General features: G+C 38.1%; 4 protein-coding genes and 1 non-coding gene across 22 annotated transcripts; 2 read left to right on the top strand and 3 right to left on the bottom strand.

Annotated features, from left to right (window-relative positions):
• Nucleotides 1–10,609: 10,609 nt before the first annotated feature.
• LOC148861696 (uncharacterized) lies at nucleotides 10,610–15,415 on the bottom strand. 3 transcript variants are annotated; one of them, XR_016112521.1, is made up of 9 exons: nucleotides 14,778–15,320; nucleotides 14,547–14,641; nucleotides 14,322–14,425; nucleotides 14,103–14,203; nucleotides 13,890–13,993; nucleotides 13,351–13,788; nucleotides 13,096–13,227; nucleotides 11,659–11,922; nucleotides 10,610–11,007 (listed from the first exon to the last, which is right to left on the bottom strand). XR_016112521.1 is itself a non-coding variant. In XM_088982918.1 (8 exons), the coding sequence occupies exons 1-8, from the start codon at nucleotides 15,024–15,026 to the stop codon at nucleotides 10,848–10,850; spliced, it is 1,383 nt and encodes a 460-aa protein (XP_088839044.1). In that variant the 5' UTR covers nucleotides 15,027–15,415; the 3' UTR covers nucleotides 10,610–10,847. The 3 variants fall into 3 exon arrangements, 1 of the variants encoding a protein (XP_088839044.1); XR_016112520.1 differs by having other exon boundaries at nucleotides 11,659–11,732; XM_088982918.1 differs by lacking the exon at nucleotides 11,659–11,922 and having other exon boundaries at nucleotides 14,778–15,415.
• Nucleotides 15,416–22,425: 7,010 nt separating this feature from the next.
• LOC148861695 (uncharacterized) lies at nucleotides 22,426–31,020 on the bottom strand. 13 transcript variants are annotated; one of them, XR_016112519.1, is made up of 3 exons: nucleotides 30,873–31,020; nucleotides 25,224–25,310; nucleotides 22,426–23,284 (listed from the first exon to the last, which is right to left on the bottom strand). XR_016112519.1 is itself a non-coding variant. In XM_088982905.1 (3 exons), exon 3 carries the CDS (start codon nucleotides 23,123–23,125, stop codon nucleotides 22,712–22,714), a length of 414 nt encoding a protein of 137 aa, XP_088839031.1. In that variant the 5' UTR covers nucleotides 23,126–23,155; nucleotides 25,224–25,310; nucleotides 30,873–31,020; the 3' UTR covers nucleotides 22,426–22,711. The 13 variants fall into 13 exon arrangements, 12 of the variants coding, with proteins under 12 accessions (XP_088839031.1, XP_088839030.1, XP_088839039.1 ...); XM_088982905.1 differs by having other exon boundaries at nucleotides 22,426–23,155; XM_088982904.1 differs by having other exon boundaries at nucleotides 22,426–23,146.
• Nucleotides 31,021–31,143: 123 nt separating this feature from the next.
• On the top strand, nucleotides 31,144–31,216 carry TRNAE-CUC (transfer RNA glutamic acid (anticodon CUC)). Its single transcript has one exon. It is a non-coding gene; the product is annotated as a tRNA-Glu (tRNA).
• Nucleotides 31,217–35,381: 4,165 nt separating this feature from the next.
• LOC148861693 (NADH dehydrogenase [ubiquinone] 1 alpha subcomplex subunit 8-B-like) lies at nucleotides 35,382–38,491 on the bottom strand. The gene is made up of 3 exons (XM_088982899.1): nucleotides 38,351–38,491; nucleotides 38,050–38,258; nucleotides 35,382–35,755 (listed from the first exon to the last, which is right to left on the bottom strand). The coding sequence occupies exons 2-3, from the start codon at nucleotides 38,235–38,237 to the stop codon at nucleotides 35,620–35,622; spliced, it is 324 nt and encodes a 107-aa protein (XP_088839025.1). The 5' UTR covers nucleotides 38,238–38,258; nucleotides 38,351–38,491; the 3' UTR covers nucleotides 35,382–35,619.
• On the top strand, nucleotides 38,411–51,308 carry LOC148861692 (Ribosomal protein L33 family protein). 4 transcript variants are annotated; one of them, XM_088982901.1, is made up of 4 exons: nucleotides 38,411–38,470; nucleotides 38,623–38,698; nucleotides 39,186–39,305; nucleotides 50,959–51,308. In XM_088982901.1, exon 4 carries the CDS (start codon nucleotides 50,995–50,997, stop codon nucleotides 51,166–51,168), a length of 174 nt encoding a protein of 57 aa, XP_088839027.1. In that variant the 5' UTR covers nucleotides 38,411–38,470; nucleotides 38,623–38,698; nucleotides 39,186–39,305; nucleotides 50,959–50,994; the 3' UTR covers nucleotides 51,169–51,308. The 4 variants fall into 4 exon arrangements, with proteins under 4 accessions (XP_088839027.1, XP_088839028.1, XP_088839026.1 ...); XM_088982902.1 differs by having other exon boundaries at nucleotides 50,944–51,308; XM_088982900.1 differs by lacking the exon at nucleotides 39,186–39,305.
• The last annotated feature ends 7,138 nt before the right edge of the window (nucleotides 51,309–58,446 follow it).

The raw sequence follows: 58,446 nt of genomic DNA, 5'->3' as shown, positions 1-58,446 counted from the left end.
ACCTGAAAGAGCCTGCCAGCTTGCCAAGCAAGCTTTTGATGAAGCTATAAAAGCCAGGAACCAGTCAGCCACTTGTAAAACGGGGAAGAGGATGAGGATGTTCCTTGCTTTCTGTGCTCATCCTTGGAATATTGTTTCCGTAATTAAAAGGAGAATTTCAAATATCAAAAAAATTCTTTCTGCCAGGGTAACACTCCAAACAAGAAAACCGTTCTTCTGGAATTTCAACTGTCATCCCAGTGCTGCACAGTGGAAAAGCAGGAGGGAGAAGAGCTCTTCTGGAATTTCAACTGTTTCCAAAAACAGTGGTAGTGCATCATCTCCAGGAGCGGCAAACAGTGGAAAAGCGGAAATAGTTGATGAACTTCAACCGTTTCCGGATACGAACTAAGAGTTCTTTTGGAATTTCCGTCTAGCTGGCCATGGGAACATGGAGGGAGATGAGGGAGGGGAGAAGATAGAGCTCTAGGTTGAGGACGATGAACAGGTTACAAGAAGGGTATTTTGTGAATTTTAAAATAATTACGAAAGTTTTAGACAATTGTGATAAATAGTAAGTGATGTAACCATTTTCGGCCACGTACCAATGTTTTGTGATGTGAAAATTTTTTGGCTAACTACTTCGTGATTTGACCCGGTGGTGACGTGCCTTAGTGATGAGCTACTTGGTGACGAACTGCCTAGTGGCGAACTGCCTGGTGGAGAACTGCCTGGGGGCAAATTGCCTGGTGGCGAATTGCCTGGTGGCGAACTGTCTGGTGGCGAATTGCCTGGTGGCGAGCTGTCTGGTGGCGAGCTCCCTGGTGGCTAACTGCTTGGTGACGAATTGCTTGGTGGCGAGTTGTCTGGTGGCGAGCTCCCTGGTGGCTAACTGCCTGGTGACGAATTGCTTGGTGGCGAGCTCCCTAGTGGCAAACTGCCTGGTGGAGAGCTACCTGGTGGCGAACTCCCCACTAGGCGGCTTGTGACTTAGAGAATGGTGGAGCTCCCTGGTGCAGTGCAACCTAGCTGCCCTCAGCATGAGGTGGTCTTTTTTCCTTTGTAGGCAGTGAGAGCTGAGGGACCCGCGAGAACTCCATCTTTTCCTCCTCTTTGTAGGTGGCGAGAGTTGAGGGACCCGCGAGAACTCCATCTTTTCCTCATCTTTGTAGGCGGCGGGAGCTGAAGGACCTACGAGAACTGAATCAGAAGACCCAAGGGTATTTTCCCGGCGAGGGCTCTCTGACGCTTAAGTTAGCACTCTGATTGTAGAGAGCTTTGAAGATAATATTGGAGGAGCGAGAGAGATAGAGAGCAGGGATTACCTCCACATTTTTTCCCTCCTCCCCCGCTTTGGCGGGTGAGGTCTTTATATATAGGAGCCCTCGCGGGTTAGGTGGGTGAAAAGCCTCCAAACAGTAAGACTTGTCACATCCCGTCAGAACCGGGGTACGGTGGTGAACTCCTCGAGATCGTCAAGTTGGCGCTTGTGTCAGGCGGCCAAGTCGGCGCCTGGGCCAGGTTGTCATGGCGGCGCCTATGTCAGTTGGCGGGTCGGTGTCTAGGCCAGGTCATCAGGTCAGTGCCCGTGTCAGTCAGTGGGTCGGTGTCCAGGCCAAGTCGTCAGGCAAGAGATCTTCTTGCGATACGCCAAACTATTCTTGTACCGAGCTTCTCTACAAGTGACGAGCTGCCTATGGCGAGCTGCCTGTGGCAAGCCCTGGCAGTTGCCTGTGGCGAGCTGCCTATGGCGAGCTGCCTGTGGCGAGCTGCCTATGGCGAGCCACTGCCTATGCCTGTGGCAAGCTGCCTGTGGCGAGTTGCCTATGGCGAGCCACTACCTATGCCTGTGGCAAGCTGCCTGTGGCGAGCTGCCTGTGGCGAGCTGCCTGTGGCGAGCTGCCTGGAGGCCATACTTAGTTGGCATGAGGTGCCACGTGTCACAATTCCATTGGAGGGCCAAATCTACCCTCATCAATTGCCCCCCACTCCCGAGCTGAGAGTAACTCAACGAAGGGAGTAGATTTCTCTTGGCCCGTAAATTGACGAGCTAGTAAGTGCTGATCCAATTCCTAGTGCGGCCTGTAGGCTTTGGGAGTGACTCGTAGTCTACTCTTCTTTGACTTTTGCCCATGCCGGAGAGGCGACCAGGTCTTAAGCAGTAATGTGGCCCATAGGCTTTGGGAGTGACTCGTAGTCTACTGTTTTTTGACTTTGCCCGTGCTGGAGAGGCGATCGGGTCTAAAGTAGTAATGTGGTCTATAGGCTTTGGGAGTGACTCATAGTCTACTCTATTTTGACTTTGCCCGTGCCGAAGAGGCGATCGGGTCTTAAGTAGTAATGTGGCCCATAGGCTTTGTTTGTGAGGTGTCGAGCTATGATTGTGCTGCATCAGCTTCGTAATGCCGGTCACCCACTCCTACAAGAAACTACTAGGAGCTCGACCTTCGGGGGCAGCACTACTAACTTTAGGTTGTCAGCTCACACAGGAGCCTTGGGAGGCTCGACCGGTAAGGGCGCCTATGTAGTCTATTGGCTGCCAACTCCCGCGGAAGCCACGAAGAGCTCATCTTTGTAGGGGGGATCTTGTGGAGAGGGCTAATGAGGCATTATCTGAATTGAAAGTAAGGTTGGTAGAGCTACTTAGTCCGTTAGCTCCCTGCATAGTCTTTGAGTTCATAAAAAATGTAAACTATAAAGTGATAGTTTCAATTTCTAAAAAGTGAGGACTTAGCTTTGGTAAGATGAGAACTTAGCTTTTGTAGGATGAGAACTTAGCTTTTTGTAGCGTGTTCCCACAGACGACGCCAATTGATGTAACCGTTTTCGGCCACGTACCAATGTTTTGTGATGTAAAAATTTTTTGGCTAAGTACCTCGTGATTTGACTCGGTGGTGACGTGCCTTAGTGATGAGCTACTTGGTGACGAACTGCCTACTGGCGAACTGCCGGGTGGAGAACTGCCTGGTGGCGAACTGCCTGGTGGTGAACTGTTTGGTGGCGAACTGCCTGGTGGTGAGCTCCTTCGTGGCGAGCTCCCTGGTGGCGAACTGCCTGGTGATGAACTGCCTGGTGGCAAGCTCCCTGGTGGCGAACAGCCTGGTGGAGAGCTACCTAGTGGCGAACTCCCCACTAGGCGGCCTGTGACTTAGAGAATGGTGGAGCTCCTTGGTGCAGCGCAACCCGACTGCCCTCAGCATGAGGTGGTCTTTTTTCCTTTGTAGGCAGTGGGAGCTGAGGGACCCGCGAGAACTCCATCTTTTCCTCCTCTTTGTAGGTGGCGGGAGCTGAGGGACCTGCAAGAACTACATCTTTTCCTCATCTTTGTAGGCGGCGGGAGCTGAGGGACTTGCGAGAAGTGAATCAGAGGACCTGGGGGTATTTTCCTGGCAGGGGCTCTCCGATGCTTAAGTTAGCACTCTGATTGTAGAGAGCTTTGAAGATAATATTGGAGGAACGAGAGAGTTAGAGAGCAGGGATTACCTCGACATTTTTTCCCTCCTCCCCCGCTTTGGCGGGTGAGGTCTTTATATACCGGAGCCCTCGCGGGTTAGGTGGGTGAAAAGCCTCCAAACGGTAAGACTCGTCACATCCCATCAGAACCGAGGTATGGTGGTGAACTCCTCGAGGTCGTCAGACTGGCGCTTGTGTCAGGCGGCCAGGTTGTCAGGGCGGCGCCTGCATCAGTTGGCGGGTCGGTGTCTGAGCCAGGTTGCTAGGTCGGCGCCTATGTCAGTCGGCGGGTTGGTGTCTGGGTCAGGTTGTCAGGTCAGTGCCCGTGTCAGTCGGCGGGTTGGTGTCTAGGCCAGGTTGTCAGGCAGGAGATCTTCCTGCGATACGCCAAACTACTCATGTATCGAGCTTCTCTACAAGTGACGAGCTGCCTAGGGCGAGTTGCCTGTGGCGAGCTGCCTATGACGAGCTGCCTGTGGCAAGCCCTGACAGTTGCTTGTGGCGAGTTGCCTATGGCAAGCTGCCTGTGGCGAGCTGCCTATGGCAAGCTACCTGTGGCGAGTTGCCTGTGGCGAGCTGCTGCCTATGCCTGTGGCAAGCTGCCTATGACGAGCTGCCCGTGGCGAGCTGCCTGTAGCGAGCTGCTGCCTATGCCTGTGGCAAGCTGCCTGGGCAAGCTGCCTATGGCGAGCTGCCTGTGACAAATTACCTATGATGAGCTGCCTATGGCGAGCTGGAGGCCATAGTTAGTTGGCATGAGATGCCACATGTCACAATTGCACTGGAAGTTGGCACGAGATGCCAATTCATGGGTAAGATTAGTCAATTAGGGTAGTTAAAGAAATTTGCCCTTTTTGATAACCCAACAAATGATAATGGTAGAAGAAATGGAAGACAACACTGATGTTTGACAAGTATGCTTTCAATCCTTTCCTTTCTGGATGCACATAACAGGCCTTCCAGTTGGAGCTATTAGACCAGAAGTTTGACTTCGGTGACAATGATAGGACGGAACCAACAAAGTTGATGAAATGACCTGGGAGCAACAACAACTGAACTGTTATATCAGAGTAAGGGTGGATATCAATGCGCATGAACCGCTGAAACAGAAGTTACAAATACGATTGAGAAACAAAGAGGAATAAATATGGGTAAACCTTCAATGTGAAAAGCTTCCAAACTTCTGCTACGAATGCGGGAGTTTAGGTCATCTTGATGTGAATTGTCTTGATAAAAGTCAAAATGAAAGTGATGAGGAGGATCAAAGTGTAGTGGAACAGGATAGTCCTACAAGCGGATATCAAAAGACCAAGAAATTTGATCCTTGGATGAAGGCGGTGTCCTCAAAAACCAAAACTACAAAGGCTTCAAAGCTGGTAGAGGAAAGATTCAGAAGAGCCAGATCGCCGGCAAAACGAATTCAGCATGTGTTTCCGGTGAAAGGAGATGGGGAAGATGATAAGCAAGATAAGCAGGATAGGACGACTGCCACCAATACGAGGTTTCTACCCTTTCAATGAAGGACTAGGAGAAAGAGAAACGCGGCATAAGAGGGGGAGAAAAGATAAATCAAAATCTGAAATCGGCAGCTCCAGAATCGCAAAAAGGCTCCTTGCGAAGCAAAAAAGGCGGCTTGTGTAGGAGATTGGGCCAACAAAAGAGCAGAAGGTCCAAAAAGCAAAAGCGTAGAAGAGTCGTTGAAGACGGTAATACCAAATCTATATAGAATGGGTAAGGTGCTTACAAGACTTAACATCTCTGAATATTCAGAAAGTGGAGGGGGAGAACATGGGGAGAAATCAGATGACACATATCCTGAAGAAAGTGAGTAGTGAAATTTTGTCGCTAAGTGGCGAGCAACCACAAATAAGCATTTCTCACCTTACAACTCCAAGAGGGCCAGATTCCTTGCATGCAAATCACCAAAAAGAAGAAAAGAGATGCAATGCAGGGTCCCAAGGAGCTGACGGAGATTATTGAGGAAGACCAAGTTAACCCTTGAAAACAACGTCGTTTAGACTATCCTGATCAAGTTGCGTTGCAAGCATAAATTGCTTAGAGGAAGAAAAGCACAGGGAGTCTGAAAAGGGGTTAGGCATGCTTGATGTTTTAGAAGGAAAGTACAACAAATAGAAAATAGAGATACCATCCCTACCAAATTTCTTTGTCAAATTCCCCTTCAACCTCTCAGCAACTTTAAAACTCTGGAAGATCGGCAGGTATCGCCGAGAGCAATGAATCTGCTAAGCTGGAACTATCGGGGGGTAGGCAAAACCGAGACAGTTCAAATGGAGACGGAAGAGGTTTGCTAAGACTTACTCTCAGAAGAGAAGCAAATTTTGGAAAGAATTAACTCAGCTTGAACCTCTTTCCTTTGGACCTTGGGCCATGCTTGGAGACTTTAATGTATGAGATATTGCACCACTCAAAAAAACAGGGGTTGGGAAAACTCCAAATTATAGGATTCAAGCCTTTAGAAGAACAATCAATGACCTTCATATGAGTGAGTTGGAATTTCAAGGCTTCCCTAATACATGGTTAAATTGTTGATCTGAGTGGCCAGATGCCCACGATTCAGAATAACCTTGGCCTTGGTGTATGGACAAATCCTATACCCAATGGGTAAATATCTTTTCTAGGCCTATTTACATTTAATCAAACTAAAGCCATGTCAGCAAGACTCTTGCTTGGTCCTTGCTTGGTGTGGTCAAAGTTTGGCAAGGTAATTGAGAAAACTGGGCAACTAATCCTACCTTGTGAGAGTCTGGGAGGTTAGAAGAATCTCGGATAAGAAGGGGTCTTCCCCTTCCCCTTGTCCATTTTTGTACTGTTGAGTGATGGAAGCCTCATCAAACACTCAATTTCATATCTGAGAAAATCCCCTGTCTCGAGTTGTTTCCTTGGGTCATATTAATGTCCTTTGATTTTATATTGGAGGACCGGTACAAGTGTGTTAGCCCCAGCTGTTACTAACTTCTGTATATGCAGGGATCTTCAGAATCTGTGTTTGCAGGGTGCTTCATAAATAAGAGATAAAGATATCACATGATACAAGAGAGAATTGATCGGCGGGGTTGCTAACTCAGCATGGAAGTTCCTTTTTCCTGAGATAATGGTATTTCATGAAGACATGATTGGTTCAGACCATGCTCCACTCTGCATAGTATCCCCTACTTGGAAATGTTATAAATGTTTCCGTTTTAAGTCAATGTGGACAAGTGATAACTCTTGCAATGAAGTTATTCAACAAGCGTGCTCAGTAAGGCCAAGTCCTAAACCAAACAGATACGTGGGGCAAGAACATTACAAATTGTAAACAAGCTCTCAAAGATTGGAACAAAAGCAAGTTTGGTCAAATCTCCCAAAAAATTTACCAAAGAACGCTACAAAAGAATCCTATAATAGAGAAGAGGTTAATCGTTTATCTAAGGGGCTTCATATGGTGTGGAAGCAGCACAGAAATCCTGAGTGTAGTGGTTAAAGAAAGGCGATCAAAACACAAGGTTCTTCCATGCTACAGTGGTCAAGAGGCGCCAAGCTAGCAAAATGTACAAAATTAAGGACAAAGATGGTGCCTAGCAAATGTTGATGGAGACATCATCACCTATTCTCCAAATCACACCCCTTTTTTCTAGTAGATCTCTCCCCATTAGGACTTAGGAGGCTTCTCCAAGCACAAGACGGCCGAGATCCTAATGGTGCATCGAGAAAAGAAGATTGAGGGTAATAGTTATTCTTCAAGACTCTTGCCCATAAAGCTTCTTGGCTACGAAGCAAATTCCATGCAGCTTTAGCCAGTAAAGCTATATTGAACTCCTTCGTATGTCGGAATCGGAATCTAAGTCCAAGTCCGTCCACCTGCAGATTTAGATTTGCACATATTTGGCCAGGCTATCCAGTGAATTTTATGCCCTTAACGCCTCTGACCCCACATAAAATTTGACATGTTGCATTGTAAAAATAGGGGATGCACAAGCATTTGCCTTGATCATTACCTCGCGTCCCGCACCTGAAAGAAGGGTGGTTCCTTGTCCTTTCCAGGAACCTATCTGTCTAAATTTTTGTTAAGACATTTGCAAAAGTCTCTGATTTATTTCTATTTCTCCCCCTTTGGATCTCCTTTAGGCATTTGGAGCGTTTGCGCCATCAACTTCTTAAATCTGTATGGAGTGTTGGAGCTGAAATAAACCGCTAACTTTGATAATTTTATTTTCAAACCACAGCTGTGGGCAGAACCTCCAAGGAGCCTATTTAAATTATGACATTAGAATTTCTGCCTTTGCCTTTGAAAACAAAATGCAGCCATTAGCATAAAGGAGATGTGATATGTTTGGTTCATATATATATATATATATTTTTTTTGTTAGACGATTCAGCTTAATACCCTCAATTTGATTGCTTGCTTCCTTTAAGTAATCTAGTCATTAGGCTTTGCATGACAATCATAAACAGGTAAGGTATTGTCTTAAACCGTTGTTGGGCTTTATGAACCTTTGATCGGACCATTTAATTGAAGAGCTTGAAGAGCATAAGAAACTGAGGTAATACACACCATCATGACATTGATCCAATGAGGTAGCAAACCCCATTGCTTCCAAAGATAACTTCAAGAAATCCCAATTTACACTATCGTATGCTTTGTGCATATCCAACTTCACCGCCATAGAGTAGGATTTCCCTCTAGTTTTATTTTATTTTTTTAAACGGTGATGAAATACCTCATGTGAAATTCTGATATTATTATCTGTGATATTTCTTTTATTTAGAAAAGCACATTGAGGGTCATCAACCACCACATTTAAATCTTCCTTGAGCAGTTTGCCAAAGTTTTAGCAAAAATCCTACATACCACGTTGCATAATGATATTGGTCTGAACTCTGAATTGGTCCACAACTTGAGGGCGTTTATATCCTCAGGAATGTAGGTGAAATTTATATCCTCAGCAACTCTTGCTTCATCAAACATTAACTTACAATCTTTAATAACATCTTCACCAATAATGGTTCAATACTTTTGAAAAAACAAACCATTCATGCCATTCAGGCTAGGAGATTTTTGAGGGCCTAATTGAAAAGTTGCTTTCTCAATTTCTACATCAGTCAATGGAGCATAGAGATCTGCATTTTGGGTCGTAGAAATTGTAGACCTTGTTGCTCTCAAAATATTTTCAAGACAAACCGAAGCCTGTCGGTTGTAGATCACATTAAAGTAATCACTGAAAACTTTTGTTATTACCACCTAGAAAATTGCACAGTTCAAACAATCAATGATCTTATTCACCAAAGATGAAGATGTTGGAAAGTTGCAACTCTGAGATCTCTTTTCTCAATAGAGTTTGAAAATTCACCTAAGTTGGTTTCTATTTTCTAATGAGAGAGAAGTTAGCTTGGGGCAGGACAAAGAAAGGAAATTTCACCGTGAGATCGGCCTATTATTTAGTTGTTCAAGGTCAAGACGTAAGTGTTATATATGCAAATCAGACTGAGGACAATGTCCAAAGATTAAATTCTTCGTATGGAAGGGATATCACACTGCTCTTCCCTCCCTTCCCTTGATAAGCTTAAAGAAAGGCACGTGGTGATGTCAGATATGTGTCCTAGGTGCAATATTTCAAGTGAGACTATCGAACACATCATCCTAGCTAGAGTGTCCTTATGCTCGTGCAATCTGATTTGTCCTATTGAAAATCAAGATGGTTTACTTCTTGGCTTAGTTGTGAAAGAGAAAACGAGCTGGCTGATTTGGAAAGCCCGTAATGAGAGTTTGTGTTTGAAAATTACTCCACAAATCCAGAGGAAATGGTTGCAAGAGCAAGACGATGGTGGGCTAATCAATGCGAGGAGTTTGATTCTGTCCTTGAAAATCCTAGCCCTCCCCTCCAAGCGTTGCTAGATGGGAGAAACCTCCAAGATGAAAACTTATAATAAACTCGGATGCTTCTCTCTCATCAAATGGAAGTCTGATTATGGCGAGTGGAGATATAGTCAATCTTGCCCCATTTCTGTTTCTTGAAGCTTTGGCCATTAGGAAAGGTTTGGTGGAAGCTCTCAGCTATGCTGCTAAAGAGGTTATAGCAGAGGTGGATTTTAAGCAACTCTATGACGCAGCGAATGCATCCTTGGATTCATAGACAAGTGAGGCCTGTCCTATTATCTTCGAAATTCAACATCTAATGAGGAAATTTTCATTTTGTTCTTTCATCTGGGTTGGCAGGACTGCTAATCATGTAGCGCATTTAGTTGTCGCATTTTGTGCTCGTAATCCGGATTGCTGTGGTTGCTCCTCCTTGGCTGAAACTTTCTTCTAAACCATGACACTAATGGATGCGGTTTGGCCTTTCATGACAAACACTAAATACAATTTCATCATCTCAAACTTTTATTTATTTTGAAGCCATTTTTAATTCATCATTTCTTGTTAATTTTATGGAGTGAAAAGTTTCATCCTAAGACACGCACTATGCAGTATACATGCAAATAAAGTATAAAAATATAATTTAATATTATATAATCAAGTTTAACTTCTATGAAAAATATTATTAAAAGGGCACTCTGAGTATTTAGTTGAAATAAAGCTTACATGATGATGAATATGAGCACATCTAGTGACAATAAGGAATGAAGGATAGAAGAACTGAACAATTAATCCCAAACTACATGAATTGAAACTCAAAGGAAAGTATTATTGCATGTGTTTTGTTCTATGAACGTTTTGTGATAGGATTTAACAAAACGTTATTATATCATCATCAAATTAACATTTTTTTCATTACATCATCCATACATATTGATATTCACGAAAGTGGATTTTTGATTTATGTGCACACCTTTATGTGCACACCAACTGTTAAAGAAAATTTCATTTTAACACTTCCCCCAATGATTGACTGTTTATTCATTGTTCCCCTATGCTAATGTGGTGTGCCTAATGGCACCTAATTGTCAATAAACGGTTTATCAAATATTTTTCTCGGCTTTGAAGACAAATCAAGTACAAACATTTATTTAATAAATAGAAGCTATACCAAACTGACATAACCTTGACAAATCATGTGTGTCTTCTAATTTCTAAAATAACTTCTTGCTGATACTGCTACTCTTCTGGTTCAGCTTAGCTAAGGTGAAAGAATAATAATGATGAAAAGAATGGGCCAAAAGGGGAAAAAAAAAGAGAAAGTAGAGGAAATTAAATAAATTAAGAAGGGAAAAAACTGTACAAGAAGCTTGTGTTTATATTCATCTGGCCTAAAAACAGACCCAAAAGGTCTGAGATATGAGCTAAGCCTCCAAAATCTCAGATAAAAAATACAACCTGATGGGAAATTTGAAGGAAACAACATTTACATCAGGCGGGGAGGGCCAGACCAATGTGGTAGCTTTCCTTGGTCTGAGCTCCCGTTATAACACATTCTGGTCTAATGGTGGATTTGATTTGGTAGCGATTGTGGTGCTTTCCTAAATACGTGCTTTCTGCAGCGCTCAAATATGCTGTCATATATGAAATCGAATTGCACTCCTGCTCTTTCCCGGTTCACAATAAAAAGTATGTGATCAGCTTCCACAATTTTGTAATACCTGCATTAAGCCAAACACCCAACAAAATCTCTTTCATCATTCAAATGTAATTTCCATCAATAAAAGCAAATGAGAATATGGTTTGGTTTGTCTGGAGCAAAGCTTTATTGTGACTAAAGCATCTAATGAAATAGTGTGCCTCAAATCTAGTTCTAAGTTTTAACAATGCTGGATTTACCTGCAAAGATTTTGTTGTCTTTTTTTTTTTTGATAAATAAAGATTTTGTTGTCTTTACAACCTGGAAAACTTTCCCTTTTTCGGTACCTATTTTTAGGGGGCGTTCTTTTTTTGGATTTTAAGAAGGGGGAAAGTTGGTCAATGGGATTTTGGTTCCCATTGACCAAGAACCCTATGTTCTTTTTTCAGCTTTATGTAGGGACCAGGGAAAGTTTACTTTCCTGTGTATCACTTACACAGGAAAATCATACCTATCTCCTAGGTGGGTAATAATTTCTCCACATACGGGGAAAGTTGTCAACACTTGAATGGGACAAAAATGCCCCTTTTAATAATGGATTTTTATGGCTAAAATGATCATTGCCTTATTTACCTGGAAAATAAAAGAACATGGGTAAATGCACTTACCCAGGTAAGTGTTTCCAAGGAAAAACTTACCCGGGTAATTGCATTTACCCGGATAAATAACTTACCGAAAAGCAAACGGGGCCTTGGGGCCTTTAAGACTGCAGTTTATTTCATTGTAATATTCTACAGATAAGAAACCCTGTGAAGTTTAAGGAACATTTAAATTTTTCAACAGAGTTCTGAGTCCTTGAGTATAAATACAGAGACAGTGGAATGAACAACTCAGGTACGGCTTTGAGCATAGAATATCCATTGCCGTGAGCAAACGGGGCCTTAGGGCCTTTAAGGCTGCAGTTTATTTCATTGTAATATTCTACAGATAAGAAACCCTGTGAAGTTTAGGGAACATTTAAATTTTTCAACAGAGTTCTGAGTCCTTGAGTATAAATACAGAGACAGTGGAATGAACAACTCAGGTACGGCTTTGAGCATTGTAATATCCATTTTTAAAATAATGGTTGTCAAATCTAACTACAAAAGCCTAAAGATCATTAGTAAGTTAGCAACAGTAGAAAAAAAAATGGTTGCTATTAACCATTCTATAGGTCATGACTCCATTATTTTAGCTCATAACTTTTCAGTATTATTTCAATAGTCCAGTCAAAATTTCCTCAGGACAAATGTAAAAAAGATTTGTTTTGACACTAAGCTTTTGAGGAAAAATTATAAATAGACAGTCCTTATTACAGCTGCTATAACTGTTTTAAATGGTAGACAGTGGTCTAGGTTCTACAGTGTTATTTTGACCTTGGTTGATATTGAGACAGTATATAATAGAGCACCTCATTATCTATAAGACTAAGACTACCACCAAAGTGGAAGTCATAGCCATGATAGTCACAGCTAAAACTATGATAATCAGGATAGTTAACATTACCAAAAACTATTGGGGGTTGGGCAAATTTATAAATACCCATGAGGATTTGGATCAGGATAACGACAATGATGACAACAATGATGGTGACAAGTAAACATCAACTTGTATGTCATTCAAAACAAAACAAGATGGTGAACATTACCAAAAGCAGTTGGGGGTTGGGGGAATTTATTCTCAAGGAACCATTCAACCTAAAAGCTAAGGTGAGGTCCCTGAATAGGTTTTAATTGTCTAACATGCCCCTTTACGTGAAAGCCCATTGGGCTTGAACTGTGGGCAAGCACAGGCTCACCCATACCTTGTGCTGAAATTTAACTAATTATAATGAGGGTGACAGGGATCAAACATCAGACCACTTGGTCAAACAAGCTCTGATAGAACCATTCAACCTAAGACCTTAAACTGTTAGGAGAGGTCCCTCCCTATATGGGTTTTCATTCTCTTAACATTTATGAATGCCCACCTTTTCAATCAAGAGGATGTGAGCATGAGGATGACAACAGTGACAACAAAGATGAGCATGAGGCCCACCCATAGCTGTATACTATTACTGTTATGTTATGCAATACCAAACATGATGGTGATGGTTGTGACTGAAAAGATGATGCTAGGAAGTGTAACATACCATATGCCCGGTTGTAGAGGCTGGCATTCAGAATCATTCACAACCAAACGGCTTGGGTGCTCAATGGGGATGCGAGGGTGTGTCATGGAAATGGTGTTAAGTGCCCCATCATTGTCCTGCCAATCTTCATCACTGCACACATTTTAACAGGGTGGAATGGAAGAATGACACAATTAGCTTGGATAAAACAAACTGTTGGGAAATCTACATCTTAACTTCTTAAGAAACCAACATAGCAAAGAAAAACAGATCCACCAGTATCCTTTATAGGGAAGGGGGACGTCTGGAGGGTGTCGCCATTGGCTCATCTGCAATACTCTGATAAAAAGCAAAGGGTGGATGCCAAGTATGCTAGAAGGCACTGTCACCCCCATGATCTTCCTGGTGCGTTTGGTAGCATAGCTAAAGTAGAATGTGTTGGGGAAAGTGTTGAGATGGAAGTTGAGTCGCATGGATCCTTGAATTGTAAGATCAGGAAGGATCCAATCACCTGAGGCGAAAGGACCCGTGTTACCCAAGAGGCAATCCACAAGGCCTGAAACTCCTATTTTCTTCCAGGACATGTTGAAGTGATCGAACCCAAAATTGTAGTAGGCCTTCAGCCAGGGAATGTCAATCCAATCATAGATTATGACACCTATGCGACAGAGCTGAAGCAGACAAATAGGCTTCATAAACCTTCCATTCTCTGGCCTGAGAAAAAGAAAAAGATAAGAAATTGAGGCTCAAAGGTTTTGGATATGGGACATCCATGACAAAGACGCGAAGTAAGATAGGTTCTGAATGAAACTCACTGCATCCCATCCAAATAGGTTCTTGTCGTCCCATTAAATGCGCCAGATAATGAAGTTACGCTCAGTACCCAGTTCTCAGAAGTGTTCTCATATCCCTTGAAAGCCTGAAATCATATAGGAAAGCAGTCCCTAACAATTAGCTCTGAAGGCCCATCACCAGTGATTTTTAACTTTTCTCTTCTCATTTAACTCTGGACATTGAAATGGACTAACCTTGTCTGCTAGCATTTGCTGCAACAACCGAACCACCTGGGCTCCAGCCGAATGTCCTACAAAGTGAATGGGATGGTCTTCATCCCATTCCGGGTAATGACCTGCGTGCCAAAAAACAAAGTAGAAATGGAGAATGAACTAAAATCCCAATAAAACAGAATCCCTTCATTTAAGCATAGAAAGAAGAAAAGAATAAGAATTGGGCTCGATCTTCCGAACCTTGCTCGTAAACCCTTCCAAACTGCGAATGCCCACAAGCCTTACTGTGCTCTTCTCCGTAATCAACTTGCCCACCTTTCAGGTAATAAAACAATTCGCGAGCCCTGAAACAGAAAACCCTTTTATCTTTTGCAAGGAGTAGAGAACATGCAGCAGTCACAAAGGCAAAGGAGAAGGCAAAGGATGTAACCTTAATTTTACAGCTTCAAAGCTTCGAGCACCCACCTATCATATATGCTGGTTAAGGAACCCAAGTCAGGCACCAGAACCCTTTCATCCTTCTTCTCTGCTCCCGCAAAATAAGATAATCCTCCTAACCTCTATAGCCCAGAGAAGAAAAGAAATGAAATTTTCATTAAAAAAGCTCAACCCAACAATGATTTCGAGAAGAAATATGTTTTGGAAGAAGAATAAGTGACAACCCAGTTAATCAAATTTAAATTATGTGTCACATACCCCTTTGCCAAATCCGAAGATCCCATGAACTAATACAATAGGAGGTAAGTCATCATTCTTCTTGGTTATTGCTCTAGACTCCACCTCTTTTATCCCAATACTCACATTAGGCCTAAAACATTCATTTAGAGCTTGTGACATGTCTGAAGCCACAGCCGTGCTGAATATGTAAAACCCATATAACAAATGAATCATAGAGCTCACAAAGAGCTCTGATAATTGAAGCGCTGAAATCCACATTCGGACCATCGGAAACCAGCGTTTTCTTTCCCTTCCTTCAATTCAATGAAGAAGATTGAATAACAAGAAGGACACAGCAGAGCTCCCCTCTGTCTTATCAATTTGAAGAATGACTGAAGGAGGCTCTTCTGCCATACCCCAAACCACCACCCACCGTGCTGGCTGCTGCGAATCAATGCTTGTTTTTCATATTTCTTCCCACCCAAGACGAAAGTCTTCTCTAGCACATCCTGCCCTTGTTTTGGTGATTGGCGGCCATTTTCGCATATGGGTCCCACAGGGTTTTTCTCTTCATTCCAGTCCACAAAGTCAATCAGCCCATCCTCCTGTTAAATGTTGAACACTTGAACCCCTCTGATTGGTGCCATGTGCATTAGCTCCAAGCAGTTGCAGATCCTTGGGACCTTAAAAAATTGCCCGATTTATCTAGAACCCCAAAATCCAAAACCACCAAATTTTTGGCTGATTCTAGACCTTAGATGCTGGAGCACGGCTGGAAGGTTCTTCACCAGCGTGTCAAACCTATCTTTCATCATCCATTACTTAATATTTTATCTTTTTCTATTCTTTTCTCATTTATATTGGTATAGTGGTTTCTGCATCACACGGACAATCATGTAGGCTTTATTAAACAATTCACTTTAATAGGATATTTCTTTCATATATTAATCATTTAACACATTGCTTTAGAATTCATGCTCATTTTTCTTACTTTCTTGCTTTACCAGTATTCTATTATTTACTTTGACTATAGTATATACTCCTATTTTGGTATGTTTTGAATCTTAATCATGGCACGTTCTCTACTTGAAATTTTATACATGTATTTTTTTAATAGATACTTTATACAATGTTTAAAAACAGATCTACAATTAATAACTGTTTTAATCATCATTCAATGGTTTAACCGTTTGGCACATAAATTGATTAGCTGATGCAATTTTGAGCCCCACTATTGGCTCTGACCACTTTGAGAAGAATTATTAATATTGTTAATAATTATTATAAAAAATTAAATTGTTCCACTGTCATGATTCCACTGTCATGATGGGCAAAAATTAAATTGGAAAAAGAGAATAATTATTATAAAAAAAAAAAGAAAACATTGAATGTGTCAATGGTTCCACTGTCGTGATTAATGGGTTTAACGGTTTGGGGGAAAACGATACGGGGCTCAAATGAAATGAATAACTTTTACTGGTTTCTATCCATTCATGTCAACGACAATTTTAAAATCTTGATAGATGTAATTTCTAGATGGGAAAATTGTTGGTTTTTGCCCATCAAGCCAGCCGATTTGATCAGCAGCTGCAAATGAGTAGATGAGGTTAGGATCATTTATTTGATGCAATTCTTGCCTATGGCCCACCCTGATGCTTATAGTGATGATGAGAGGGTTGAGATTGGTGGCCCCACTAAACTTTCCAATCTAAGGTTGCCATAATGGCATCTACGTGAGATTAATGCTCTGGGTAAGTATATTTATTTGTATTTATGAACATTTACTAATAACTACTGCCTATCTTTGCTGACCTTCAAAAATTCAAAACCATTTATATTGAGGCGAGGCGAAGCACTGAGACAGTTTTCAAAGGTCAGACAATTAAAGGAAAGTTCTAGACCCATTGTTTTCTATGTTAGCCCTGACCTAACCGCGTGAAACTGTTCACACTCACAACGTGTTGTGCTGTCACTCACTCGTGCAGAACTTGACAAGATTTGTTCGACTATTATTGGATTGCACCACCTCGCACTTTTACAGCGCATTACTGCATTTCTATCAGAAAGAAAAAAAAAAGGAAATTCTATTTGCCAGGTGTCAAATGTCCACCGAAAGTTCATCCATTTGAATCACAAATCACAATCAAATATATATAAAGCAGACCAGCTGAGCCATTGCTTTTCCTTGTGTCTTTTCCTTGATATATTTGAGTAGCCAAACCTACACTTGAAAAAAAAAAGATAAAGGCTAAATTCATAATGGCCAAACCTACAAATAGAAGGACTGCCCTTGATTCATTGCAAGAAATCATAATGGCTAAATTTTAAAAGCAAAAATGGGTTACACAGGGACCTCTACCATCTCAATTGCTAAACACTGAGGGGCCTGGGAAGCCCATAAGCTGGCCCTTTTTATCATTGAAGGAGATTGTCTCTTTGTGATCAAAATGCTCAAAGATCAAGTTAAGCCTCCATGGAAGTGCATTTCTCTAATACAAGCCTGCCAATCTCTAAGGCTATCTTTGTTTTGAAGGAAAAGGTAGAGAAAATAAGAGAAAGGTAGAGAAATTTATACAAGACATGGTTTTTAAAACTGACCCAGAGACCGAATCAATCAGGGGTCTGGTTATCGGGTCGAATAGTCCGATCGTTTGAATCGAATGCCCAGACCGTTCTGACAAAAAAATTAAAAAAAATAAAAATGGTCAAAACTGTTCGAACGATTAATTGCCCAATTCAGCGGTTTGTTGACCAAAATCAATGGTTTGGGGGGGAAATCTGGTTTTTGGGGAAATTGAACCAATTCCTAGTTTTTTCGGTTCAACTGTCTAATCTGGTCCGATTTTAAAAACCATGATACAAGGTTTGTAAAGGTTTCCCTACCTTTTCCTTCCTTTCCCTATTTTTTCCTACAAACCAAACACAGCCTAAAGGTTTCCTCTCCATCATACAACCACACCCATCTAGAAGGAAATGTTGAGGCGAATTGGCTTGCAAATAAAGGTCAAGAGGACAATGAAGAGATGTCCCATGGTTATCCTTGGGAACTTTCTTTTCTTGCTTGTTTGGATTTTGCAAGCAAGATACTCCGTCGCTAGTGTTTGCTTTAGGGGGTGTTCTGTAGTGTGGATGAGAAATTAGTGGATGTGGACTAATCCTAAAATGGATCAAATATGGAAGGAGACTTGGCGCTATATCATTGAATCAAGTCAGCTTATAAACAACAAGGAACACCAAGGAAACAGGGAATCAATTTTTAATTTGGTTGAAACTTGAAGGGGCTAGAGGTAAGGTTCAAAGTATCATTACGTATCGGTCGATGCATATTGTTCTGGGACCCTTCCGATACACCCCTACAATGGATGTATCGGGGATCTGACTGGTTCAGAGGATGGAGGGTTCCTAGACCAGCTCCCCTGAACCAGTTTTGAAAAAAAAATAAAAAAGGTAAAAAAAACGTATCGATATTTTGAACCTTGGTTAGAGGGGCTGAGATAGACAAAAAAAAAAAGGGTTGAAGTAGTAAGAAAAGATTTAATCACTCATATAAGAATCAAAGTATCGATACGATATATCTCATGTTAGGTATATCGTATGGTATCTTTACGGTTCTGATATACCTGTTTATAGTATTCTCAAGAACCCCTTTTTTAATGAAAATTATATATAAAAACAGAATTTAAAAAAGACAATAAAGCATAAAAATCACATGGTTTAAAACATCAATACATCTCTATATATCAATATAATGACATTAAAATATGGCAGAATAGCAAAACATGATTGATGCAGCCAACCCATATAATTGTGATAAAGCCATCAGGGTTAAGTCTCTCTCTCTCTCTCTGTATTTACATGATCAGGGTACTCAGGTGGGAACAGAGCATGATGCGCAGATGAGGCCCATTAGTAGAGAGCTGGTTCTAGACACCAGGTTAAGATGAAAACTAAAGAGAGATAGTCCTAGTCTCCTAGACTCTGGGGGTCTTGGGGGAAGTGAACACTAGACGTAGACCCAACCTTTGGCGTTTTCAGGTTTCAGCCAAAGTTGGCCTTCTCAGATCATATCCATTGCAAACACGTTACTTTCTTATAAGCGTGGGTATGACTCTGCAATCAATTGGAAAATCAGTGATTTGAATTCAAAATAATGGTGGTATCACGTTAGTGTGGGGGTGGGGGTTTCAACTTTCAAACGTTTGCTTCTCGGAGATATTGAGGGCCACAGGCAATGGTTGCTTTTCCAAGCAGAAGAAATTGAAAAGTAAACTAGCTGCCCAAAATTCTTCCCTTTTACCAGATAGGGGACCCTTTGGACTGGTAATATGATAAAAGCTAATACCCTGCATCCAAATTCAGCCTATTCCAACGTCAAATGTTGATTGAGAGTAGAACACATCTTAAGGTCTTTGGTGCTATATTTCTTTATTGACTCTGGAATGGAAGTTTCTAGGTCATTTAGATAACCCATTCATACTTACCTAAACACAAAACTCAAAAATTTGGAAGCTGAGCCAAAATACTCCCATATACTTTCTTTTTTTTTTGGTAAAATCTACACTTGATAACCAACCAAACTAAAGTATGCTAAAGCCTAAAGCTAAACCTTTCTTGCTAAAATTGTGTAATTTGGTAGGTAATCTACCACTTGCATCAATCAACGGCTCTAATTAAACTGGAGAGATGTGATCCAGTGGCGTCTGATGAAAGGTAGAGTGATTGTTCAAACTTCAAAGTAAGTCTGCCAACTAAAACTAAGAAGCTGCATGCAAGCAACAGTTGTTTACTCTTCACAGCAAAATTGTGATTTTGAGTGACTACAGGGAAGTTTTTAGTCACTCTCACCATAATATTGTGGTGGGAGCCCTGTCACCTTCACTCTTTTGGTTTGCTTACAGTCAAACAAGTTAGAGGGGTCCTGAAAGTGCTTCATCTGCAATACCAATAGATATGAGGAATTGAGGAGCATGTGGAGTGTAGACTCCTATTTGTCCTCTCTCCCAAGGATCCATCGTGTCTCTTTTGTTTTATGTACAGGTTCGAACTGTGGGTACTGCAAAAGTGTTTCAGAAAGGCTGGACAGTTTTGGTAGGAAAATCCAGATGAATGCTACAGATATGTTAGTGATAGAATTTCTACAGCTCAATCAACTAGCTTGTGTTAAGTTAAACATCATTATGATTTTGAAGTATATATTAATTGAGTTCAAATCAGCACCTACAATGTCCCACAGCATATCCCTGCCATGTATTGGGAATATCTCCTGATAATAATCCCAAAAATGATGTGTCATCATCGAGAGAGGGAATGCGTTGTGGGACGTTGTGGGGGGATGATTTGATCTCATATTAATTAACTTAAACACATACATAAATTCAATATAAAATTCTATTTAGAAATTTATTGCCCATACAGTAAGGGGGCGTTCTTTTTTTGGATTTTGAGAGGGAAAAAGTTGGTCAATGGGATTTTGGTTCCCATTGACCAAGAATACAATGTTCTTTTTTGAGATTAATGTGGGTAAATAACTTTCCCACCTAGGGGGAAAGATTCCTACACTTAAATGGGACAAAAATGCTCCATTTAATCATGGATTTTTATTGTTAAAATTATCATTTTCTTTTTTACTTAGAAAATAAAAGAATATGAGTAAATACACATACTTGGATAAGTATTTCCCAAGAAAAAATTACTCAGGTAACTACATTTACCAGGTAACTTACCATAAAGCAAAGGGAGCCTAAGTGTATTGTGCCCAAGGCTCAAAGTACCATACCATAAAGCAAATTAGCTTTCAGGTTGCATGAAATAAAAAGAATTAGGGTTGATGTAGATTTCTAAAGGTTAATATCTTTCCCCAATGTTTGTTTTCGAATGAATTGACAATTTTAACTACAATGCATTGATGAATATGTGATACATTAAATCAAGATTTTAACTAATCATGTTTAAGATATCATATAGTCTACTTTTAATTGGTTCACATTTCATAAGATGTACTTATCTATCAAAAAAAAAAAAAATAAACATTTCATAAGATGTACTTTCACGTTTCATAAGGTATAATTTCCATCAAAACTTCAACAACTTAAAGATGTCAATTATGACGTAGCATTTTATCACCGATTTATGTTTTTAGCTATAATATAGTTTATGCACCTCATATTTTCACCAAGATTACACATGAAACTTTTTACAGCTTAGAGAATCAATGATTGTTAGGAGTGGCCATGAGGCTCAAGAGCCGAGCTTGAATAGCTATATACATACATTTAATAATAATAATAATAATAATAATAATATGTATAATAAAAATTTATATATATAATATTTTTATTTTTATATATAATAATAACTAATTATTATAATTCTTAATTTTTTAAATATCAAATAAAAAATATTTTTATATATAATTTTTTTATTTTATAAGATATTTTTCTCAAATCGAGATCGAGCTTACAAGCTTTTGACTCGAGTCGAGCTCGAGCTCAAGGTTCTAGTTCGAACCAAGCCCGAGCCTTGTACTACCTTGGCAAGATGAACTCGAATAGCTAACTATTCAGCTCGGCTCATCTCAAATCCACCCCTATTTGACATGCTTGACAGATGAAAAGTTAATATATATCAAGCATGTCAATACTTTAAACCTTGATTGTGCCCCTAATGCAAAAATAGGATACATTAACTTTGAAACTTATTACATAATTGAAATATCTAGCCACTTCAATTGCCTTAATATAATTTCACATCACAACCAACGAATTGAATGGGTTCTGAAAGTGATTTTAACTGCAATAGATGCAAGAATCATGAACCACTCTAGCTGTGGGGTCTTAAAGAAGTCTAAATCGGAGGACGGGATTCCCTGCAAGCAAAAACTCGGCACATACTCTGAAAACATGAGAACCCAGTTGTACATTGAGAACATCTCCCCTTGAATTTTACATACATGTACGGGAGATATTATTCCCAATGTGTGGTAGGAAGTTATGCATACTTTTGCTTCCAAGAAATCTTGGCTCCTAAATCACCAAAAGTTGTCTGTAACTAACCTTCACAGTTCATCGTTCATCTTCTGAAAGATTTGGCGGTCTCACGTTGCCTTGACAAAGCCCATATTGGGTGCCAACTGATGGTGGCTAAATTGGTAGGATATTTGATTCACTGGAGCTGAGATTTGGGATCAAATATTCAAATCCCACTGCCACTAGGGTTGGGGGGTTAAGGGGGTGGAGCCCCATGAAGCCACCAAAGAGGACAAAAATAGAAACAAAAACTAAGCTAAACTTTCTAGGGCTGTTGACCGGGTTGCTGTTTGACCATTCAACCTTTAAAGGCAGCAGTGAGAGTAGATCTCCATCGGCAGGAGTATGATTCGCATTCCTCTCAGAAGGAAAAAGAGAATCTTCTTGCTAGTAGTTAGTTGATCACTGTGGCTTGAGGCTTGATCGTGCAGGCTCAGAAAATTTGTTTAATGGCTCAGGCGCTCAGGCTCAGCTAAATATTATTCAACTTTTGTAACTTTCACATTTCAATAATCAATGGTGACGTTTTCTGCCTCTAATCCTAAGTTAGGTTAGATAATTAAGAGCATCGCCAACAGACTTGAAAGCATATAAACATGCTCAACCATATTGACATTATTGGATCTACATAATTCAAGTAATAGTCCCACTAAGGAAATGGATAAAAGAAAAAGAAAATCAATATCAGTTAAAAAATAAATTGTCAGAAGGATTGATGTAATGTTGAATGAAAAAGGAATCATATGATATTCCCAAGTAGGCTGACCCAGTTTGAGTCCAACCCAACCATAGTAATTTTTATGTTGGTTCACAGTCCCACGTTACAAAATCCGTTCTTAATTTTTAGGGTCAGCTTGGGGATGACATGAGTTTCTATTAATTCAAAAAAGGAAAAAGAAAAGCTGAACCCAACCATCTCATCTGATCTATAGGTTTTTCTTGACCATTCTAAGGCATTGGTGGAAAAATCCGTGAGTATGGAGAAATTACAGACTCCTGTATGAATTTCTTAGAATTATTTGGGTCAGGACTCCAACGGATCTCACTCATATTGGGTGTCTCAACAAATGCCAAAGTGAACTCCCCCACCTTCACTATTTTCCCCCTCTTGCCAGCTCTCAAGACAAGATTGTTCCTATTGTAAGAGAAAATGCCATTGGTCAGACGGATTATATCACCTGGCTCGAAGGCATCACACTCTGTCCCCCATAGCTGAAAGTGAACAGCAGCAGTCTCATCTGCAACTAGTGCCAAGCATGTTTTTTGTTGACCTTCCATTGTTATCTTTGCTTTATCGAGCAATACAAATTGTGCATTTATAACATTCAGTGCTGCTGGGACTATGTCTTTCAGAGCCATCATTTTGCTTGGGACAGTGAGAACCTAGCATAACTGCAGAGTATTAGAAGGCGAGAGTTGCTAGGCCCAAAAGGGGGCAACAAAACATGGTTCAGAAAATAATTGTTTTTTTAACATAACTAGTGGTGGGGCACGTGCATTTGCACGTGTGGGTTCTCCATTCTGAAAAATAAAAATGGGTATCTTGGTCAGCAAATAGGGTTAAGAAATAAAACTACATAATGTGGAAACTTATTCCTGTCTTTTAAAACAGTGAGTAGCTATGTTCCCATGCTCAATATATCAGAACCAAACAAGCACTCGGGATAAAGCTCATTAAGTAACAAACAAACGTGAAAGGAAAGAGTTTGCAATTACTTGACTTGTCATTCTAAATTAGTCCCATTAAATTAGATATTAGGACAAGATCTAGCTCTATTTCTGATTCACTTAGGCTATGTTTGGTTCGAAGGAAAAGGTGGGGAAAGGAAGGGAAAGACACAGAAACCAATACAAGGGTTGTAAAAGTTTCCCTTCCTTTCCCTACATCTTCCTTCAAACCAAGCATAGCCTTAATAAACACTAGAAACATAGATGTTAAGTACAAAATGAAGAAGCTACTCTTCCAGAATAGAAATAGATCAAGCCCATTGCCACCCTTCCTACATACACAATCAGCTCCAATAGATAAGTAGAAACAACACACTAATCCAAGGGGCATGTACCCAATACCTGTGTTCTTGTAGTTCCATAACTACAACCATCAAAATTTAATTTGACTTGATTAATAGATTGAGGATGTCAAATTCTGGGATCAATTTTCTAATTCCATAAATTTATTCAAGGGAATAAGAAAAACAAACTGCAAATCTTGATGGTGAAACAAATTTGAAGATTAAAAAGGCACTTGAAAGGCCTTGCGGTTACTTGACTTAAGACCTCTGGATTTAAGGGTTTAACCTTTTTCTCTTATGCACCAACTGAATTTAAGTTCCTTTGAACTGAAGATGCAAGGCTTGCGTTCTTTAGATTGTTTTTTAGTGTGTAGGGAGAAAAATTGTAACTCTAGCTACTACAATCATAAAAAGAAATTTTGAATGAGAACAGAGTCCACTAGAAAAATCAAATGCAGTTCAAAGCAATAGTCATATTCAATAAAGAAAAGGTTGTCCTTAAAGCAAGCAAGATCAGTTAAATTTTCTAAATATATTTTGATTCAATTAACCTACACTAAAGATTTTAATTAATAATCTATAGAGGGTCATCCATAATTATATGATCTTTTACTGGTGCAACTGCAAGTAAGATATTGAGGTTATTACTGTTGTATTCCTATCTATAATTACTCCTACTTTTCACTTTTCAGTTATATGTTGGAGCAATATCTTGGCCATTCTAGGTTTCATGAGATCACCACCTAAAGTTGATAAAACACTCTAACTTCTCTTTCCATCTAGAAAAAATAACCAAACAAAGGAACGACTACCCCATTCCTATCAATTCCATAATCGTCCTCTGTAAGGAATCTCTTGGAGTTTAGATATCTCGACTACATCTTTAACTGTTGCCTTGATGATTCCATGGCTTTTACAAAAGCTAGTTCCTCAATCCAGCATAAAATTGTAGAAGTCTTTAAGTGCCCAAATGAATTTCATAACTGATTCTTTTGAAGCATTTTGTTCGATTAATTTGAAATCCTTTAGTTTTTCTTTGGTCAAATTTAAAAATGTGTAAAATTCTTCTTAGTTTCCAACGGAAATCAGTTGACAATTAACCCAGTATTCCATTCAGCCATTAATGAGAATATCAGAAACCTACTTGAATCTGGAAGGTGATCCCTTTAACCAACCTAATTGCCATACCACACCTTTTAGCCATCAATGCATGTAAAACACAAACATTTCTATTTGTTGTCCAATAAGAGTCCATCAATTAACCATGAAATGTTTACAAGTAGCGCTAAGTGGATCATCAAAATGTTCATTTTGTTTGGTTTATAGCATTGAAACAATCCAAAGCATACCACGGGATCCTAACACCAGCAACACAAGTCCTGATACATGTTTGAGAATTAAATATTTGAAAGAGCAGAAAACTATGGATTGAGATCATGAAAACACACCTTTGGCCAAAGAGGATCTTTTCGAGCTCATATAATGCAAGTCAATTGCAAATTCAAGAATTGACCACAACTCAGGATCAAAAGTATCTGTAAAATTAACCATAAAAAACATCATCATAATTGCGACACAGAAAAACCTAGAAAATAAATAACAACTGGAAAATAAAACTTTCATATAGCTAAAACCTTAGGGTAGAAAGAGGAAAGGATAATTCATCAGATCAATTAATTATTGATTGACAACTAACAGGCTATTTAAAGGCAAATCTTTTTTTTTATTATTTTAGTTTCCTTTTCGTAAACTGTTATGACATTTCTTTTTAATGTATACACTTAGTGTGTAGCACCTTGTTGTATAGGGGGCTTTTGCCTTTTGAATACAGTATAAATGACATAATTTTACCTTTCCACAAAGAGATGCAGCTTTGTTAGGCAAATGGTTATGGAGGTTTCCTAAGGAGCAAGAGAGTCTATGGCATAAGGTGATAAGAAGTATTCATGGAATGGCAACAAATGGATGGGACGCTGGACTCGACCCAAGGGCTCAGTGGTTTTCTTCGTGGAAAGATGTTGTTGGTATCTTGCCTTTCTCCTATCCTTTCATCAGGTATGATGCTTGTGTGGGTAATAAAATTCTTTTTTGAGAGGACTTGTGGATTGGGGAATCTCCTCTTAAGGATAGATTCCCGAACCTTTATTCCCTTTCTTTGAAAAAATCTCAATTTATCTCTTCTTTTCGTACTTCTGGAGATTCCTGGGATCTGGGACTAAGGAGAGGTTTGAGGGACTCAGAAGTGGATTCAGCAATTGATATTTTTTCTCTTCTAAGTTCAGTTTTTCTAGACCACTCCTCTCTGGACAGTAGAGTGGGCAGAAACTTCTACAAGTAATTTTTCTTGTTCTTCATTTTTCAATGCATTGGTCCTTCCTTCTAACCCAGTTTCCTCTTTTCCTGTTAAAGAAGTTTGGAGCGCTCCAGTCCCCCCAAAAGTAAGGGCTTTTTGTTGGGAAGTGATTCTCCAAAAAATCAATACCTTGGAGGTGCTTCAAAGAAAGAGACCAAATTGGTGCTTGTCACCTCATGTATGTAGCCTTTGTTTGAGGAATGGTGAGACGGTGAAATCACCTATTAATTTCTTGTCCTTTTAGTGCTCTAATTTGGGATTGGTTCTCCTCTCTCTTTGATTGTAGATGGAATCCTCCCACAAGTGTAGCGGATTTATTTGACCCTAGCTTTTTCCGACAAGCAAAGAAGAAAGGAAGAGCGATGTGGAGAACAACGAGGGCAGCTATCTTGTGGGCAGTAAGGGAAGAGAGAAACAATAGGATTTTCCAAGGGAAAGAAAAATCTGCTCCTGAAGTTATTGAAGGGATCACCATCAATGCACAACATTGGCTGAAAACTCTTGACTTGTTCAAGGATGTCTCTATAAATGATTTGATTAGAGGCTGGAATATTTTAGCAAGATCTTCTACTTCATCACCTACCATACAAGCATTTTGGTCCCTCCTTTGCAATGTCATGTCAAATTGAACTTTGATGGCAGCTCTATTGGGAACCCTGGACCTTCTGGAATAGGGGAGAGATGCGGAAGGAAAAATCCTAGCTCTGTATTCTGGTCCAATAGGTGTGGGGGACTTGCTTAGAGATGAAGGTTTGGCGCTCCTCCAAAGGCTCAGATGGGCTAAGCAATTGGGTTTCCAATAGTTGGAAGTAGAGGGGGATTCAAAATTAGTAGTAGGTTGGCTGCAATCAAATAGTTTGAGAACGTGGTCCCTTAGACAACAGGTAAGGGAATTATTGAGCCTCACAAGGGAGCTGGATGCAAAAGTGTATTGGTCTAAGAGGTCAGCAAATGCTTTAGCTGACAACCTAGCAAAACAAGGGGTGAATCAGGAGTTTTTGTTTTGTGCAATGTTGTAAGATTTTTGTTATTCAGGGGTCACCTTTTACTTTGGAAGGTAACAGTTGTTTCTTATGGTTTTATCTAATGAAGGTTATCATTTCCTATCAAAAAAAATGACAAGACACAACATTCTCTGTAGGACCGAGGGATCATAGCTAAGAAAAAAGGGGGGAAATAGGAAATGAAAACCAAAAAATATTACTCATCCATCCAAAGCAAATATTCTCTCTTGCTTGGTTGTTCAGATTGTCCTTTTCAATCTCCTGCTTGATGGGGGAGGAGCTGAAAGATCAAAAATCTGGATTCATCTTTGCCTCCTCTCCCTTTGTCTTTCTATCTGACATTAATCTCTCAGTAATAGGAAAAGAAAAAATAGGACTCAAACTTCTAGTTATGGTTCAAGCTCTGTTTTGTGGCAAAGAGATGAAAATTGCAGCAAATAAGAATTAGGTAAAATTTCCAACTTGGCCACCATTAACCTTAAGACTTTGTACTCATAGCCTTAGTGGACCCCAGGTAGTTGGGATTAAGTCTACATTGAGTTGTGCATCGTACTAATAGCCTAAAGATACTAAATTTCCAATGGCCTTTGCTTCGATTAAAGGTTTAGTTTATTTGGCTCTGTTCTGAATACATGGAACTTCACTATTTTTTAAACTCCACAATTAGACTATGTTTAAGCAACTAGGCAAAAATTTAGAGTTCCAGAATTGACAAAAATGTTGGATTGGAACTTGTAGAATTGGAAGCACTAAATTCTATTTCTGCCCCCAAATACCATGAACCCAAAATCCCAAACATGGCGTTAGAGTTTTAATAGGATAATTGAAACTAGGTATGCAATAAATGAAGAGGATAAATAGTGTTCAAAATTCAACTTTGAAGCTAAAGAGAAACAATCCACTGCTGAGGACAAGCCAAGAGATGGACATAAAAGGCTTGAAATGGAACTCTATGAACAGATAAGTCCTTGTATCAAATAATTAAAAGTGTATCAAAAGGAACTTAAGAGTTTAAGTGAGGACTGTTACCACTTACTGATCTCTTGTTCCTTTGTTGCAGCTCCATGGGATTGGATTTTTGGGTTGTTTGAGATTAGGTGGACCTGCCATCCGATATTAGTTTGTTGTTCAGTCTATCTACTTTTGAGTGGCACACAAAGTGAGGACTGTCTGGGAAGAAAGAAACACCAGAATTTTTTCGGAAAAGGAAAGGAGCGTGTCAGAAGTTAAAGACTGTGTATTGACAAGGGAAATTCGGTGGTTGAAAACATTAAACCTGTTTGATATCTATTCCTTCGATGACCTATGGAGGAACTGGTTAGCAGTAGCTAATACTTCTACCAGGAAAAACAGACTTTTGGTACAATGGGAGCCACCTGGGGAGGAATTTGTTAAGCTGAATTTTGATGGGAGTAGCAGAGGTAACCCTGGACCCTTGGGTATAAGAGTAGTTTTGAGAAATAAAGACAGTATGGTCATATCCTTATATTCAAGGTCTGTGACTCTATAAGGGCTGAATTGCTTGCTGCGGTACAAGGTATCCAGCTCGCAAACCAGTTAGGGATAGAGCGCTTGTTTATTGAAGGGGACTCTCAGGTGGTGGTGGGATGGCTGCTGAATCTGGACTCTGTGATTTGGGGCTATAGAACCTCCTTAAAAAAGTCAAATGGCTAACAAAAAATATGACAGTTAGAGTCCAGTGGGTAGGCAGATCAGCAAACTCTATGACTGATTCACTTGCTAAACAGGGGGTTTTTCGGGACTCTTTATTTTGGGCTATCTTGTAATCATGTTCATCTGATCTCGTAATGCTGTAATCAATCTTAAAGGAAAGGTCACATCTCGTGCCTTTCCTTGGGTTGACTGTAACTCTTATTTTCTGGATTAATAAAATATTTATTTATCGATCATAAAAAAACTTAGGAGCTTAAAGAAACCATGTAATACTCCATCACTCCCTATAATTTCTCTTCAGTATATTTTAAGATCTAAGATCCACCTACCAAAGAATAAGAAAAAAGAAAAAAAAAAGATAACTATTCATAACTAAAACTAATCTGTTGATTGTTAATCAGGAAATACTGATAATACCATTTAATGACAACCTCCATCTACAGCATCAGTAAGAATTGATCTGTTGCAAGTTTAAGGATCTAGAAAAGCCAGGGAGAGGCCTAATAGACGACATGGTTGAAGTACTGATAAATGATTTGATGCCTCATAATTTAACAATGGATATGATACAGAATAGAATTATAGAATGGATAATTGGATATGGTACATGAACAGGAATCATATAGCCTACCCAATAAGCTGGAACTTCAATGAAAGCAACTCAACCAAAGCTTCAGCCCTCCAAAAGGGCCCTTAGTTGAGTTGAGTTCAGTTGCTTATCCCATTAAGCAGTCAATAAGAAAAGGGGGCCAGATAACTGGGAAAAGCACAAATCAAATAGCCTTTTCTTCTGCCAATAACAGTCATAATGCTTTATGAATGATAATATAAGATGAACCCTTGCTGTAAGGCAATCTAAAGCAGGGAGAAAATGTAGTCAATGTATTACTGAGATTAAGAAAATATAACCTGAAGTCACAAATCCTTGTTCTCACACCACTATTCAAATAGATCCTAATTTGGTCTATTTACAAAGCCAGCAATTAACTCATAAGCCAAGGTTTTACATTAATTATTGTACTTCTAGAATATCAAACAAAAATATTTAGGTTGATTTTCAGTAATTATTTACAATTTTTTTAAAGGTCTTCTGTACAGCTAAACCAGTCTGACTAACACAAACAGATGAATATTCAAGTATATACTCAGGTATTCTAACTACGATTTTCATATGCCCTCTAGGCTTCACTAACTTGTAGTTTCTGGCGTTTGCTTTGTAAGAAGCATTAGTTTTCTAATAGAAGAATACAAACAATTTTTTCATTCTTATGCTAAGTGGAGAACAATATACTGATATAATTTGTTTATGTATAAACAATATACCAATATCAATTGCAAGAACTATTCAACCAAAGCTTAATTACCGTATATTCAAATATTCAAGTAAAGTAAACATGCTTCACACAAACTCTTCAATAGAGGTAATTTTAAGTTTGTATTTGCGGTAGATTTTTTTATAGGAAAATAGGAAGTATGTATATTACGCCTCTACTATTTCTCTTAAGCTGGGGGGTTACAGTATGAATAATAGTTAGTTTTCTGCATTTTTTTCATCAAGTGCTTTGTGGAGTGGGTATCTGATTTTTGTTCTGGATGTGGGCACTTCCTTGGGGGGTTGTGTATGAATAATAGTTAGTTTTCTGCATTTTTTTCATGAAGTGCTTTGTAGAGTGGGTATCTGATTTTTGTTCTGGATGTTGGTACTTCAGACAAAATTTCTCTTTTCATACTCAAGTAGATTTTGTTTTTGAAGTTTATTTATTTATTTTTCTTGATGGATATGCAAGTGCAACAACGTGGTTAGGAAACCGGTGAAAATACGTCGAAAACCTAGGTTTAAGATATAACAGTTACAATATGAATGAGGAAAGTAAGACAGAGGCAAAAGTAGAGAGTTTGCATCAACAAGGCACGTATGCGACTACCGCAGAATTCAGAAAGAGAGACCTTCTACGTATTAACACTCAAAAACCTATTCTGCAAAACAAACAAACAAAGCTTCCGAAGAGAATAACGTTTCCTAATGGAGAGTAAGAAAACAAGAGATACATGTGAAGAAATCTTACTCTAGAACCTGCCAACCGTGTCAAGGCACGAAATTAAGCTTTAAAAAGATCATTCCTTTATCGATCTTAGCCAATGAATGAGTGGATAATTTCGGAAAGAAGATGCTTAGGGAAACGGATTTAGAAATAAAACAAGTAAATAACCTTCAACCGAAGCATTTAAGATTATAAGAAAAATAAGAAAGAGGAACATTTCCAGAAGCAGACAAATCACTATACAGCATACGATTGCCTCCAAATGAATATTTGATTTCTTTTTTCCGATCGTAGCTCCGTTGTAGTCTAGTTGGTTAGGATACTCGGCTCTCACCCGAGAGACCCGGGTTCGAGTCCCGGCAACGGAATCATGTATATATTTTTTATTACCAAAAGAGGAATGGGTAAATTACACTCCGACGGTCTGACTCCCGGGGTCAGTTAACCTTATTCAGTTAAAAATAAAAAAATTGAACCGAAGATTTTGATTTCGGCTTTTGGAAATTTCAGTTTTCAGTTTCTGTTTTCAGAATTAAAAATTTATATATTTATATAAACATATTATAATATATGTTATAATATACAATATTTTATGTGTTTTAATGAAATTTGGTTTTAATCGAAATAACTAAAAATTTCAGTTTCAATTATTTTCATTTTCTTGTAATTTAATTTCAGTTTTTATTTTTTTATTTCGGTTTTTAAAACTTCGGAATCAAATAAACGGTGTTTAAATGCCCAAACTACCTTTTAAAATTTAATTTTACCTTTTTTTGTCTTTAACTTGCAAAATCGTCTTCACCACCTTCCATCTCCTCGCTGCCTCATCGGTGCTCCCGGAAACCAGTGGGTATAGTAGCTTCATGCTCTTGCAGAAAGACGCATGAATGTAAACCATATTCTTCACGTGAGGGTGACTTAGATATTAATCGGAAGAACCAATCAAGGTCAAGTTCGTGTAATTTACCCATAAGAATTGAAATATTCACAAAAGAACAATAAAAATTTTAATACCTAGCTTCTTCCTAGGTTGTTTCTTTCAGAGGTTAAACAACCCTCCATCAATGAACTTTTGAAAGAAGATTAGGAGGCCCCAATCTCACCATTCCATTGCCCATCCAACACGCAATCTTACCATGATCACCACCTTAACCAAAATTGGCTTCAAAATGTTACGATTCATTTGTCCCATATGGATAGTATGGGATGCAAATGTAAGGTATTCCACATCGGTAATATGGGATGTTCTTGTGAGGTATATATGTGCTTGGGTTTCCTCCCTCTACCAACTAGCTTTTAGGGGTGAATTCTCTTGAGACACATGACACATACATTCTTACTCAAGCCCAATATCTTTTTCATCTAGGTTGATTCTCCTCAAATAACAATGTAGTCTGGTCTCTGTGTCTCCTCGAGAGTGAATGTTGACAATTCAGGCTTCGATGACCAAAATTTTGTCGTGCAGAGAGGGATAAAGAGGAAGGCATGAAACCATCCCTTGCTTAGAAGAATTCAAACTTTTATTCAAACACTGTAATCTTCTAATGTAGTTCAGAAATCTCATTTCGTTCAGGGCATGAAATCGTCCCTTGCTCGGGGAAAATTATCTAGAAGTTCAACATCTAAAACCTGTTAGAGTTAAGTGGGCCTCACTGCTGAATAATTCCTCAACGGAGAATCGTAACCCCAGAAGACATGTTTTTAAGGTGGCTAATTTTGGTTGATGCATTCGTTCAAGATCAAGGGTGAATTTGCCGAAGATTTTTCCTTTTTCCGACAATGATCACTAGTGAGAAAGTTAGATTTCTCACTGTTGGAGACTTTTCATCAAAGAAAGTTAGATTTTTTCCTTTTCCGGTGACAATTAAAGTTTTTTTTTTTTGGTCAATTAGGTTTTGAGAGAGAATGGTAAGAAAAAGAAAATAGAGAAAGTTTATGGGGTATTTTGGTGATTAACACCTTCTGTTATTTGACTTAACGGTCGGGGGGGTATTTGTCACAATGTAAACGTTTAAGGGGGTATTTGTCATTGACCCCATAGTATAGGGGGTCCATGTAATTTATCTAAAATTAATTCTTTCATTCGATTTATAGAGAATATCATTCCTTGGGCCGAAGAGTTTTTTTCCATAGAAACATTTGGTTTGGGTCCCATGTATTTTTATCACTGGTGTGGAGGACTGTTATTGGTTCCACAACCTATTACATAGTTAAAGCATTTCACTAATCTGGTTTCATTTTAGAACGTGTTATTCTTACAAGACGGTCACTTTAGAGGGTGTTATATAATGTAGATGAGAAATTGGGAGGTCAACAATATAGTTGTTCTACACTGTGGATAAAAATGGGTAGATTGAACCACACCACACCCTCATAGGCGTTTTGCAAGGTGTGGTGCAGTTCAGTCCACACTCTATGCTTCAGTTCCATGCATCTCACCTACAACGTGTAAGATAATTATGCTATTAGTAAAAAATATATAATATTCTATTTTTAAGTAATATACATTATAAATAATATAATATAATTTAACCATGAAAAATACAAAATAATGCATTTATATATGATATGAATAATTAAGATAATTAGTGAAAACCATTTGTTAAAAAAAGCAATAGTAAATCACAAAAATTAATTCAAAATTATATTAAAATTAGTAATTTTCCAAGAGTGATATCTTTTTATAAAATCAAATAACTTTATAGAAAAAAGATAACTTTTATACAAATTATACAAATTAAAGGAAAGGTCCACGATTTTGGAATCATCGATTTTGGAATTATCGAGTTTGGATAAAATACATTATGTGAAGTAAGGAATCATTAATTTTGGAATTGGCCATTGTGGTGTGGAAAGGTCCATGGGCTTTAACCATGGACAAGATTTTAAGATATGGAATGGGCCATTCCAGGATATAGTGTAGTTTTGTCCACACCATGGTGCAACTGAACGATGAGATAAAGGCATGGTGCATTTCAAAACGGAATATATTGTGAACATGCCCCTGTTCCGAACACCACCTTAGTCTAAAATCATTAATTGATGTTAGATGATGCATGAAAAGACACAAATGCCCTTCAAAATTTGAATAGGTGGTAGAAGCATAATTTTAAAATGACCAAAATAGCAAATATTCAAATCCCTTTTCATTGCACTTGAGCACCATTGTTTACTTTATGCCCTAACTTTAATGTTGATGAACTAGTGTTGCTCATTGAAGAAGTTACATGGAAAAATGTCATTAGAGAAGATGATGTTGTTACAAGATAAAAAGGAATTTAGATTGCCATTTTTGTAATCCTTCTTCAGTTATTGAATCCATAACAAAGGGGGGGGGGGGGGTTTAAACTGCCATTGTTGCCAGAGAAGATAAGTAATTCTTGTTGTTAGTAGGGAAGACAATGATCTGAAAAATATTAAAAAGGGTAATTCTAAAATTTTTAAAAATTTTAAGTTGCACATATCATCCTATAATACAGATCATTTTCGGAGGTTCAGGTATTGTAGTGGTACGTTTTAAAGTTTGAGTGCTAAAAGTGAAAATTAACCACAAAATATAGGATACTTATCTGCAATTTAACCATTAATTAATCGCCCTATAGCCCAAAACAAAAAGTCTTTAATTTTGTAAAATCTACTCATCTAGAAATCCAACTCCGTTTCTTTTAGTTGCCTTCTTTTAATGGGCTTTCTTTTGATTGCTTCATGGGACTACAGTACACATCTTATACTTTGTATCTTAATTTCACTAGACTCGATAAAGGAAATGAGTAGATCGCAATTCGCATGAAGAAATAAATTTGGCTCAGGAGTGCAAAACCTTATATTTTGTACTTTACATATTTGCATCTGCATTCTTTCCAACTGAGCTAAAGGAAAAAAGACAAGAAGATAAAAATGAAAAAGGAAGAAAACAACAGATATTCTTCTCCAAGGACAATATATACAGAATTTGGTCTCCATGGTGGTGGTTGTCGTTGAGCAAAAGGCCGCAAATTCATGCCTGAAAATGGGGAAAAAACTCACTCTTTAAAGGCTATTCATGCTTAGATATGGCGGAGAACTCTCTTTTATGGCTAAGAAAGCTTTAGCTTTCAGCAATTAATCTAATAGTCCACTATCTCTGCAAACAGAACTGCAGATAGCTCTCTCTGATTCATGTATTAGCACATCCACAGACACAGAGAACCATCTAAATAAAATTCAAAATTTCAAACACTACTTCAGCTCCCCGTTCTCTTCCAACATATGATTATAACCTCTGATTCAGCAATGGTCTTGATTCAAAAAAGATGGCAATGAATCACACAACCACGTCCAATGTGCCACCCTAACTGGTTGGTACTACCGAAAACCTGAAATCAAATCCTGACTCCACCTTAGAGCTGCTGCAAAGGCCTGAACTACTGCCATTGGCAGCTCCCGGCCAACTAGACTGGCTTCCCTCCAGGCAAATTGACACAAAGAGTTGAATGACACTAAGACCGTGTCATTGTATTTGTAGTGTGTTAGGTGCCATTTTGTAACACTTCATGAAGCACAATATCCTTCCAGATAGATAGCTGAACAGAGACGTGTAAAATGTCAATTACCACAACACCAGCTGCAGCACAGCATACTGTTGTTTATTGGCCAACAACCATTTGCCAAGAACAATAACCGTAAGGAAAGAAAGCATTCCATCTACATGATCAATTAAGAGAAAAATAGCAACAAAAATGTGTCTTGCACTAGACTGTTTCATATTATTTGAGATTACAGGTCTCCTCAACTACTCGTTCCATGGACATGCCTTGTCAAACTCTTGCTGCTCCTTGCGACATAAATCAAACTCATTGGTATGGTAATACATGCAACCTGCATATGCATCCATCTCTTTCGTGCACCTCTGATGAAGATCTTTCAACCTGCAAACAAGAGAAATATATTATCTGAAATGACACTATGGAGAGAGGGGAGGGGGATTGTGGAATTTTCCTTTCTATCAAGCATAATTAGGCAATTTCAGCATAATAGAATATTCACAAATAAAGCCCATTTTGTAGGATGCATATTACCTGATGAATTAAGCTTGAATATAATATTGAATAGGTATTAATATTGTAAGTTGTACCCACAACCACAATATCTAAACAGTTTAGCCTATGTAAAACTTGAATGTAGAGGATTGCGACCTTTTTGTTGTTAATACAACACTCTGACCAATTGAGCTAAACGGAAATTCAAGGTACAAACGTAAGGATGGTTTACCAAAACTATGACAATAGAGGCATACTACCATTAATGCATGCATCTGGGAGATCCTGGTAAAAGGATTGTGGTTCTTTTGAGAATCTCCTAGAGTGACAAAAGTAATAGTGAACATATTCTTAATTGAATATAGTCCCAGAAGAAGAAAGACCAATCATTTGTCAAAAGAAGTTAACTCATTATGGATGGATTAGAATCATCATAATCCATGCTTTATCCCAAGTTCCCAACTATATAGGGTCAGCTACATAAATCCTGTTTTGCTAATCTGTTCTATTTAAAGTCATAACCACTGTTAGACAATTAGTGCTTAAATCATTTCTTACTACTTCTACCCATATCCTTTTTTGGTCTACCCCTAACTCTTCTAGCCCTAACAAATCAATTTTTCTAACTGGAGCTGTTGGTGCTCTTCCATGCACATAACATGACCAAACCATCTTAGTCTACTATCTCTCATTTTATCACTTATTGGAGCTATTGATGGAATAGAATCTTAAAGAAAAGGCTGGTACATGAAAACAGGTCGACACCTTTAGTGCCTGAATACAGAAAAGGGAACCATTCTCTCAAGTACATAACTACGGATCATCTGAGAAATCAAGGGCTAGGAACCAAGGAGATAAGTTACAGCCGCATAGGAAGAGCTTAATTGTTCATGGCCTTCAATCCAGGTGGTGAAACCATCTTAATCTGCCTTCTATCATTTTATTACCTATTAGAGCTACTTTTAGGTTCCTTCAAATAACTTCATTTTTGAGCCCATCCTTTCTAGTTTTTTCACTTATCCATCTTAGCATATGCATTTCTGCCACACTCATTTTCTGGACATGTTTATAGACTGCTCAACACTTTGCTCTATATAGCATAAGCTGGCCTTACAACTGCTTTATAGAATTTTCTTTCTATTCTAAATGGTATTCGGCTATCAAATAAAACTCCAGATGCACCCCTTCATTTTGCCCATCCTACTCTAATTCTATGGGTGACCCCATCAATCTCTCCCTTGTTATGAATTATTGAACCAAGGTACCACAAAAATTCACATTGAGTTATCTCTTGGTCTCCAATGTACCACGATTTGAACTCCTTTTATTATTGAACTTACAAATCATATATTCCATTTTACTCCTACTTATTTTAAAACCTCTTTTTTCTAAGGTATTTGTCCATAAACTTAATTTTGTATTTAATCCTTCATTACTTTCATAGTTAAAACAATGTCATCAGCAAATAACATACACCATGGGACCTCCTCCTGAATATGTATAAATCAATTCTATTATGTTCAATGCAAATAAATAAGGGCTAAGTGCTGAACCTTGGTGAAGACATTGATAAATAAAACATCTAGGATTTAAGATTTTTGATAATCATTGAAACTTTTTGATGTTTTGTTAAATCATCTAATTTTTGAAAATCTTTTCCTAAAAGAACAAATAGTAGCTGGTAATGTTAATGGCTTAATGCTCGTCTAATAAGATTTCATCCTTCAACTCACAGAAAGCTTCTTATTCCAGCTCTTAGGAGCAGCTACAAAGCTCAATTAAATAAACCGCCTTGGGCCAATGAAAGTTTCAGCTGCAAGCGAACTGCTTATTCTTATCATCGTAACTTGCTAAAAGATTCCATTACTTTAATATGAGGTCTCTGAAGAGAAGAGCAAAAGGAAAAAAAAAACCTATAAGTTTAAGCTTTAACTGTAATTGCAGGGAATAATTTTGCATTCTTGCATTTAAGAGGTTAAGTAAAGAGAACCACTCAAACCAATCAAATGCACACAATGAACAGCCTTGGGGGAGATGGAATTCAGATTTTCATTGTCAACCGCTTGATCGACTTTCACAACAGATGGTGCTTCAAATGTATGTTCCCAGACAACCAAAAATCAAATAAATACGAATTAGCAAATAGATAAGAGAAATTAAAAGATAGATCTTTGAATGCTTACAGGCTTAGAACGCAACGAGTGACCTCCTTGCCCTTATCGAGGCATTTCTCTGGGTTGGGATCTTTCTTCTTACAATTGATAAAGGCCATATTCTCCATTCTGCATTTCGTCGCTATATGCTTCGAAGACGCCATGAGTACGGCCGACGTCGGGATCGGCTCGCCGGCGGCATCAGCAGTGCTCGCCATCTCCGATGCGATTGACAATCTCTGCAATCATAAAAACAAAGAGTCAAAATTAGGGTTAGGGTTTCTGTGGAAACTTCGAAGTATCAGATGGTTAGAGTTTGTCATTTGAGTACCTTCCTTTCCGGAGTTTATGCGCTAAGAAATTAAAACTGTTGGCAGAAGAGATAAGGCGCTGCTGGAACTTGGAACTTGGAAGAAGATGAGAGAATTGGACAGTTCTAACATGCGCCTAGGTAAGAGTAAGACCATTTTGTTCTTTGCTTGATTTACTCTCTTCGCGTTTTTCAGCTTACGAGTAATTAGTTATTTATGTGAAGGGCATTTATGTCCTTGCACTGAAAAGAGTCCTTAGTACCATCTTTTTCACTTCTTGGTCCTTTGTTAGGGTTTTGGGTTTTGTTCGCTGCTGCACTGCCACGACGGTGACGACGACGGAATCCGGCGAACGACAAGAAGAATAGGTAACTTTGAATTTGTTTATTTATTTAATGTCTAGATTTTAAATAGAACTGAAACAAGTGCTCTTCTGGTAGGAGATGCAAGCTTTGGAACCTTGAGATGGTTTCCTGTATTTTTTTCTTCTCAAATTGAAGGAAGTAGAAAAGTGTTATGGGTTATGTATCTTTTGCTTGAATTTTGGCTCAAAAGAATAACAGAAGATAAATAGCAATCCAGTTATCATGAAATGTAATTATCTATTTATTTAACCTGTTCTGATCGAAGTACAAGATTAAACCCATTCCTTCAGAAGGGAAATTTGATCCTGTCCTTTGTTTTGATTATTGCCGCCTTTGGGTTTGCCTTCGCATGGAAAGCTACTTTGTGTCAGGATATGTCTGACTATAGCATGGAAGCTTGCTTATTTCTGTTCTTTTGGCAGCACTTGTAGTTTCTTTAATTCCCCATCATAATCTTCAATGTTATAATATTATCATTTTCTTTTGACAGCCCAACTAAAGGACTGGCTTTCATAACAATAACAATATAACATGCTCCCAAACATATAAACTGTTTGAATATCTGATCTCTTCAAGGGGTTGGACCTCCAAAGATCACTTTGAACCTGAGGTAATTGGCTTCAATTTGTCATGTACTCATCTGAATTCATGATGTCTATAACTCTATACTTATGAGAAGAACGTCATCATGATGTTTCACCATTATGTTTTGTTTAGTGTCATATCCATTGTTAAATGATGAGTACCTAAATCGTTTGTTATTACTTCAACCTATGTCCTTTTTGGTCTGCCCCTAGCTCTTCTAGTCCCCGCCCCTTACACTTATAATAGATCACTTCTTCTTGTAGGTGTTGTAGATGGTCTCCTCTATATGTGACCAAACCATCTTAGCTCTTCTACTCCCAGGTTCCTTCGAATGGCTTCATTTCCTATCCTGTCCTTTCTAATTTCTCCACTCATCCATTTCAGCATTCATATTTCTACCACTCATTAGTTTCTTAATTACCCAAAAATTTCATTTTGCTTCATACAACATTGCTGGCCCTACAGGGTTAAGAGACCCCAGGAGGAATTTAAAACAGCTGTAATTAATCTTCCAGGAAGGTATGGTTAGCCAAAGAGGAAACAAGAGCAAAAAAAAAAGGAACCAATAGAGAAGATTCCAACAGGGTTATGAGACTAAACAAAAGTGTCAACAGAGTTTGCATATATGCTACATATGTAAACCTTTGTCAGTGAGTGAGTGAGGGAGGCATCCTCTCCAACTCCAGAAGTCCGCATTTCTATGAATATCAAAACAAAGATTGCAATTCAGACCATTATCCCCATAGGAGAGAATGATAGAAACAACAATATCTCTATCATTGTATAAGTGGAAGCCATGTGTAAAAACAGAAGAGAACTGTTCCCCACTAAATGTCATGCAAGAATTGGATATGACATCCTTCAAGAGAATGCTTGTAGGCTGTTAACAACATGGTGTCTTTTATCTTTGCAAAAAACTATGACAAAAAGCGCACCCGTATTGCTAAGATGATTCTGGCCTGTGGCTTACCCAATAATCATTTGATTTCCTAGGCCCACACAAGGTAAGGAAAAAGCTAACTCACATTCCAAGGGTGTTATGGAGATATAAAGGATTTCATATACTAACTTCACTGGTCAACCTACATCGTCTTTGCCATATTTAAACATCATGGGCAATCTGGATTGTACATCATGTATTGTTAAGGAGAATCTTATCAATAGCATCCAAGAAAAGGAACATCAGTAATACTGATAATAATTGATAATAGTGATAATAATTTATAGGAGGAGATAAAAATGACATGTAAGAAAATGAAGCATAGGATATAATATGGTGCATTTGGGTTTGGGGAGAGGAATGAAACAGGAGAAACAATCTTAGAATTTGTAATAGCTTATAATATGCCAATTTTGAACACATTTTTCAAAAGAATGATGAACACTTAATAAAATTTTAAAGTGGATCAAATGTAAGTCAAATAGATTTTTTCCTTACTAGAGCAAAACGAATGATGTGTAAGGATTGCAAAGTTATTTCAGAGAAAAACTTAACCACACAACATAGACTAGTGGTGGTTGATGTGCATATTAAGAATTGGAAGAAATAATGTCCAAGAATTAGGTGAGAAAATATAAAAGGAGAAAAGCTAGCTCAATTTAGAGGCATTTTGTTAGTAAAAGAAAAAATGGAAGTTAGATGGAAAGACTAATGATATGTGACTTGAAATGGTAAATTGCATAAAGAAAGTAGCAATGGATGTCCTAGGGGGATTTAAAGGAAAATGGAAAAGTGCTAAAGAAACTTAGTGGTGGTTTGAAGAGATTCGAAATATAATCAAATTAAAATGAGCATGTTACAAGGAATGGTAAAAGTCTAGAAATGTAGAAAGTTAGAAAAAAAATATAAAACCATAAGAAAGGAAATTAAAAAGAGAGTAAATGAAATTAAGTTTTAGGCATATGATGAGCTTTATCATAAATTAGGCATTAAAGAAGGAGAAAAAGGAATTCATTAACTAGCAAAAAGTAAGAGAAAGGAAAGGCGGAGATTTAAACTGTATTAAGTGCATTAAAAAGGAAGATAAAAGAGTCTTGGTAAAAGATGAGAAAATCGAGCAAAGATGAAAAACTATTTTGAAAAATTATTAAATGAACAACATGTAGAGGATGCTAAAAAGAGAAACTAGTAATACTGATAGCGTTAAAAATAACATATACCTTGAAACAACTTGAAACAAGTATATCAAAGAACCAATTTGGGTTTACGCCAAGGAGATCAATTATGAAAGCTATCATTCTTTTGCGATGATTGATAAAAAAGTTAAGAGAGAAAAAGAGAAATCTTCATGAAGTGTTCATTTAGAGAAAGCATACAATAGAGTTCCTAGAGAGGTAATATGGTGAGTCTTAGAAAAAGAAAGGGGTTTCAAATGGGTATATAGGCCTAATTAAGGATATGCAAGAGGATTCAACAAGGCATAACTCAATGTGACATTTTCCTATATCTTGGTTCAATAGTTCATAACAAGGGAGAGATTAAGGATGCTACCCATAGAACTTGAGGTGTCAGGCATACAGGATTCCATTAACTGAGCTTCTTTTGCCACACAAAATCTCACCTGTTGAATAATGGAGAAAGGGAGTTTCAAATCAGTGGGGAGATGGAGAAAGGAAGCTTCCGTTGAAGCAAAATTGTTTAAGTTTGAGGAAGTGAAGTCAAGGAACCTGGTTTCGATGAAGTTCAGAGAAGAGAAAAGAGCCTCTGTGTACCTACTGAAGGATGTGGTCGCCTGGCTAAAAGGTTTTTTGGATGTAGCCATAGTCTCAAGGAGATCTCAGAACTGGAAGAATGTGAGGAAGCTAAACGGAAAGGTATTTGAAGCAGAACAATGTTTCAATAGGAAAGGATGGTTCATCACAGTCACATAGTAGTTCGGCTTGGGCAGAAAACAGATGATTTGTATCCCCCTTGGAAACCAGAGTAAAGGCTGGACCATGTTTGTGAAAGAATTGCAGGAGTTCTTGTGGAGAAACGAAGAGCAATCAAAGAAAACCCAGGCCAACCACAATGAGGCAAACCACTCAAAGACAGATGATGGGAAGAAAACAGATGGGAATGATAAGGATTGGCATAAAAAGTTTGTAGTTTATGCAAACAAGAAAGTGTCAAAATGGATCTTTGTAGCAGAGGAACTGAAATAGAAATAGAAATTTGAAGGTCCCTTCAATCTTCAACCTTTCCAAGCAGATAAAGCTCTGTTAGAAGTTGATAAGATTGTAGAGGAGATTTACGCTCTTCCGATTCAGACCTCGGAAGGTGTAATGGTAATTAGCCAGTGGACTCCGAGCGCAAACCACATAGACCACACAAAAGTTTTCCGTCTTCCTTTCAATTTATGTTCCCTTGAAACTTTTAAGCAAATCACATCCCTTTGTGGAGGGGTCTTGGAAGATCTGGATACTTCAAACCTCAGTGCGGCTGTAACGAGTCTAAGAGGGATCAAAGCGGAAGCAGTCCCAAGAACATTGGAGATGAAAATAGGCGATTCACAAATCGTGATTTGGTTGCTATCGTTGGTGGAGGAGAGACTGTGGAGAAACTTGTGGGAGGTAGAAGACGATGATGTGGCAAGGGTCAAAGAATGGGAAGAAGTGAAAGAGAAGTTCAACTGCTCTTGCAAAATAAAGGAAATTGAACGATCATCCTATTCAAAAGATGGAAACCAGATCACTAATGAAGGCTTAGAATCTGAGCCGTCCATTAATGCATGCGTGGCCACTAAAAGAACATACGCAGTGGTGACAGCTTTAAGAGGTAGTAAAACCTCTTCAAACCTTAAATCTGCATCAAACTCAAAACCGCCGGTTGGACCGAGCGAACCATGGATCGGGTGAGCGGTTCAGCCCAAAGGCTGGCAGACCGTAGTAGGGGTCTATCATTGTCTCTTTTGACCCCTATTGCTCACCTTCCCGCTGCAGTTTTGTCGCAGTGTTGCAGGGCCTCTCCTAAAGCTCCTGGAGACGCCGGAAAAGGAGGCGCCACTTCATGGGTATGGAAACCAGTGTCGACGAACAACTCTACAACTCTTGATAAGCCCAATCCGAAATTTAATAGACATGAGAGTGACGAATCTGAAGATGAAAGTGACTGGGAAGACCTAAGGCAAGAGAAGGTGTATGAGATGGAGCTAGAATATAGTATTGGAAGTGCTAACACTTCTAAAACTTGCACCTTGTGGGACGACAGAATGTTGGGAACAGAGATTTTGTTCGAAGACCCCTCTAGCAACTCCGGTATGGAAACCAGTGTCGACGAACAACTCTACAACTCTTGATAAGCCCAATCCGAAATTTAATAGACATGAGAGTGACGAATCTGAAGATGAAAGTGACTGGGAAGACCTAAGGCAAGAGAAGGTGTATGAGATGGAGCTAGAATATAGTATTGGAAGTGCTAACACTTCTAAAACTTGCACCTTGTGGGACGACAGAATGTTGGGAACAGAGATTTTGTTCGAAGACCCCTCTAGCAACTCCGGCTTGGTTCCAGGAGAAGAATTGGGTGCTAGTCCTGCCCCATTCTCTGTGGCAAACTCAGTTTTAGTCATTAGAGAAGATGGAGAATTCCCATTGGAGGTGCAACATCAAGATACTAAGAAAGGGGTACTAGGTCTTAGCACAAACCCAGACAAAGAAGCATAGGAGGAATAGAAAGTAGATGCTATTATCAGAGTTGCCTGCCAAGGTTTTCGATTCAGTGGGTCTTGATCAAGAGAAGGATACAGACTTGTTGGTTCAGGGAGTCCCTAACCGCTCTTCTCCGTGTTTACCTTTTCAATTTGTGAGTCCTTTTCAAGACCCCTCTAACTTGTGCTTCTCTATTTGTGTAGGTCCAGCCAGTGCCACTCCTCCTAAGAATCTCTCAATTGGAAGTGCCACAGCTCAAGAATTTGAGAACCTATTGGACAACAGTTTAGAACAAGAGAGAGCTAGAATCTGGTCCTTAATCTTGGAAAGCCTATTTGACCCGACCCTAGTTTTGGAGAATAGCGAAAATAGAGCAAACCACCCCATCACTCAGCCAAAGATTGTAATACCAAACCTTAGCCCAGGTGGGAGCAAGGTGGATGAATCAGGAGGGGAAAGAAGAGTCAGAAGGAAAGAGAATAGTGGGAAGGAAGATTGAAGGAAGTAAGGTATATTTGAGGAAGAAAGGAAAGCAAAGGAGAAGGAAGCAAAGCGAGATAGAGAAGCTTAAGTGTGGAATAAATTATGAAGATAATCAGCTGGAATGTAAGAGGTCTAGGAAGTGCCAAAAAGAGGAGGACAATCAGGAATACTCTCAGGAAAGAAAGACCGGATCTGATCTTGGTTCAAGAAACCAAACTATCAGAGCTGAATAGGAGATGGATAAGAAGTATTTGGGGATCTAGGGGCCTAAGCTGGTTGTATGCCCCATCATGGGGAGCATCAGGAGGGATTTTGACCATTTGGAGGAATGAGGAAATGGAATGTGTGGAGGAATTGATTGGCTGATATTCAGTCTCCCTAAAAATTACAAGATCATCGGATGGAAGAGAATGGGTGTTAACCAATGTATATGGTCCTAACTCCTATAGAGACAGGGAGGCTTTTTGGGAGGAGTTATGTGCTATTAGGGGAATTTGGGAGGGACCATGGTGTGTGGGAGGTGATTTCAATGTCATCAGATTTTCGGACCAAACAAACAACCCGAACCAAGGAATCACTACTAGCATGAGGAAATTTAATAGCTTAATTGATTCCTTTGAACTGAGTGAACCTCCGATGCTACAGGTGGACTATACTTGGTCAAAATTTCAATCCCCCCAACCTGTTCCAAACTGGATAGATTTCTCATTACTCTCGACCAGGAAGAATAATGGGGCTAAATAGTAGTGAAAGGGCTACCTAGGGTTACTTCAAATCATTGCCCCATTTCCGTTGAGAAAGAAATTCCAGGGGGCAGCTCTACTCCATTCAGATTCGAAAATATGTGGCTTGAAGATCACACATTTAAGACTAGATTGAAGGATTGGTGGTGGGAACTCAGACCCTTGGGGAGTTTGAAAATGTTAAGCTTTGCTAGGAAATTAAAGAGGCTGAAAGGGAAAATAAAAAGAATGAAATAAAGAGCATTTTGGGAGGGTAGAGGAAATAAAAGATAACATAGTGGGGAAGATTGAGGAGCTAGACAAGAAAGAGGCTATCAAAAATTTATCAAAAGAAGAGAGAGAGGAATGATGGAAACTCAAGCAAGAATTGGAAGAGATATTAAGGAAGGAGGAAATATGTTGGAGATAGAAATCAAGGTGTCAATGGCTTGTTGAAGGAGATGGCAACACTAAGTTTTTCCATGCATTTGCAGATGGAAGGAGAAAGAAAAATTTAATCCTTAGTGTGGAGGAGGGGGGTCAGGAAATAAGAGAGAGCCAGGAGATCACAAAGATCTTTGTAAACCATTTCAAGGAAATTTTCACAAATTCAAGTGAAGTGTCACTAGAGCTACCAAAAATGGAAGGGGTTAGGCCTTCAGAAGAGCAATCTCTCTTTTTGGAAAGGAATTTCACTTTGGAAGAAATCAAGGATGCAATCTTCTCCATGGAAAGATCCAAAGCCCCCGGGTTGGATGGGTTCTCAATGGCCTTCTTTCAAGAATGCTGGGATTGGTTGAAAATTGATATTCTAGAAGTATTCAATGAATTCTTTCTCAAAGGAAAGGTGTCTCGAGGGGTGAATGCCACTTTTATCACTTTAATTCCAAAGAGGGAGGCTAAAACTCCTAAAAGATTATATGCCAATAAGCCTTATTGGGAGTGTATACAAAATTATTTCAAAGGTTTTCTCAGAAAGGATCAAGAAAGTGCTACCCTCGATCATCTCACCTTTCCAAGGTGCCTTTGTGGAAGGAAGGCAGATTGTGGATCAAATTTTAGTAGCCAATGAGTGTGATGTAGAAAAAAGAAAGGGTAGAGGAAAAGGATTGGTGCAAAGTGGACCTAGAGAAAGCTTATGATCTGGTTAACTGGGAAGTTCTCCTACAAACGCTAGAAAGGTTGGGTTTTGGAACCAAATGGAGATCCTGGATTAGAGGATGTTTAAGTTCAGTCCATTACTCAATTCTTATTAATGGTGTAGAAAAGGACTTCTTTCTGGCTGAGAGAGGAATTAGGCAAGGAGATCCCTTATCCCCTTTTCTCTTCACTTTAGTGGCTGAAGTGTCAAGCAAAATGGTGGCAAAAGCTGATCTCCAAGGACTGATTAGAGGGTGGAGGATTAGGTAGGAATCAAGTGGTTGTTACCCACCTTCAATTTGTAGATGACACAATCTTTTTTTGTGAGGGAGGCAATGAGGAAGGAGTGGTAAACGTAAAGTTGCTATTGGATAACTTTGTGGGGGTGACTAGTCTAAGGATAAATTGGACCAAAACTGGCATTGTAGGGGTTAATCTAGAGGAAGGGGAACTCCATAGATCCGCTGAGATTTTGGGGTGTGAGATTAGAAGTTGGCCAATTAGCTACTAGGGTCTACCTTTAGGAGGAAACCCTAGATCAAAAGGGTTCTGAAAGCCAGTCATTGAAAGATTTGCTAGGAAGCTAGCTCTATGGAAGAGGAATTATATCTCTCTAGGTGAAAGGATAACCTCGATTAGTGCCACTTTGGAAAACCTCCCTATTTGCTTCTTTTCAACCATTAGAATACCCTGTACGGTAGCAAGGAGCTTAGGGAAATACATGAGAGATTTCCTCTAGGACCCAAGAGAGGAGAAGAAGGTTCACCTGATTAATTGGGAACAAGTTAGAAAGCCCAAGGACCAAGGGGGTTTGGGAATAGGAAACCTTTCACTTAGGAACTCAGCTCTGTTAGGAAAGCGGCTTTGGAGATTCCCTTTTAAGAGCGACAGGTTGTGGCACAAAGTCATTGAGAGCATTCATGGGTTGGATGGAAATGGTTGGGATGCAAAAGTTGCCCCTCGTGCTTCTTTAGCTTCTCCTTGGAAAGCAATTTATGAAACTATCCTACCTTAACTCTATTCGATTTTGTGGGAAAGGGCAATAAAGTTCATTTCTAGGAAGACCTTTGGGTGGGAGAAATCCCACTTAAAGATCTTTTTTCTGACCTCTATATTTTGTCAAACCTTAAAGGGGAAACCGTATGTAATTTGGGAACACTTGGTCCAAATGGGGTTAATTGAAATCTCGGTTTTAGAAGGGGACTCGGGGAAAACGAATGTGACTCTTTAGTTCAGTTGCTGGATCTAATAGGACAAGTTCACTTGGACCAATCCTTGGAGGATTCCAGAATTTGGAAAGGCTCTTCAGGTGGCCTCTTCTCTTGTTCTTCCTTTTTCAGTGTTCTTGCTTCGCCTAGCATCCTAGTTGGGGATTTCCCTGCAAAAGAAATTTGGAGTAAGCCTATGCCCCCAAAAATTCAAGCTTTCTGTTGGGAAATTTTCCTTGGAAAGGTAAATACTTGTGATATGCTGCAGAGAAGAAAGCCTTTTGTTTGCCTTTCTCCTCACATGCACTCCCTTTGTAAGGAAAGTGGTGAGTCCCTGGCACATTTATTATTTATCTTGTTCCTTTGCGCATCACATTTGGGAATTTTTTTGTACTCTCTTTGGTTGCAGGTGGGCTTCCCCTCAAGATGTGGTAGGACTCTTCAATCAAGACTTCTTGAGCCAACCAAAGAAAAGAGGGAAGGTCATGTGGAAAGCTATGAAGGCAGCTATTTGTTGGGTGATTTGGGAAGAAATGAATAACATAATGTTCTTGGAGAAGAGTAGAATAGTGGAGGAGGTAATAGACACCATAAAAGTTAAAGTAGCTCATTGGGTAGAATCCTTGCATATCTTCCAAGACTTCTCAGTCACAGACATTCTAAGATCTTGGACAGAAATAGCACAATCCTCAAGAGTGAAAAAGAAAGTAAAGATGGAATGGAAACCTCCAAAAGGCAACATGATTAAACTGAATTTTGATGGAAGCTCTCTTGGAAATCTGGGACTGTCAGGTATTGGAGGAGTAATCAGAAATTCTGAAAGGAGAATATTAGCTTTGTTCTCTGGACCGATTGGCATTGACAACTCTCTAAAAGCTGAGGTAATTGCATTGCTACAAGGGCTGAAGATAGCTAAGCAGCTAGGACTTAGGCATATTGAGATTGAAGGGGATTCCAAGGTGATCATCTCTTAGGCTACAAACAATAGAAATACCCCGTGGACTTTCAAACAAGTGATAAGGGGAGTGGAAAAGGTTGCAAAGGAGGTAGAAGCTGAATTCAAATGGGTTAGAAGGAGTGCAAATGGGCTAGCTGATTATCTTGCCAAACAAGGGGCTTTGAGGCAAAAAACAATGTAAAGTGGGACAGAAATATGTACTAGGATGGGAGCATTAATCCCATACACAAGCTGTAAAACTTTAATTTAACCCTAAATTTAAATAAAGTTCTCTTTTGCTGATAAAAAAAAAAAAAGGATGCTACCCATAGAATTAGAGCAGGATGGGCAAAATGGAGGGGTGCATCTGGAGTTTTTTATGATAGGTGAATACCACTTAGATTTAGAGCAAGCCTTTGTGGAGAAAAGTAGGGTGTTTTATAAAGTTTTATTGGAAAAGTGGCTTTGGAGTTTGAGGAGGAGAGGGAGGCTTTGTGGAGAAAGGTAGTTGCTTGCAAGTATGGGGTGGTGGGTTTTGGGTGAGATTCAAGGAAGGTCAGGTCTGCCCATGGAGTTTGTGTTTGGAAAGGAATCATGAACTTTCAGTTAGTCTTTCTAAATTGCGTCTCTTTTAAAGTGGTAGATGGTGCATGAATAAGATTTTAGGAAGATTAGTGGTTGGGGATTGGAAGGTTTTGTGATGCATGCCTAAGACTACAATTTAAGTAAGAACATTTCGGTTGCTCAATGTTTCCAAATCGTCCAAGATAGAGTTGTTTGGTGTTCAACATTCCAAAGACCTTCATTCGATTGGGGAGTGGAGGAATGTTTGAGGCTTTTGGACAGGCTGCAAATGGTGGATTTGGAGGTTGATAGAGTTTATGCAAGATGGTGGAAGGAATGCAGAAATGGGATGTTCACAGTTAGGTCATTAACTAGAAATCAAGTGGAAAGTTCCAATATAAAAGGTATTTGGGGGAACCCAGTTCCTCCTACAGTGAGAGCTTTTGCGTGGCTGATTGCTTTGAACAACATTTTAGCTCAAGATCATTTAAAAAGGAGAGGGTTTCTGGTGGCTAACAGATGCTACATGTTTGGTGAAGCTGAGGAAGATGTCCATCTTTTAGTACTTTGTTGATTTTCAGGCTTTTTGGAGTTGCTTGGGGGAATCCAAGATCCCCAAAGGATTATTTTTGCATGCTGACCAGTTTGGTTCAGTTCCAATAAAGTGGGAATTGCTTGGTCTTGTGTTTCTTTTGCAGTATGCTGGGAGCTTTGGAAGGAAAGGAATAGAAGGCTCTTTGAAGGCAAGGAAAAGTCCAAGGAAGAATTTTTCTCATTCATTGGAAGAAGAAATCTGGATTGGATTTTAATTTCATCCGAGATCTCAGGGGTTCTTAGAGAGTCTTTTGGAGATGGTTTTTAGTCGTTCTTGGAATTGGGGCAAAGATCCTGATGTATCTTGTTTTCTTTTGTTTCTTTGTATTCTGCCTTTCCTTTTTGGTGATTTCTCATCACTTTTACTTCGTACCTATTTTTTCATTTAAGAAATGTTCTTTTTTATATACCTTCATAAGAAAAAAGAAACAGTTTTAAGCCCGCCTATGCTGTATGGAACAGAGTGTTGGGCATTCAAGTAACAGCATGTCCAAAAAATGAGTGTGGCAGATGTGTGTATGCTTGAGATGGATGAATAGAAAAGGTATAAAGGATAGGATCAGAAATGAGGTCATTTGAAGGAACCTAAGAGTAGCTTCAATGGGTGATAAAATGACAGGAAGTAGACTAAGATGGTTTGATCACATGCATAGAAGACCTTAAACAACACCTGTAAGAAGAAGTGATTTTCTGCAAGTTGAAGGGCTAGCTGGCTAGGGGTGGACCAAAAAGGACATGGGTAGCAGTAGTAGTAAGAAATGATTTAAGCACCAATAATTTATCATTGGATATGGCATTAAACAGAATGGAATGGGGAAACAAAGATTCGTGTAGCCAACCCCATATAGTTGGGATGAGATGAGGCTTAGATGCTGATGCTGATGATGAGTGACAATTATGAATCAATAATCTTTTTCAAAAATCAATAATACTAACAACAGTTCAGAAAGTGCCCAAACAATGGTTTAGTTTGGGTGTGTGCAAGGTCTTTTAGGATGAAAATTGCCCCATGGATAGAAGGGCTGAGAGATTTTGCCCAATTGTACCAAATATGCTGCTATTTGAAGTCATTTCGATCTTTTTTGAATGGCTCAATCATCAGAATAATTGCCCTATGGTTTTCTTCATGATTAATTTCAACAACACATGTTGATCTTCACACAAATTACTGAGCAATTTCATTTTTTATGCATAGCAATATCCTTAATAAGCATAGTATTCTGATCTACTAGTTTTTTATAATCTGGTTATTTGAACCTAACTATCCTTCTTAATGTGCCTTTCATTAACTATGCAATAAGATGTGTGCATTCAATGTAACATCTAAATTATTTGCATTTTATTATCCATTTGTTGAAGAAATCAATTTATTTTGATAGGAACTAGCTATTGTTTTTTCAGGTTTTAGTTGACTGCTTTGCAGCTTAGTGAAAAGGAATGGGTAAGGCAAAGGGTGGATCTATTTTCATCAGACTTGTCTCAGCTGCAGGGACAGGATTCTTCTATGTGAAGCGGAAGAATCCTAGGAAGATCACAGAAAAGCTTGAGTTCCGTAAGTATGATCCTCGTGTGAATCGTCATGTTTTGTTTACAGAAGCAAAGATGAAGTGAGTGCTTCTTTGATATGGATTGATGTGTCCCTTTATTCCAAAGGAAAATTTACCTATGTTTCAAAAATTTGTGAGTTATTTCATGGTGACTGGTTATATGTTTTAAGCTTATTACCATCTAATCACTACTGGTTTGCAATATACGCTTTGTGCCTTTGATCCTGTTGCACAGTGGACATGAGTTTTTACTAACTCATTTATGCCATAGCTTGGTTATAATCTAGATATTTGATGGTTGGACTTTTTAACAGACAAAGATTTTGATTTATATGATAAGAAGGTATAAAAAGATAACGTATGATGTTGCCAAACAAAATTCAAGTCCATAACAAAGCTCTGCAAGCTATATAATTTTCATGCTTTACAGTTTACCATGGTTCCGTGAATTTTCTGTACATTATTATCCTGCAACCCCCACTTTCCCTGGTCATGAGTAATGGCATTTTGCTCAACCACCAGATTGGCATTTCTGGCTACCAAATGCTTAAATTTGTCTTATTTATCCTTGTGGTTAATTCCTACTACTACCACTTAATTGGAAGGCTAGATCATTCAGTCCCCTTTTTTTTTTTTGTATTGCTTCTAATATATGAATTAAGGAGACTAACTAAATCAGATGTTTTCCTTTGGGTTCTGTATGTTAACCATCCTGCGTTTTACATCTACAACACTGAAATTGTCCCTCAGGTGGGTCAAACACAGCTTGTTAAAATATCAGACAAGGAAGCCTAGCTGGAAGGTTGTTGGATGTGTTTATGATCAAGGCATTTCTGATCATTATCATCATGGGTGGTTATATATTCTGACATTTCTCTTTGTTTTAATACAATACCTTACCATTTCAAAAAATTAAGGAAAAAAGCATCATCGATATCATCTGAGCCTCGTTCCAATCATGAGTTGTTACATGAATCCTGTTTTGCTGTTCTGATCAGTGCCATTATCTATTGTTAAATTTTGAGTGCTTAAATCATTTATTATCATTTCGATTCATGTTCTTGTTTTCCTCTTCTAGGCCCTTCAACTTCTAATATGTCAGTTCTTGCGGTGCTGTAGGTGACTTAACAGATGATTTTATTTCCATCCCTATCCTTTCTTGTTTTTTACCCATCCCTCTTAATGTTCCCATATGTGTCACATTGATTTTGATTTAGACATCTTTTTGACAACCCAAGCACTTGGTTCATCGTTCAAAGAACCAGAGTTTCAGTCAAAGAAGAAACTGGATCTTCTTTTTTTATTATTTCTTTTGTAACCTCTTGTCAAGTGACATGACAGATCATAAATTATTAAGTTGAACAAAGTGAACTCTTAATATTCAACATATTATTGACCTATTAAACCAAAATTGGTCAATAAGTTATATTTACCTTTCGTCTTGCTCCATCTATCAGCGTTGCCCTTAGTACATTTTTATAGAATTTTCCATTTGAATAAAGTTATATTTATCTTTCCCACAGGACTCTTGATGCATCTTTCCATTTGGATTTTAATTTTATAAGGAGAATTGGCATTGGCGCCTCATGCGCACCTCACAACACATCCCAATCATGTATAACAACTACCCATGATGTTCGTAATGCATGGTGAGGTGTGCATGTGGGAAACCTGAACCCCTACGAGTGGCTTTCATGTTGGGCAGTAGCCTCTTCACCATTGAAACATATCCAACAATTCAGAACGTTAGAAATTTAAATAATTTCATCCCCATTCATGTGGACATCGGAAGAAATGGAGAAGCTTCCACACTCTTACCTTAATCAGAGGATAATATTCTCTTGTTAGGGGTACCGATGAAATTGTTCATGATTAAGAAGAGATTCCCTAAAGGAAAGAAAAGGAAAGAGTTATAGGATTGCCATTCAAGCTCCACTAGTCATTTGGTGGTGGGTTAGGTAATAGGTTGTGAAATTAGCATTAACCATGTGGCTTCACATAAGATAAGAGAAGTGGTCCACTATGTGCTGAGTTAACCCCAACCCCGACTCTCAATTGAATACCGACAACCCAACCAGCAATATATATGGGAAGTAAAATAGCGGAGTTTAAGTTTAACGTTGAATTGTGTAACAGTGTTTCTGATGTGACGACGGTTACTGTGGATATGATGCCTTTTGAATTGTGTAGCAGGGTTACTGATGTGACGGCGCTTACGGTGGATATGATGTTCCTTAACATTAAATTTAGATATGGTGCGAATACAAGTGTGAGAATTTAATTTGGTTGTCCAATCTACAATAACTAATGTATTCACAATTAGTGGATGTGAATTGATTAATTTGATTATGAATAGATTAAAATTATTTATACCTATAAAAATATTTTATGGGTATGGTTTATACCACGTCTATCTATCGAGTATTGATTCTATCTTATAGGTGTGGTGTAAATCATACCCAAGGTTTTAAACAACCATATGCCTAATACATTGGTATTGGGTGGTGTTGATACTTCTGCTTTTTTTTTTTTTCTTTTTACTTCTTTAAAATCCAATTCAAGGGGTGGTTTAAGGTTTTGTCACCCCCTGAACTAGTTAAAACCCCGATATACTCTCTCTATAGGGGCGTATCGGGGTGATATATGTTGATTTTTTTAACTTTGACCACACCTATTGAGTATTGATTCCATGCGTCTCACATACAGGTGGTGAGATAATTTAATCAAGTCAATCATTAATAAAAAATTCATATATTTTAAATTCAAAATAATTTGGAATAATAATACGGAATAACTATGGAGAAAAATGTAAAACACTAATGCATAATTATCAATAAATATAAAAAATATATATTTCTCATATATCAAATATTAAAGGATAACATGTATAAAATATGAATCTATGTAATAATACAAAATAATTTTTTATTAACAAAAATGGTGATAAAAATATTTAAATAAATGAAGATAAGTTAAAAAAATAATTGTGACGAAACAAAAAACCTCTTTTGACTGAAAAGGGAGAAAAAATTGAAGACAAAACACACCTCTTTTGGATGAAAACAACAAAGAAATGAAAATAAAATAGAGGAGAAGAGAAGAGATATAAGAAATAGGGGAAGAGTGGTATTTGTTGGAGTTGGTTTCACTGACGGAATGTGTCACAACGATGGAGTTTTGTACAGCAACAAATGTGTATAATGATGAGAAGAAGCTGTAATTAGGGATGGCAATTTTCCCCATTTCCAACGGGGACTCAACTTCCCCAACCCTATGCTTCGGCAAGGCGGGGATGGGGATTAATAGGGATCCCCAATTGGGGTCGGGTCAAGGTCGGGGATTCGCCTATCCCCACCTGATAGGGATTGGGTCAGGGATAAGGATTCATTTCCGAATCAAGGTCGGAAATGGGGAATATGATCCCTGCCTATTAATGCGTTGCACCGAATTGTATACATGGGTTTGTCCACAAGCCCCAATCATAATATTTTATTGTGGCCACGTGGACCATCCTCTTCCATGATATTTTGTGAATGGGGATGTTACACACGGTAGAAACAATCCTGTCCATGAGATAATCACGGAACTGAACAACACCTTAGTTCTTTTATACATATGGCATTGTATGATAAATGGAAGACAATTTTGACGCATTTATCACTTAGTCGGGATCTATTCCCAACCAAATACATCCCAAAACTCTTCCCACATGATTTGGCAATGACACCGCAAATCTCACACATGGTCGATCCTAGTTTCATGGTGAGATGTGCAATGTCATCACATTTTGGAGCATGTTGGAACGAATTTTTCTGGGAGTAGATTCCAAGTAGTTTATCACTTGCTAGCTAAAAATAGAAGATATTCAGTTTTAATCCAACATTGGTAATGGTCCTAAGAGACCTTTATCCAACATGGGTTCAAGTTCGAGAGTGATAAATTTATAAAAAAAAAAAAAACAAAAAAAGCAAAGGTTTAGTTTATTTATGGTGCATAAAAAAAGTTTATATAAGGACCTTATTCTCAATACCCGTTTTGGTTGGACTACTTGTGGTAATGATTTATTGTTTTCTTTTACTAGAGAAGGTTGTGAGATCATTAATTGTTTTCACATTATTATGTGAAAATAAATGAGTATGCCCCCAACTATTTTCATATTACTATTTTATCCTCGAGGCGCCATTTGTTTGCGATACAAATGTTAAATCGGGGTATTTATTTACCCTGCTTTGCGAGTGTTTATTTGATATATAAAAAGGTAATGATTATTAGATCAAAAATATATTTTCTGATACTTTGTACTTTGAGAAGAGAATATTATTATACTTATTTTTTAGATATAATTTTATGTTCTTTTGATAATTAACTTTTTGACCAAAGTTAAGGCATTGGAGCATAAGATAGTTGGAGAATTTAATAATAGGCCCACACTTTGCACCGATTTCAAACAAACAAGATGAGTGCAAAAACGATTTAAAATGTGAACTGTATTTGCATTCGTGAACCAAAAAATGTAAATATGCAGTGCACATATTTACGTTTGCATTGCAACCAAACACAGCCTGAAAGACAAAAGCAACACGTCATTTAGTTCATCTAGCCCTTTAGTCATCTGAAAACCTAAGTTCTTATGGTATAATATAAGGTTCAAAATATCAGTGTCATGTATTGTATTGATAAGTTTGAAAATTAATACATATATCACGATATGTTTTGGATACCACATGGATATAGTGGAAAGATATGTATGCACATGGAAGCATCAAGAAAATTCTGACAAAATGATACATAACATCAAATATGAGGTTGAAATAACTATGAATATGGTACAAAACTAAAAAAAAAATATGAATACATAAGAATCACATAATTTAATAATTTATATGACAAAATGCACTACAATCGGAAGGTGTTGGAACGTATTAAGTGATTCGAACTCTAAATAAATACCTATCCCCTCTAAAAAAAAGCAATACAAGGAGCATATCGACTCATAAAACAAAAAAAAAAAAAAAACAATAAAAGAATTTCCTTGGATAGTCATTGGATCTAAACATTATTACAAACAAAAAATTACTAGAGTCTCAGCAACAGAATTTTCTTCATAATAAATGTACAATATCAACCAGGATTTTGGAGTCGAAGTAGATAACTAGATTTTGATACCACCAAATGGTTGAAACCGAATCAACCCCCCACAAGACTGCCCCCCTCAACGTCCCATAGCACATCCCCACCATGTATTGAGAACATCTCATGATGATGACATCATCATTTCTGGTATTATCATCAAGAGATATTTCAATACGTGGCAGGGATGTACAGTGGGACGTTGTAGGGGGCTGATTTGAACTCTGAACTTGCCATTTTGAGCCCATTATACAAAGGGGCAGTGCCTCCCAAGTTAGATTTTATGCCATACTAATGAGAGAACCCTCTAATGAATTGCATGTGAGAGTTGCAACAAACACCCCTACGGCCTACCACCATTATTATGTCGGTTTCCATGTGAAACCCCAACAATGATGCATCTAATATTACTAAGGGTCCATTTAGTTTTCCGGAATAGATGCCTGGAATCGAAATCAGAATGGCCCTATCGTGTGTTCGATAGGAATGGAATTTCGATTCACATTCTTGATTGGCGAAATGAGATTCTCATTCCAAAGTTTGTTAAGAAGAACTATCACAAAAAACCCACAAACCCTAATAATAATAATAATAATAATAATAATAATAATAATAATAATAATAATAGTAGTAGTAGTAGTAAAGTATAAACAAAATATTAATACAATATAATTTAAGTAATAATATAATATTAATAAATAATTTATGAAATAATAATAAAATATTAGTAAAAAATAGTATTATAAAACTGTTACTAAATTAATAATAAAGTCAAAGATAGTATTTATTAAATAATAATAATGAAGTACAAATAAAATATTAATATAATATCATTATAATAATAATAAATTAGTAACACGTTAATTATTCAATAATAATAAATTAATTCCAAAATAATAAACAAAAATAATAGAAAGTTAATAAACTAATAAGAAAATAATAATAAAATAATAAATTATTGATAAAATAATAAAACATAATAATATTATTATTAAAGTTATAATAAAATAATAATTATATATTACTAAAGTAATAATAAAATAATAAATAGACTAATACAAAATTAAAAATTTTAGTTGATTCCAATTCCAACTCAAAAAAACCAAACAACAACAATCAAAATCCGATTCCAATTCCTAGGGATTCTAATTACGGACCTGTTCAATGATCGAATTTTCTTTTTTTTTTTTATTTTTTGGTTAAGCATTTATTTGAATTAAATGTGGCTGTCATTTAAACTAATTCTATGTTATTTCAACTAGTAGTATGCTATTGGACGACAGGTTAGTGATGAGTTCTCAAACCTTAAATTTGTAAGACTTGGGTTCAAATCCTAATGATAGCATGTAGCCTTTCAAATCTATGTATATCTAGGGGTGAGCATGGTTCAATAAGGTTGAACTTAGAACAGGCTTTCGAAACCAAAACCTACCTGTCAAGAACGATTCCAAGGCCTACCTTTGGAACTTGTTCTTTCTTTACTCCACCCCTCAAAAAAATAATAAAATAGATATTATTCTTTAAAAAATGATTTTCAACAATAATAATACATACTTATATTACCTTTATTGATTAAGTTGTATAATTTAATATGTAGACTATATATTAATATATAGTTTAAACTTATCTTTATAATTTAAATTTTGTAAATATTACCTTTTACATTACTTCTTATACACATTCAAATATTAAATTGAACAAAAAATGATCAAATCACTTAAGTGACTCAATAGTCAAGTGAGATCATGATCTTTGTAACCATGAATGCTTGGGTTCAAATCTATACATCCTCAAAGTATTTTGAGATTTATTTTAATGCAAGTTCAGTTCCAAAGCCAGTTCCACCCAAGCCAACCAAGGTTGGGAGAGGGGGATTAAATGGCAGAATTTGTAAAGCTTCAAGTAATGTGCATTAATTTCACCATAAAAAAAAAAAAAGGATTTTTGGCTCTCATAGCCCATGAACTTTGAGAAAATGCCAATTTTGATCCTAAAGAATAAAAAAATGCCATTTTCGATCCTAGACTCTAGTAAAAAGGCCATTTGTAGGCAAAAATAGATGGCATTTGAAATGACATCAATTGATCCATTAGACAATGTTATGTGGCACTACTAAAGTTTGTAAAAGGCAGCTTTTGACCCTAATGAAAATAGGCCACTTTACTAAAATTAATTAAGTTACTTTAGGGTCTAATTAAATGAGCCTAAAGTA

This window comes from Nelumbo lutea, chromosome 4 (assembly GCF_056320005.1).
Source record: "Nelumbo lutea isolate HS-2025 chromosome 4, American lotus-T2T, whole genome shotgun sequence".
Taxonomy (NCBI): domain Eukaryota; kingdom Viridiplantae; phylum Streptophyta; class Magnoliopsida; order Proteales; family Nelumbonaceae; genus Nelumbo; species Nelumbo lutea.
This window is presented reverse-complemented; position numbering and strand designations above follow the sequence as displayed.

Excerpts from the sequence above, each read along its gene's own strand:
- LOC148861696 (XM_088982918.1), bottom strand. The coding sequence starts at position 15,026 with ATGGTCCGAATGTGGATTTCAGCGCTTCAATTATCAGAGCTCTTTGTG. Across the intron at positions 14,642-14,777 it reads TCTTCGGATTTGGCAAAGGG|AGGTTAGGAGGATTATCTTA; the intron begins GTATGTGACACA and ends TCTGGGCTATAG. Across the intron at positions 14,204-14,321 it reads TGGAAGGGTTTACGAGCAAG|GTCATTACCCGGAATGGGAT; the intron begins GTTCGGAAGATC and ends TTTGGCACGCAG.
- LOC148861693 (XM_088982899.1), bottom strand. The coding sequence starts at position 38,237 with ATGGCGAGCACTGCTGATGCCGCCGGCGAGCCGATCCCGACGTCGGCC. Across the intron at positions 35,756-38,049 it reads ACTCGTTGCGTTCTAAGCCT|GTTGAAAGATCTTCATCAGA; the intron begins GTAAGCATTCAA and ends TCTTGTTTGCAG.
- LOC148861692 (XM_088982900.1), top strand. The coding sequence starts at position 50,995 with ATGGGTAAGGCAAAGGGTGGATCTATTTTCATCAGACTTGTCTCAGCT.
- LOC148861695 (XM_088982905.1), bottom strand. The coding sequence starts at position 23,125 with ATGATGGCTCTGAAAGACATAGTCCCAGCAGCACTGAATGTTATAAAT.